The 71,905-nt window shown below is 35.6% G+C and overlaps 6 protein-coding genes and 1 pseudogene across 14 annotated transcripts; 3 read left to right on the top strand and 4 right to left on the bottom strand.

Moving 5' to 3' along the window:
* Positions 636-1,243, bottom strand: LOC109948765. Its single transcript, XM_020562482.1, has 2 exons — positions 1,071-1,243; positions 636-993 (listed from the first exon to the last, which is right to left on the bottom strand). The coding sequence occupies exons 1-2, from the start codon at positions 1,241-1,243 to the stop codon at positions 636-638; spliced, it is 531 nt and encodes a 176-aa protein (XP_020418071.1).
* LOC18780263 (probable transcription factor At1g11510) lies at positions 13,584-15,023 on the top strand. The gene has a single exon (XM_007214107.2). It carries the CDS (start codon positions 13,598-13,600, stop codon positions 14,759-14,761), a length of 1,164 nt encoding a protein of 387 aa, XP_007214169.1. The 5' UTR covers positions 13,584-13,597; the 3' UTR covers positions 14,762-15,023.
* LOC18780900 lies at positions 15,065-17,088 on the top strand (annotated as a pseudogene).
* Positions 17,389-20,878, bottom strand: LOC18780855 (UPF0235 protein At5g63440). Of its 3 annotated transcripts, none has more exons than XM_007211911.2 (7): positions 20,655-20,878; positions 19,525-19,639; positions 19,015-19,168; positions 18,637-18,733; positions 18,247-18,335; positions 18,093-18,161; positions 17,389-17,628 (listed from the first exon to the last, which is right to left on the bottom strand). In XM_007211911.2, the coding sequence occupies exons 1-7, from the start codon at positions 20,767-20,769 to the stop codon at positions 17,569-17,571; spliced, it is 699 nt and encodes a 232-aa protein (XP_007211973.1). In that variant the 5' UTR covers positions 20,770-20,878; the 3' UTR covers positions 17,389-17,568. The 3 variants fall into 3 exon arrangements, with proteins under 3 accessions (XP_007211973.1, XP_007211972.1, XP_020418618.1); XM_007211910.2 differs by having other exon boundaries at positions 19,525-19,631; positions 20,655-20,773; XM_020563029.1 differs by having other exon boundaries at positions 19,525-20,034; positions 20,655-20,747.
* Positions 20,993-23,546, top strand: LOC18778749 (elongation factor 1-delta 2). Its single transcript, XM_007211918.2, has 7 exons — positions 20,993-21,135; positions 21,748-21,973; positions 22,096-22,189; positions 22,354-22,474; positions 22,740-22,853; positions 23,062-23,223; positions 23,330-23,546. Coding segments are annotated over exons 2-7 (696 nt in total). The 5' UTR covers positions 20,993-21,135; positions 21,748-21,770; the 3' UTR covers positions 23,332-23,546.
* Positions 39,123-40,764, bottom strand: LOC18778756. Its single transcript, XM_020562483.1, has 5 exons — positions 40,504-40,764; positions 40,274-40,413; positions 39,700-40,165; positions 39,503-39,597; positions 39,123-39,282 (listed from the first exon to the last, which is right to left on the bottom strand). The coding sequence occupies exons 1-5, from the start codon at positions 40,762-40,764 to the stop codon at positions 39,123-39,125; spliced, it is 1,122 nt and encodes a 373-aa protein (XP_020418072.1).
* LOC18780116 (protein DYAD) lies at positions 42,849-46,904 on the bottom strand. Of its 7 annotated transcripts, none has more exons than XM_020562974.1 (8): positions 46,704-46,904; positions 45,047-45,324; positions 44,583-44,966; positions 44,454-44,508; positions 44,274-44,360; positions 43,764-44,101; positions 43,560-43,680; positions 42,849-43,424 (listed from the first exon to the last, which is right to left on the bottom strand). In XM_020562974.1, exons 2-8 carry the CDS (start codon positions 45,307-45,309, stop codon positions 43,248-43,250), a joined length of 1,425 nt encoding a protein of 474 aa, XP_020418563.1. In that variant the 5' UTR covers positions 45,310-45,324; positions 46,704-46,904; the 3' UTR covers positions 42,849-43,247. The 7 variants fall into 7 exon arrangements, with proteins under 7 accessions (XP_020418563.1, XP_020418561.1, XP_020418562.1 ...); XM_020562972.1 differs by having other exon boundaries at positions 45,047-45,368; positions 46,704-46,903; XM_020562973.1 differs by having other exon boundaries at positions 45,047-45,384; positions 46,704-46,903.

Raw genomic sequence — 71,905 nt, forward strand, 5'->3', positions numbered from 1 at the left:
TCGAAGGTTGTAGTGGGCAGTTGGATCAATTATTATGCTTCGATTAATAGATTCTAATTGTATATTGCGTGATCCAAGTTCATGCGGTATTGGAGCCTCATCCACATGGTATGGTGTGTCCTCAGCATGAGTTATGTCGTCTTGGTCACGCTCATCTTCAATAATCATATTGTGAAGAATTATGCAAGTTTTCAGTACCTCCCAAATGTCTTCTCGGTACCATTAGCGAGCAGGCCTCGCAACAACTGCAAAACGAGCTTGAAGAATTCCAAAAGCTCTCTCCACATCCTTACGATACGCCTCTTGCATCCTAGAGAATAATTGATGTTGTCATCCCTGAGGATCCGAAAATGACTGGACAATTGTGTTCCACTTTGGATATATTCTATCTGCAAGATTACCTTGCTTGTTTTCTCATTCAGATAATATTGGACCCGCGGAGCACGTCCTTGAATGACGTCATCAAAAAGGGGTGACTTGTATAATACAGTGAGGTCATTATATGCTTCCGGCATTCTGAAGTTGGCGTGTCAGATCCATGTGTCATAAGAAGCAACCGTTTCAAGGATTATGGTTGGATGACCATGGTGGCCCGTGTATGCCCCATGGTGTGACATTGGGCAGTTTTTCCACTCCTAATGCATGCAGTCAAGGCTTCCTAGCATGCCAGGAAACCCCCGTTCCTCAGCTTTTTGGAGCAGTTTTTGTAGGTCCGCCCTCGTTGGTTTACGAAGATATTCAGCTCCGTATAAGTTGTTGACTACATGACAGAATCTCTTGCAAGCTTCAAAGAATGTGGTCTTTGCTATCTTCAAGTAATCATCATTGAGGTCAGCTGCTGTACCATATGCAAGCATACGCATGGCGGCTGTCATCTTCACTTGTGGTGAGAAACTAAGCTTTCTAGTGGCATTAGGTTTTTGTTTGAAGTAATCGTCGAAAGGGACAATTTGTTCCATTATTCGATTAAACAACTCATGCCTCATGCAAAATCTATTACGAAAATTTGAAGGGGGATACAACGGATGGTTAGAGAAGTAATTTTGAAAAAGGTTTTCATGGGCACTTACTCGATCTCTTGGTATAGTACGTCGTCATGATGATGTACCCCATGGACAACCATCGAGGTCTTCTCCTTATTCTTCGCTGCTTTTTTCCTTTGGTAGTTTTCGAACATTTCCAAAAACATTATGTTGGCACTTGTCTCATCACTAGAAGAGCTATCATATCCATTGTTGGCCATTCTTGTGCGGTGGTAGAAGAATGAATATTGAGAATACAAGAGTTGGGAAGTGGTGTGTTATGAAAATAAGATGGTTGTTCATTTATAGAGGATGTGATGGTTTAAGAGATAACAAATATACGGATGAGATTCATATGAGGTAATTCGATCCAATGGTTATTATAAGATGTAATCTGAAGAGATTAGATTTTTTATCTGAAGCCATAACTAATGAGACCCACATCCATCTACCACTATTATTATCTGACAAAAGTAAAAGACATAGGGATGGAAGGCCATAACGAAGGGGACATCATCATGCCTACCACAATTATTATCGACAATGTAGATAAGAGAGAGGTGGAAAGCAATAATGCAAGGGACTCATATCCAACTTTGGGATGACCGTCGTATCTATGAAATAAAATGTTGATTTCCAAATCTTGTCCAAATTTTGTTTTTTGGTTGAAATGTTCACAAAAAAAAGACTAACATAACTTGAACAAACATTAAAGTAAAATAGTTAATAAAAAAAACACGTAAATCAAATTACATCATAAAAAAATATAGAGCCCGCCATGAATATAGAGCCTCCCATTGTGGGAGAGATTCCTTTAGAGCCCCAAAAATTCCATCGGAGCTCTAAATGGGGCTCTATAAACCCTTTTTAGAGCCCCAACCATTGGGGATGGCCTAAGTGCTTTATGGTTTCCATATGTTATTCTTCTTGGCATAAGACTTGGTGTTGGTTTTCATTGTGCTTGTTCTTATAGAAGAAGAACTTGGGTTTGAGACTTGTGCATTGGATTCGAACATATTTCTTGTAGATTGTATTCCTCTTGGTATAGAGTGTGCTTAATTTGCTGAGGTTTCACTTGTCCTATTTCCTCCATTTGTCTGTGACTGTTGTTGGCTTGGATTTGCTGAAGCTTGCCCTATTGAATCACCTTCTCCATTCACCTGTACCAAATCAAATTTCATTGCCAACTTCTCAACATTTAATGAAATAAAAATAAAACATAAAATCTCATTATCTTTATACCTGAGCTCTTTTTCCTTGCTTCCTCCTTTCACATGTAGTAGCATTATAGCCTTCTTGACCACACTTGCTGCAGTTGATCTTGATGAAGCATCTTTGAAGTTTGTTTGGATTTGAAGGAAGTTGAATCTCATCTTGCTCCCTACATCTGAGCATCCTTGGTCTCCCAGCTTGCTTGTGATATTTAAGGGGTCTAATAGGCTGATGGTTTGTCACTGGCCAATATTATTCACCAACCATTGGGTTGATATAAGGCTTGTAGGCTCTTAAGAATGCTGATTTCTTATAACAAGAGTGAACATAGTTGTATGGATCCTCCTCTCTTCTGTATATTGCAGAAATGCCATAAGAACAAGGAATTCCAGTGAGATCCTACCTCCTACATGAACAAGTGTGGGCTGTCAAATCTACCACAAACTGTGCCTCACTTGATACTTCTTGTCACAAGCAAGACAAGGAATGCAAGAACTGTAAGATTTTTATGTCTTAAACCTCACTCAAGTGGTCTGCTAATCAACATAGAGTTCCAAACTGATGTGGAGACTAGGAATTTGATTATAACTGGACTTGTAAGTCTTGGAGAGAAGTGTTTCAGACTGCTAAGGTTCCTAATTCATAGTGGATTAGAACTCCTAATTCTAATGCAATAAGGAGAGGTTGAGGACTCCTTGATGGGCAAGGAGTTTTGACAGATGCATATAAATACATAGTCTCTGCTCATATCGAATCACCCCAATCTAGAGAGCTCATACCCCATCTATGAGAGAGTATACAAAAATTGATATTGAGAAGTGTTATGTGTCAAGTTGCTCTTTCGATCATTCCAATGGCTACAGAACAAGGTAGTGTTCTCTTATATGCAATCTATTTGGTTTACATGTGGTATCAGAGCTTAGGTTACATGTTTTAGAACTTAAAAGCAATTTAACCAAGCATGTTAACAAAAGTCTTAATAATTGGAACGACACATAATTATGTTTTCACTAATCTGAATTCAAGTTTTACTAGTATATGTCTGTTTTCCACTCTTCTTTTTATATAGATCTGTTAAGCATGTTTCATATATAAGGCTCTTGTCATCCATGCTTGAAAGCTTCACGATCAAGAATCCAAGAAATCTTGGATCAACCAAGCAAGCCACAACGGCTTGGTTGATTAAAGAATCTCGGATTCAAGAAAGATGATCGAGAAATCTTGCACAATGGACCATTGTAATCTTAATTGCCTTCTGTCCACAAATATTGGTAATCATGGTTATGGTGATTCACTGTGGTGTGATGCAAAATATGGGTATATGAATTAAATAGTGATTGTTTTCAATCCACAGATGTGAGAAATCATCCTAAGAAAGAAATTCATGTATCAATTATTTTGGTGATCACTAAAACATGTTCAATTCTCATCCCGCATACGTAAATTGATAAATGTATAGACTATTTGGGGACAATTTTGATTTATACATTTGTTTGTTTCAATAAACTCTCTTATAGTTTTTGCTACCAAACTTAACACCATCGAAACCCTCAATGGATCAAACTACAAGAAATGGAAAAGGGATCTTGAGATGGCTATGGGATTTCTAGACTATGACTTGGCTATAAGAAAATAAGCTCCAGAAAAGCCTGTTGAAGGAGCAACTGCTGAGGAAAAGGCTCACTTTGCCAAATGGGAAAAGGCAAATAGGATGACTATTTTGATTATGCTCAAGTCCATGTCACCAACTGTGAGAGGAGGTATTCCACCTTCCAACAATGCTAAGGAATTCATGGAGTTGATTAGCTTGAAGGAATCTGAGAAAGCTAAAATGGGATCCTTGATTAACAAACTGATAGACATGAGATATGCTGGAAATGGATGTGTTAGGGTGCATATTCTAAACATGATCGATGTTGGCATGAATTTGAGGGGTTATGGAGTCAATAGATGATGTTTATGTTGGCATGAATTTGGCATGAACTTGCACTCAACTCAGTGCCTACAGATTTCAAACAAATCAAAAGCTCTTATGTTGCACAAAAGGACTCATGGTCTATCAATGAGTTGACTGCAATCTGAGTTTAGGAATAACAAAACATCGAGAAGGAGAAATCTCTCAATCATGTCAATTTGGTCCAAGACATGAAACCTATCAAGAAATATGGAAACAAGGAAAGAAATAAGGAAAACAATGCCGCTGGAAAAACCAAGAACAATGACAAAAGTTCAAATGCAAGTAGGTGTGACTGGAATTAAGTGTTTTTTCGGCAAGAAGTTTGGACACATGAAGAAAGAGTGTCACAGGTACAAAAGGTAGTTGGAAAAGAGGCAGGCTAAAGGTAATGAAATCCAAGTTTGTTTTGAATCGAATTTAATTGATATATCATACTATAGCTGGTGGCTTGACAATGGGCCAACAATACATGTTTCTAATTCCTTGTAGGGGTTCATAACCAAGAGGGTGCCAAACAAGGGTGAACTGAAGGTGTTCATTGGCAATGGAGTCCATGTAGAAGTGGAATTCATTGGAGCAGTCAAGATTGAGTTAGAGTCTGGTTTTATTTTGGATTTATTTGAAGTAGCTTATGTACCTTCCAAGAGAAGGAATTTAGTGTCAGTAGCTAGGCTTGTTAAAGCCAAGTTCGAGGTAGTAGTCGATAATGTTGGATTTCCTATTTTGAAGAATAAAATTTCAGTTGGTAATGGAACTCTTGTGAATGGCATGTTTTCTTTAAATATCAAAGGATTTGAGCATATTATGAATGTTGCAAGCACCAGCAAAACACAAAGCAAAAATGAATCACCTAACTTATGGCATAAGAGACTTTGTCACATTTCTAAAGATAGAATCAGAACTCTCTGCAAAGAACATGTGTTGCCACCATTTGACTTGGATGAATTGGATGAAATTTGCATCAATTGTGTAAAAGGAAAACTCACAAATGCAAGAAAGAAAGGGGCAATTAAAAGTACCAATCTGTTAGAACTCATTCATATTGATATTTGTGGTCCTTTTCCAACACAAACTCATGATGGTTTCAAGTATTTTATCACTTTTACATATGACTTATCACGTTTTGGATATGTGTATTTGATAGCAGAAAAATCAAAGTAGTTAGATCGGATAGAGGGGGAGAGTTTTATGGTAGATTTGATTAAGCTAGAAGAAATCCTGGACCATTTGCAAGATTTCTTCAATAAGAAGGCATTGTGGCTCAATATACAAACCCTGGAACTCCACAACAAAATGGAGTCTTTGAGAGAAGAAACAGAACCCTTAAACATATGATGAGATCCATGATTGCCAGTACAAATCTTCCTATTTTTCTTTGGGGAGAAGCCTTGAAAACGACTAATTATATTCCTAATAGAGTACCAACTAAGAGTGTGAATCAAATACATTTTGAGCTATGGAACAAAAGAAAATCGAGTATGAACCATATAAGAGTCTGGGGATGTAAAGTTGAAGCCCAGTTATATAACCCTTTGGAAAAGAAACTAGATGCTAGAACAACTAGTTATTTTTTCATGGTATATCCAGAGAGGACGAAAGGATATCGATTCTATTGTCCAAATAATACAACTAGATTTGTTGAAACTGGGAGAGCAGTTTTTATAGAAGAAAAAGGTGAAACCATTCAAGATAGGACACTGGATTTTGATGAATAGACAGAGAGCAATACCATGCATTCTAATGAAATTGAAGAAGAGAACTAAATAGTTCTATCAAATACTGTTTTGCAAAATGAAGAAATAGTGCCTCAAATGCACCAAGTTGATGTCAATGCACCAGTTGAGATGAATATTAACCAACCAAAAATCCATATAGATGCACAACCACAAAACCAAGATAATTTACAAGAAAAGCAGGAAGTGAGAAGATCAAAAAGAGCCAGAAGATCAGCCTTGTCAAGCGACTATGTTTATCTTCAAGAATCTAAGCAAAATGATCCATGCCTGGAAGATCATATCACCCTTAAACAAGCTTTGACAAGTTCAGCAAATGAGCAATGGTTGCAGGCAATGAAATCTGAGTTAAATCCAATGGAGAAAAATAAAGTATGGGAATTGGTTCAACTGCCTCAAGTATAAGGTGCAAATGGATTTACAAAACTAAAAGGGATTCCAAGGGTCTCATTGACAGATACAAAGCTAGGTTGGTTGCAAAAGGATTCACACAGCAGGCATGAGTTGATTACAATGAGACATTTTCTCCAGTCTTTACAAAGGACTCGTTTAGAGTCATGATGGCTTTGGTAGCTCATTTCAATCTCTACCTCCCTCAAATGGATGTAAAGACTGCGTTCTTGAATGAAGATCTCTTCATGGAGACCTCTATGAAGATATCTACATGCAGTAGCTTGAGGGTTTCATTCAAGAAGGGAGAGAAGATCAAGTTTGCAAATTAAGGAAATCCATTTATGGATTGAAACAAGCTTCTAGACAATGGTATTTGAAATTCAATGAAGTGGTGAGGTATCATGGTTTGAGTGAAAGCCCTGTGGATGAATGTATATATATTAAAGTCAGTGGGAGAAGTTTTATTTTTCTCATACATTATGTGGATGACATTCTCTGGGCAAGCAGAAATTTGACTTTACTAGTGGGATTGGTGTCCAGTTTTGATAGGGAGGACTAGTGGGAGTCTATTTCAGAATCTAGTATTCATTTTGGTAGCTTACATTTTTATTATTTAAAAACTTGATTGAGTTTAAGTTAAAGTGCAGTTTTCTTATTATTTGATTCAGTGGTTAATTTTGTTTAAACAAGTGATTTTCAGTTGGTATCAAGTGTAGACAAGCTAGCTTCAATAACTATACTAAATACTTACTCACGAAAGAGTTATTTTGGAAAGGGAGATCTTGTAATCTCTAAAAGAAGTGGACTACATATGGTAATGACATATAAGCATTTTTTTCAAAGAAAAGTCATGTCCATTATGTGTTCAAATCTTGACGGAAGCTTTATGTGGCTATGCAGATAGGTTTTTTTTTGGTCAAAGGCTATGCAGATAGGTATATGTGATTCTAAAGGTCTTGGATGTTTTATATTCAAGGCACCTTGATGATCCGATGCTTGTTTTCCTAGTTGACCAAGAGCTTGTTTAGGAATACAGTTTAATTGATTTCCATGGCCATAAAAATAATATATATTAAAAATATATATTTATAAAAAAAAATTAAAAAACGGTATAGCCCCACGGCTATACTCAGTTATTTTCCTAATTGTTTTTAAAATAATAGTATAGCCACGATTTTTCTAATTTTTTTTTAAAACATAGTTTAGCCGCGAGCTTAATAACTCTAGAAAAAAAAAAAAAAAGGGACAATAGATACTCCAGTAATAGTAATGAATAGGGCTCTTGGGCTATGGCGAAATTTAATTAAATTTAATTAAGACACCTGAACGATTTCACAAAAGACTTAATAAATAGAAATTAATTATTTTGTGTACTTTTTCTTTAAAATTTTTATATTAAAAAATAATTTGTAATTAAAGTAATTCAAAAAGGCTAAGATGTTACTTAATTACATATATTAAATTAAAGAAGTAGGACAAAAAATAAAAGTAAAGAAACTAATTTTATACTTTTAAAATTAAAAATATTAAAAATAAAAAACCTGTCCAAACAAAAGTTCGTCGGCACAGGTCTATGCCGGCAACATTTCTTGATAAAATGTTGTTTTTAAACAGTATAGCCGTACGGCTATACTATTTGTAAATAAAGAAAAACGCGGTGAGCGCTTGGGTGCCACATGTGAAGATAGTAAAGCCGGCGGCTATACTATTCTTAAAAAAATAATAATTAAAAAAATGTAGAGTCGAATGACTGTACTATTACTTAACAAAATGAAAAAAAACTAGTATAGTTGGGCTATAACGTGTAGACCGGCCCATCGCCCATCCACCACGTGTCAAAAGAGTAAAGCATGCGGCCATACTATGCTTCAAAAAAATTTAGGAAAAACGAGTATAATTGCACGCTTATACTAAAAACAATCAGAAAAAATTAAGTATGGTCGTGCAGCTATACCATTTTTTTTCAATATGTATTATTTTTATTCAAGAATATGTTAGAATTATGCGTATAATACGTGAATTTTGTGTGTCTTATTGAAATTTTTGTAAATACTTGCGTTAATAATAATACATTATTAAATGTGAAAGTGCTAAAATCTTTATACGATTAATAACTCTAGAAAAGTAAAAAAAATCAAAAAGCGACATAGATACTCGAGTAATGGCCTAATAGTAATGGATAGGACTCTTGTGCTATGGCGAAATTTAATTAAGACACCCGAACGATTTCACAAAAGACTTAATAAATAGAAATTAATTATTTTGTGGACTTTTTTGTTAAAAAATTTATATTAAATAATAATTAAAAAATTAGTAATTAAAGTAAATCAAAAAGGCTAAGATGTTACTTAATTATATATAGTAAATTAAAGAAGTAGGACAAAAAATAAAAGTAAAGGAAAAAATTTTATATTTTCAAAATTTAAAATATTAAGATTAAAAAACCTGTTTAATTTTTAAATTTTGTTAAGTAATAGTATCGTTGTTTGGCTATACCCCTTTTCTAATTATTATTTTTTTAAAATATTATAGCCGGGTAGTTTTACTGTTTTGACAAGTGGCACTTATGTGCTGGGCACATCCTTTTTTTATATTATAAATATTTTAGCCGTGCGGCTATATTGTTAAAAAACAACATTTTATCAAGAAGTTTCGCCGGCATAGACCTGTGCCAACAACTTTCGTCGGGACAGGTTTTTTATTTTTAATATTTTAAAATTTTAAAATATAAAATTAATTTCTTTACTTTTGTTTTTTGTCCTCCTTCTTTAATTTAATATATGTAATTAAGTAACACCTTAGCCTTTTTGAATTACTTTAATTACTACTTATTTTTTAATTATTATTTAATATAAATTTTTTTTAAAAAAGTCCACAAAATAATTAATTTCTATTTATTAAGTCTTTTGTGAAATCATTCGGGTGTCTTAATTAAATTTGGCCATAGCCCAAGGGCCCTATCCATTACTCGAGTATCTATTGTAACACCCCGACTCCAAATTTAACCCTTATTTAAATTATTTAATTATTTAAGGGTATTTTGGTCATATTTTTAACATAAAAGAGTTTGGGGCAGTGACTAGTATTTTTGGATAGGTCGTACTGAGACGAGTTCATAGACACGTAGTGGGCTCGAATCGGAGTTGTAACGAGAGAGATATGGTCAAAAGAAATCCAGTGGCACAATCGTAATTATTTCGAAATGGGATTTTTATAAAAAAAATCAGATTTCTCTCTCTCTCTCTCTCTCTCTCTCTCTCTCTCTCTCTCTCTCTCTCTCTCTCTCTCTCTCTCTCTATCTCTCCTCTCTCTCGCGCGCGATGACAGCCGGCCACGTTTGGGCCAGTCGTGCTCTCCTCCAGCCACCGATGACGACGGTACCAAAATGACCGGGCCGTTGTCCTCTTCTAACCCCAGCCAGCTCCCGCCTCCAGCCGCCGCGGTTTCACCGGAATTTGGAGAAGAAGCGGCCGACGTCGCCCAATCTTCACAGCCGCCGATCTCCCTCCTCCGGCCACCGTTTCAGTCGAGCCAGGTATGGATTTTGAACCTGTCGAGCTGCTCTAGCTGATGGTTGGGTAGGATTGGATCGATTCTTAGCGTAGCCAATTCGATTTTCGAATTGAAATTTGGCCTGTTTTGGGATCGCGATTCCGGCCACTTCCGGTCAGTTTTTGGGGTAGGTCCAAGAACAAAAGTGGCTCCAAATAGGGTGTTATACCTAGGGTAGGAGTTTGGAGCCGTGGTTTTGAGATTTTCCAGCGAAGCTTTATCGTTTTGGGCACCCACACGCTGCCGGCGCGTGGGCACTGTATAAAAAGTGACAATGTGTCTCGATGAGATCCTTAGGTTGTCACGAGCGCGTGGGATTTTGCGGATCTCAATTCGGACGTCGTTTGACTATCGAACGGACGATCGCATATTGTGCGTTATCCGGGTTCGATAGGTTGGGACCGTTGGATGGTCCCAAATTTAATATATGTTAATCTAGGTATTTCTAGGATCGTGTAGGAATTCACGGATTGTGAATCGGAGCCCCGGATGTTCCGAATAATAAGTTAAAGTTTATATTTTATATTAACCGTCAGATCGTGCGATCGTAAGCGATCCGACCTTCCGATCTGAACCAAACTTGCAGGACGAGTGTCCTATACCTTGTAAAAACCATAGGGACTTTTGGATCGGAATATGGAGGTCGTGGGCCCTGCAGGTCCGTTTGACCCTTGGTTGACCGTGAGTCTCCCGGAGTAATCTCACCTTCCTAGGGGGGATTATCGGGTGCTAGACCATTGTGCAGGGTTACACAATATTAGAATTAATATAATTATATATGTTTGTATAAGGGTACAAAAGAGTCTAGAATGTCAGTTTGGAGTGCTATACGCACTACCTTAGGTACCTCCCCGGATTTTGGTTACACTACAAGTACCACCAAGTGAAAATTAGGTCCCACGTGGCATAGGTTATTCGGCGTTGGGACAGGCCCCATACGTGGCATTGGTTGTACCGGCGTATGGGGAGATTTGTGATATGATGATCAGGTCCCACGTGACGTAGGTTATCCGGCGTTGGGACAGGCCCCATACGTGGCGTTGGTTGTACCGGCGTATGGGGAGATGTGATATGATGTTCAGGTCTCACGTGGCGTAGGTTATCTGGCTTTGAGACAGGCCCCATACGTGGCGTTGGTTGTACCGGCGTATGGGGAGATTATGTATATTGTGTTGAGGTCGCACGTGGCGTAGGTTATCCGGCTTATCGACAGACCCCATACGTGGCGTTGGTTGTACCGGCGTATGGGGAGATGTGATATGATGTGCAGGTCTCGCGTGGCGTAAGTTATCCGGCGTTGAGACAGACCCCATACGTGGCGTTGGTTGTACCGGCGTATGGGGAGATATTATGATAGTATGGTATGGTCGCACGTGGCGTAGGTTATCCGGCGTGTTGACAGGCCCCATACATGGAGTTGGTTGTACCGACGTATGGGGAGATTATGTGAGATACAGAGAAATGAAATAAGGTATCGCCTAAGTGTGGTATTGGGATTTATGGAAGAACTACGTGTGGCTTGATCCCTCAAGGAGGGTACGTAGGCAGCCTAAGGTTATTAGGTGCAGCCGCAGACTAAATGTTAGTCATAATTTATATTTGAATTGTTTGTTTAGTGGGTTTGGTAGTAGTTGAGAATTATTGGAAGGCCGAAGGCCTTTTGTGTAAATTGCATGAAATTATATTGTGCATGCTGCCAGTTGTGGATATTAAATGTATTTTTATGCAGGTTGTAATTTTGGGAAATGTCCAATTTATGGGGGAGACTCTGTCGAAATTTCGGCAGGAAGTCTCGGTCTTTAGTAAGTGGGCCTGGCATCGGGATGATGTCGGGAATTCCAAAGGGTTCACCTAGGGTTTCGAAAAATTCGGGGGTCATTTCATCTACTGTCACTTTTTGACTTTATACTTTTCTAGAGTTATTAACCGTATAAAGATTTTAGCACTTTCACATTTAATAATGTATTATGCACATACACACGTATTTCTCATGTTTAATGTAAGTATTTTTTTTTAAATTTCAATAAGACAGACAAAATTCATGTATAATACGCATAATTTTCACATATTATTGAATAAAAATAATATATATTAAAAAAATGGGTATAGCCGCACGGCTATACTCAGTTGTTTCTAATTGTTTTAAAAAAATAGTATAGTCGCAAACATAGTATAGCCGCACGCTTTACTCTTTTGACACGTGGCGCATGGTCGCTGGGTGGGTCTATATATAGTATAGCCGCTCGGCTATACAAGTTTTTTTTTCGTATAGCCGTGCGGCTATATCGTTTTTCTAATTATTATTTTTTATAAAATATTATAGCCGTGCGGCTTTACGGTTTTGACACGTGGCACCTAGGCGATGGGCATGTCTTTTATTTATTTATAAAACGTATAGCTTTGAGGCTATATTGTTTAAAAACAACATCTAATCAAGAAATTTCGCGGGCATAGACCTGTGCTGATAAACTTTTGTTGGGACAGGTTTTTTAATCTTAATATTTTAAATTTTGAAAATATAAAATTAGTTCCTTTACTTTTATTTTTTTGTCCTACTTCTTTAATTTAATATATGTAATTAAGTAACACCTTAGCCTTTTTGAATTACTTTAATTACTAATTAATTTTTAATTATTATTTAATATAAAATTTTTAAAGAAAAAGTCCATAAAATAATTAATTTCTATTTATTAAGTCTTTTGTGAAATGGTTCGGGTGTCTTAATTAAATTTCGCCATAGCTCAAGAGCCCTATCCATTGCTTGAGTATATGTTGTCCCTTTTTGATTTTTTACTTTTCTAGAGTTATTAACCGTATAAAGATTTTAGCACTTTGACATTTAATAATGAATTATACACGTACACATGTATTTCTTATGTTTAATGCGCATATTTTTTTACAAAAATTTCAATAAAATACACAAAATTCACGTATTATACAAATAATTGTCACATGCTATTGAATAAAAAATAATATATATTTTAAAATACACAATTTTTCCTAATTGTTTTAAAAAATACTATACTCGTTGTTTTTCTAAATTGTTTTAGAACATAGCATAGCGACACACTCTACTCTTTTGACACGTGGCACATGGGGGCGGTGGCCGGGTATATATAGTATAGCTGTTCGGCTACACTACTTTTTAAAATTTTGTTAAATAATAGTATAGCCCACTCAGTTTACTGTTTTGACACATAACACCTATGCACTGGGCGCGTCCTTTTTGTATTTATAAATAGCACAGCCGGATGGCTATACTATTTAAAAACAACATTTAATTAAGAAATTGCGCCGGCATAGACGTGCCGATGCACTTTCGTTGGAACAGGTTTTTTATTTTTAATATATATATATATATATATAAAATAGTTATTATTATTTTTTGGTTGAGTTTACATTTTGACTGTTCAACATTAAAAAGCCGTTGAATAATTCTCTCGAGTTCCAAAAAAAATCAATCACTCGCCCTAAAATAAGCTCTAGGAAAACTGGAGGGAAAGCTTTGGAGGGAATTTGGAATTTAATGCATTTCACTTTATTTGAATCTTGGTTAATTCTTTATCTAATTTGATTAGAGGAATGGAAAGCCAAAGGTCGCAAAATTTTGGCGCCTTCTTTTTGATTGATTTCCCTCCTCCGTATTCAAAGAAGGCTAATTATATAAATACTTAATCTGTAAAGTAAAGAGGTTGTGAAGCTGTAAGCAAACACTAGTGTTTGTGTCCATGGCTTTCAGTCAGTCATCCTCATCATCCTATGAGTCATACTCTTCCTCTTCGTCTTTTGATGAAGACCACCAATCTGATTCATACGATGATGAACTGGAGGATGAACAACTTGCACCTGATTCACAAGAGTCGCCTACCTTGGTTGGATCCGACACCGAATACAGATGCGAATCGGAGCCTGATTCAGAGGCCGACTCTGCCAAAAAGACCAAGACCAAGACCAAGTCCAACACCACTACCAATGTTGAGGCAAAATCCAAAAACAAATCGCCTTCGTCTACCGCCGTTGCAAATGAGAAACGGCCCCGGGAGAAGCCAGAGGAAAAGGGCGGTGATGCCTCCAACAAGAAGAGGAAGAAGGCAGAAAATGAAACAAATCTGCAAACTGGTGGTGATGATGCTGTGGAGAAGGACAAGGAAATGATGATGAAGAAGAAGAAGAAGTCGAGGTCGTCTTCGTCTACTGCTGGTAATGCGAGAGTATGGAGCGAAAGGGATGAGCTTGTTATGGTGAAAGGTATAATCTCATTTCTAAAAAAGTTCTCGACATTTGATGGAAAAAAGTTCTACAATTGGATCAACAAGTACATCGAAGCGGACGTGTCAACAGGTCAAATAGCAGATAAAGTGTGTCGATTGAAGAAGAAATATCGTAACAACGAAGCCAACCGCGGGCCAAATGGGGAGGATCCTGTCTTCTCAAAGCCTCATGAGCAGAAATTGTTTGACCTATCAAAACAAGCATGGGGGAGTATTAGGTCTACCACTAATAATAATAATAATAATACTAATGCTGATATTAATGATGGTATAGTTGAAAAGGGTGCTGATGCTCAGAAAAAGGCAACGGATGTTGTTGATGATGCTCAGAAAAAGGTAACGGATGTTGTTGAGGATGCTGAGAAAAAGGCAACGGATGATGATGTTTTGCAGGAGAAGGAAGTATTGTTTGACGATAATCTAGTTATGGAAGCTTTTGATAAGTATTTAACAAGTCGTGGTTTAGATTTGAGGTGGTTTGGTCAAGACAAATTAGAGAGCTTGGAGAACAAGTGGAGAAAAATCAGAGTTGCTGAATCTACTTTTCGCTTACTGCAAGCCAAGTTTGATGTAAAATTGCATCAAATAGCGCTACATGCTTGCAACTTCTTTGATTATTAGTCTGCATTTCTTTTGCCTTGAGCTTTTATTTTGGTTATTAGCAAGTGCTTTTGAATTCAGTCTATTGTCTGAGAGTTTTAATGATGGTACAGTTTGATGTGTCCTTTTGAATGAGGAATATATGTATGTTGGTATAATTAAAGTTCGCAGTGCAGTAGAATTATTATTCATGACACCTTCTTAGACGATGAATGTAATCAGAATTGGTTTATGCCCCTTTCTAGTAGTTTTGCTTCATTAATAAAGTTTTCCTCGTACTGTCTGTTGGGGTTCGTAAGAGTGCAAAGAACGCTTGCAGACATTATGCTGAAAGGCCCTCGAGCTTGCAATGCCAATGGGGCAGCGCACTCCATGCCAATGAATAATATGCCAGTCCTTTGTAGGTTTGATAAGACATCAGTTTATCATAATTCATATTCTCAGTTTTGTTATGTTGGTGCTTGGACGTTTGTTTTGTTTGCTCAAGGATTTGATCTTTATGGTTCTCAAAAGAATGAATGGTCCAAGGATAATATCTGAATTTGATATAAATGCCCCATACGACTGATATACCTAATAAAACATTTTGTAGTAAATTCTTAATCTAACATCACTCTCTTTTTTTCTTTGTTCCAAACCACATTACAAAATCTCCAAAATTAAGCAAAAACAAACCCATGATCTCATCCATCCAGACTCATGCGAGGAGATCTGTTATCCCATTGTGATCATGTTCTTTAATTCTTCCTGTTGCAGTTTTTGTGGCAGGTTTCCAGTGTCTTTCACAAGAAATGCATCTGCATGGTTAAAATGACTACACTTACTGTTATTCCACAAAGTCTTCTCGGATGCTAGTGGTTTCGTTTCGTCAGCCTCCGTGGCTACTGAAATCTTCAAAACTCACGATCTCACTTTTGCTGACGAGCTGCCGGAAACTTGGGATTCTTTGCCACCCCATATGGTGACTATTGGAGATTCATGAAGAAGCTTTGCATGACAGAACTGCTCTCACCCAAGCAAATAGAAAGGTCACGTGCCATTCGACATGCAGAGGTGCAAAGTTTTTGAGGAAAATGTTGGAGAGTGCTACGAGGAAAGAGATGGTTGATGTGGGTGCTGAGCTGATGAGGCTTACAAACAACAGTATATGCAGGCATGCTCTAAAATAATTTGATATGTACTTTGAAATTTTCTCCAATATTTCTATTTTTCACAAGTGCCTGTTTAATAGCAGGATGGCTATGAGCACTAGCTGTTCAGAGAATGGTGAGGAAGCTGAAAAAATCAGGGAGTTGGTAAAAGAATCATATGAGTTGGCTGCAAAGGTTTGTTTTGGGGATGTGTTGGGCCCACTGAAGAGGTTGGGTTCTGGGTTTTATGGGAAGCAGCTCGTGGATGTGACCATGGGGTATGATAAACTTTTGGAGTGGATGCTGAAGCAGCATGAAGAGAGAGCAGAGAGAAATGGTTGGGATAGAGAAGATAAAGATTTGATGGATATACTATTGAAGGCCTATCAAGATGACAAAGCCGAGGTCAAGATTTCCAGAACTCATGTGAAGGCTTTCTTGCTTTTAAGCGATTTCAATCCTTTCCATTTTCATACCACATCTTGTTTCTGATCAATTCATAATTTACCATTATGTTAGGATCTTTTCATCGGAGGTACTGCTACCACAGCAGAGGCCATGCAATGGGCTCATCAACCATCCCGACATATTCAACAAGCTCAGGGTGGAGATAAAATCGGTTGTTGGTAGTAGACTAGTTGAGGAATCGGATGTTGGAAACCTACCCTACTTGCAGGCAGTGATAAAAGAAACACTAAGATTACACCCACCAGTGCCTTTGTCAACAAGAGAGAGAGCCGCCAAGCTTGTAAAATAGAAGAGTTTGATATACAAGAAAAGACTGCAGTAGCAATCAACTAGTATGCAATAATGAGAGATCCAGAGTTATGGGACAATCCAGATGACTTTAGGCCAGAGAGGTTTTTGTCTCCTGAAGAGAAAGCAGATGGGGAAATGAATCAGAATGAGACCAGAGGACAGAATTTTCAATACGTTCCATTCGGATCGGGAAGGAGAAGGTGTCCTGGCTCGAATTTGGCAACCATCTTGTTGAATACTTCAATTGCTGCCATGGTTCAATGCTTTGATTGGAAAGTTGAAGATGGAAATGAGGGTAAGGTTAATATGCAAGTTGGCGCAGGCATGTCTTTGCCCATGGCTCACCCACTTATACTTTTACCTGTTGATCACTTCAACCCATTTGCTTCTTCAACATAGTTCTATGTAAACTTGCATGTGGGTTATGCAAAACAAACTTGTGCTAAGAATAAAGGCTAGCTATATAGGTATTGGTGTTACTCAGTACAAGATAACGAAATTTGATCATAGACTTCTTACATGCCACTCCATGTTTAGTATGCCATTGCGAAAAGCATAATGTGTTCTTAAAAATGATTTCTCAAAAATCTAACTCTGGATCCTAGCATAAGTGGTTTTATTTTCAAGAAATTGAGATACAATTGGAGGGCAAAATTTCTTAATTTCTCCCCGACTCCTATTCTCGTTCACAAAGTTCACATGCGCATAACTAGTAACTACTCCAAATGACCAATTCTTGATTAATAGCAAAGGCAAGACTACAGACATAATTAACTGGAATTATCATCAAATAGACTCAAGTTGTACAATTGAATTTTTGACATTGCAACAATGCATTAGTTGACAGAAGAATAATTTGAAGTCCAGGATGTCCAGGGTAAATGTACAAGTTGAATGGATCTTATCTTTCATTACAATTGACATATAAATTGTACAACCTCAAGGTTGAACAGCCTCTAGAAGTTTCTCATATACTTGCCTAGCAGACAAATCCTCCACCTGCAATAATCACCAAATGATAATGAAGAAGGCCAAGCAAGATCAGCTTAAGCAGTTTCTATCATAACTCATACACAATTCAGGGGTCTATTGCATACATAGCTTCTATCAGGATGCCGCCCAAGTGAGGTTCCCTAAATGAATTGTAGCTGCTCTTATTTTATAAGCAGTCGAATAAATTAGATAAGGAAGAAATATCATGTCTTGTTTTTATCTATGTTGCCAAAGTAGAAATGTTTGTGCAACAATACAGTAAATCGGGGAATAGTACATGGCAGCAAAATTATTGTATACAATGCTCTGAATTTTTTTATAACGAAAATGATAATGTTCTCCTTAACATAGGCACATTTGAAACAGAATATGATACACCCAAGCTGCCACCAACACTCACACCCATGAGAGAGAGAGAGAGAGAGAGAGAGAGAGAGAGAGAGAGAGAGAGTAAAACTTGTTTAACTCACCACAAGGAGTTTCGATTTATTATTCCACCCTCTCTGAAGAGTCATCTGGCTTAGTCTCAGACCCAACACCTGTGTAAAAAGCAAGTATTAGATTTACACGTTCAAAAAGATTGGCTTCTTAGGTTAAACAGCCTAAGATGAAACAGAATCATACTTTGCCCATGAACTCCAAGAGTTCATTGTTTGCTTCTCCCCGAGCTGCAGGTGCAGCCACAGTAACTCTAACATCATCAGCATTCACTCCTGTCATAAGAGAAAAAAGTGGGAACATGAAATTTATGTCAAGGAACCAATAATTTAAAATATAATCGGTCATTTAAATTTCTGGTAAAAAAAAAACAGTTTTTTGGCGAAGCGAACACAGCCCTCGTAGAGGTATATATATAGATATCAAACTTAAAAGTCAGCAAGGACTAGTGCACAGCACACACGAAATCCAAAAAAATCAAAAGAAGTATATGCACGAATTGACTTATGATTTCCATTCGAACTAACGAGTTGCATGCTAAAAATATGACAGAAATACATTAAAAATTTCTTTTACTTGTGATTGCTGACCGTTGTGCACGGTCTTCCACTTCTATAGCCACTTGAACGAGTCCCCCATCTAGGTTTGAAATGCAGGGTGGCACAGGAGCATCCTACATCACATATTAGACTACTCAATTAGGAAATTTGTATCACACTGTAGTATACAGTAGTCTGAACTGCCATGCTCAAGCAGAGACAAACTTTCTTAATAGTTTCCCAAAATGTTTACAACCCAACAGATGGAAACAATGAGAAATAAGCTCCTATTTCCCTTAATTTATAAGAAGGAACCCAATTTCTGAATGCAAACTAAATATGAGAACACGAGACAGTTTTTTTCACAATCAAGTCAACAGATGATGACACAAAGCCTTTATAAACTACCTTATACCTGTGGGTTGGTTTCAGCAGCAACCGTGCTTAGAGCACCATCAACAACATAAATGAAAGAAGCACCTTCCAAATCTTCTTCTGAGCGATAGAAAACAAAGAGTCCACAACCCACACAGTTCATACGAAATTGCTTCTCCATTTTCCCCTCACCCCTGGATTAATAACGATCAAGATTTCAAAATATGAACTACGATGATACTATCACATAATAATTGTACTTGAAAAAAAATCATTAAACTCTATCTTGATTGAAGAACATAATGCACTGACAGGACAATCTCAAGGAAGAACATACATATGAAAAGGTGCAGAAACAAATAGTTTCTCAGAAACTGTCAGACAAACTGAGGTACAAGAAACTGAAGGCAGGTGATCAGCCACTGTTAAACAGAGAGTGTCATCCAGTCCAGTATACAAGACACATCAGTAAAAACCCAATTGTTTTCTTCTTCTTACAAACTGTATAACACTAAAGATATCATACTTTCATTAGAAGAAGAAAAAGAACCTTTTCAATACAACTTTTCCAGCCTCAGCAATGTTAAGCCTTGCAAGATGTTTGCTCTTGTCCAAAACATAAGCTTTGTCAGTCTTCCTTTTGGGCATTTTCTGCAACTGGGTATCTTATACAACACACATTTCAGTATAACATAAACTGCTTGCCCAAAAATATTATTCAACAAACTCTCTTTTAACAACCATTGAAATCACAGTTCTTTCTCTTCAGCACCACCCTCTTCCATCAAAATTTGGATTGTAAAAACCCAAGCTTTAGCCCTTTCCCCAAAATCACAGTTCTTTTCTCCCTCTCTCATTCACATGAGAATTCACCAACCATTGAAATTGGAAAATCAATTTATCAGCTCTGTGATTTGGAAGGGGGACTAAAGAAATATTTCTGGGAAGCTCCTTCCGAAGGTGTTCTTCCCGTGTCAGAATATTTTGTTTCTATACCGTTGCGTAAAGTCAAATCCATGTGTTGTGTGAAGAAATTAACCAAAATTTACAAATGGCTGCCCTGGGATTGAAACAGTTTGTAAATTATAGGGAATAAATTCAATGCAATTAAAACTTCTTAATGAAAGAAATTGGCTTTACAAAAAAAATAAAAAATTCAATCCTAGTAGTGTATGTGAGAAATCCCCTGTCTTGTGATTTAAGCTATCGGTTGTATTTGTATTACAAACTTTTATCTATCCATTAGATTAGGCAATGTCCCATCCCATCCCATTGCGCACCTAATTTTGTTAAATAAATAAAATCGTCAGGCAATATTTATGGGACAAAATAAAACAAATAAAAAATCGCCGGATGGTTTTATTTTAGGCATAGTAGGCTCTGGTGTATGAGTTTTCGGATCCTATTTCACACTCTAGAGGATTAAGAAAGAAAGAAACGAGCTGTCGAGTTTACAAATTAAAAAAATAAGGTTGTCAGTTGAAAATTATTTCGATATCTCCCATATTCCCAACCCATTACAACACAATCTCAAACCAAGAAAGGGCCTCGACATCCATATTTGCACAGGGCCTCCAAAATCAATGGACCGGCTCTGTTTACCAATTTCATTTTTGAAACATATTAATTTCTGCTCAAACAATAACCCAACTACAATCAAGAGAGAGAGAGAGAGAGAACCAGTTATGAGGAGGTGAGATCCACAGTGCTTGCAGTAGTAGACGAAGAGATCAGAGTCAGGTCCATCTGGAGCTGCGTCCTCGCTCGAGTACGTGTGTGTTGTTCTCTTCGGCATCACTCTCTTCTCTTCTCTTCTCTTCTTCTTCTTCTTCTTCTTCTCTTTCTTTCTAACGCTGATCGAATTGGGTACGGCTGGAGCTCCACCAGGGCACTAAAGTGCTATTGTCGAGCTAGGATTTACTAACAGCAAGCCGAAGACTGGGACGACGTCGTTTTCATGTCATGTTATGTTCTACTGATTTAAACATGTTGGGCCGTAACCTGATTGTGTCGGCCCAGCCCGGCCCGCCCCATTTAGATGACTCATTATATCAGGAGACCCGTAATTGCTATATAATCCTTAGAAACCCTATAGAAATCTCAACCTATTAACGGTCATCTCTCTCTCCTCCTCTCTGTGTAGTTGCTCCTCCTGCTTAAGGTAAGCTCAATTCGTTGCTCAATATCCTTACTTTTGATAAAGTCAGAGTCTTTTAGGCTATATGATTCATCAATCTCTTTAGTGTTTGAAATTGAAACAGTTTTCTAGTTTTTCGTAGATTTTTAGTTTGGTTAAAGTTTATGGTTTTACGGATACGCGTAGTTGCTTTTACTCCTGGAACTCAATGGTTGATAAATTTTTTCAGAATAAAATCTTCAAAAACACTTATTTTTTCAGTAATATAATGTTTGGCAATATTTGTTCTGGTGGGATTTGTCTAATTATGTATTTGTTGGGTGATTTTTGTACCTATCAGTGGGTTTGTAACTCATCAATGGATGAAAGACTGAATTTTTGGTATCTGGGTTTATGTTTTTATTGATACAAATAGTTGCTTTTACCTCTGGAACTGATTGTTTGAGAAAATTTTCCAGAATAAAATCTTTAAAAGTACTTCTTTTGTCAGTAATATAATGATTGGCAATATTTGTTCGGTTGGGCTTTGTCTAATTATGCATTAGATTAGTTGGCTGATTTTGGTACTTATCAGTGGGTATGTAAGTTGAAACTCATCCATGGATGAAAGACTAATTTTTTGTATCTGGGTTGTAGGAAAATCACAAAAAGGCTTATCAATGGCAGTCACATTCCATGACATCAACTCGGCTGTTGGCCTGAAGAAATTGGATGACTACTTGCTTGCCCGCAGTTACATCACTGGCTACGAAGCTTCAAAGGATGATCTCATTGTCCATGCAGCTCTTTCAAAGCCTCCATCATCAGAATTTGTGAACGTGTCTCGGTGGTACAACCATATCACTGCACTTCTTAGGATTTCGTAAGTTCTTATAACTTGTGATGGGTTTCTTTTATCTTTATTATTAGATTAAGATGGATTTCTTCAAAGCTCATATATTTGGGTTAAATCTTTGACTTATTTGATTATGTCTGTGGTTGTAGTGGTGTTTCTGGACAAGGCTCTGGTGTCATTGTTGAGGGATCTGCTCCCATCACAGAGGAAGCAGTTGCTACACCTCCTGTGGCTGATACAAAGGCAAGCACTTTTCTGCCCAATTTACTGAGTTCTTATTTGGATGTCTGTTTGCTTTTTTTGCTTATAATGTGGAATGTTAGGGTTGGGCCATTATTGCTTTATCCGCTTTAAGAAATTGCATACAATTGTTATGCTCATGTGTTAGAATGTGATACGGTTTTCAGGCCTCAGCTGCTGAAGACGATGATGATGATGTGGATCTGTTTGGTGAAGAGACTGAAGAAGAGAAGAAGGCTGCTGAAGAGCGTGCAGCTTCCATCAAGGCATCTACAAAAAAGAAAGAATGTTAGTTTCCTATCTGATTTTCATCCCTTTCATATTAGTTTCCTATCTTGTTTTCGGCCCTTTCATATTAGTTTCCTATCTTGTTTTCAGCCCTTTCATATTAGTTTCCTATCTTGTTTTCATCCCTTTCATATTAGTTTCCTATCTTGTTTTCATCCCTTTCATATTAGTTTCCATCAAGGAATCTACTCCATGCTCCTTCCCTTTCATATTAATTTCCTATCTTGTTTTCTGAAGGTTTGTTGTTGTATTTTTCCATTGTCAGCTGGAAAGTCGTCAGTCCTGTTGGATGTGAAGCCATGGGATGATGAAACTGACATGAAAAAGCTTGAGGAGGCAGTAAGAAGTGTTCACATTGAAGGCTTGCATTGGGGAGCATGTAAGTTCTTTCATCTAAGTTAATTGCAGGTATAAGCTAAGGGCCAGATTTTCTAACCATAGTTAGCAACAAAATTTGGCCATTGATATTCACTTAATACATTAGCAATGTGGAAGTCAATGTTATGAAGTTTTTAATTCTCTTGATTGATGCTAAACCAGCCTTTATGTTCCTAATTTGGTTATTTATTATCTTGTTGATTCTGCAGCCAAACTTGTAGCTGTTGGGTATGGAATAAAGAAGTTGCAAATAATGCTAACAATTGTTGATGACCTGGTCTCTGTCGACACTCTTATTGAGGAACAACTTACTGTTGAACCAATTAATGAGTATGTCCAGAGCTGTGACATTGTAGCATTCAACAAAATATGTAAGTATATTTAAAGTTTGTAATCAAGTAATCATTTTATGGACTATTTGTTTGAGATACGAATCCTCACTGTTGATTTATCCTTACCCTTTGTTTCTCATTGCAGGATTGGAGCATGGAGTGTTCTAGTGTGAGAGGGGTTGCTAGGAAGATATTTTATATCCGCTCATTTCTTGTTTCTCGGGGCATGATTTGAGACTTTATATTATCTTTGGTTATGATGTATTTTAGCATTCCTTTGATGAATAATATGCCAGTCCTTTGTAGGTTTGATAAAGACATCAGTTTATCTTAATTCATATTCTCAGTTTTGTTATGTTGGTGCTTGGAAGTTTGTTTTGTTTGCTCAAGGATTTGATCTTTATGGTTCTTAAAAGAATCAATGGTTCAAGGATAATATCTGAATTTGATATATATGCCCCACACGACTGATATTCCTAATAAAACATTTTGTAGTAAATTCTTAATTTAACATCACTCTCTCTTTTACATTTTTATTTATAAAAATAATCATCATTTAGCTTCACATTTTTGCAAGAGTTTTATGGGTGCCACGTTTTCAAGTTGCGGTTGCAGTTCGATCATACAAAAATGTGTAATGGTTTTACCCAAACAGATGTAATTGCCGTTCATTTTTTGGTTGATTTCATGATTATAATTCATACCAGCTTTTTTGGTCTCTGCTATTGTCCTATGAAGGGTGGTTCAGAAAGGGAACAAGGCCTGCTTCACATACTAACAGAGAGATGGATGGATTTAAAGAGTTTACCTCACGGGTATGTATTTTCTTCCTCCTTGAATTGAAAAGGAAATTTTGTATCTTCGCTGCTAATTTTGTCTTTTTCAGGTGCTAGTTATAGGTGCAACAAATAGATTAGATATCCTTGATCCTGCTCTATTGGGAAAGGGCCGCTTTGACAAGATTATAAGAGTTGGTTTGTGAAGAAATAGATAAAGGGAAATAAGGAGAATAAGACACACAGAATTATAGTGGTTCAGCTACTTGATATAGCCTACGTCCACTTGAAAGAGAGTTGTTTGCTCTTATTCATCATAAGAATCACAAGAGATTCAGTAGTACATATATATATATGTAAAACTCTCTTAGTATGCAGTCCCGAGAAGACTTCTAATTCCAATATAGTGGTACAGTTGAGAACCTTGGTCCAACGGTAATATAGGTGAGTATTAATCAGAGCAATTATTCCAACATTCCCCCTCAAGCTGGTGGGAGAATATTGATTGAACCAAGTTTGGGCAAAAGACTTTCAAATTGAGCTAAGGAGAGCCCTTTAGTGAAGACATCAGCCAATTGTTTGTTGCTTCGAATAAAGGCTGTACGAATAAACATAAATAAAAGAGAGCTAAATAGAGCAAAGAGAGAAACAGAGAAAGGGTGCTCAAAACTGAGAAGTAAAAAAGCAACTCAAGAGAGCAGCCAAAGAAGACAGAGACGGGCAGAACATTCAAAGGAAAGGCTAGGCGAGCGGTGACGAGGCTGGCGGAAGAAAGCAACAGCTCGGTGAGCGGTGACGAGGCTCACGGAGTAAAGAGACTTGTTATGAAGTTTCAAAGATAGAGAAGCTAAGACATCAAGAAAGATCATATATGAGAGGATTGAACAAAAGAAGATGACTATACAAGATGACTATACAAGATGAAGATCCATGATGGGTTAGGAATGAGGAGTGCCAACGACTCTCAATTTGGCAGAGGTTATCACAGGTTAGGAACCTGGCTATGATACCAAGTCAGATTCAGAGAGACGGGCCAAAGGTCCACTACTAACAACACCGATATTGTCCCTAACTTAACCACCTACAAAGCTCAATAAGTGTGAGGTTTTATCACAAAAAGTCTCGGTATTATTAGTAGTAGAACCATTAATTATATTTTGTATTTTATTTAATCAAGTTTCCGATGTGTGACTCATATTCTTCAACTCGTACATGACTCTTGGAAAGCAATAGTAGCTATTAAACGGTCGATAATAGTCTTGGCTAGGGTCACCATATGGTCACCACTTGTATTAATAAGAAAACGTGTTATACTTATACTTCACCGTTGTTGCCCCAAAGAAGAGAATAAATGAGGGATTTGCTTTGGATCTGCCTATTGACTATTTTGCGAACCCATGCAACATCTTCGTCGGCTTGAGTTTTTGACTGAATTAATAAATTCGCCGGCATCAATCCATTCTAATACCAACATAAAAGTATAGCTAGCTTAAGTTTTTCAAAATAATAGTATAGCCGGCTGGCTATACTCCGTTTTTATTAATAGTTTAGCCACGCGGCTATAATCCGTTTTTTAAATATTTATTCATATTAATAGTATTAACAGGGTTATTATTCATATAAAGAATTTAGCATTTTCAATTTAATACTCATATTATACATATACATACATATTTTTCCGTTATTTTCAATTTGCCAAAATTATTATCCGTATATTTTCCCATTAAATACTCGTATTATACACTTATGTATGTATTTTTCGATAATACTTTCGTTTTTAGTACACGTCTTAAAGACTCGGTAAAACACAAATTTTTTTATTTATAAAAAGCAAACATAAAATACACATATACGTATTTTCACATATTTTTATATATTAAAAAAAACATATATTAAAATATTAAAATAAATTATTGTAAAATATTAGATAATGGCAAAAAATTTCAGCTGTAACTTGCCAAAATTATAATTTATCTAATAAGTAGTATGATCGTGTGGCTATACTAGGTCTTTTTTTAAAAATTTAAATAAACAGTATAGCCGGGCGGCTATACTCTATTTTTTCATATTTATTCAAATTAGTAGTGTAGGCGCGCAGCTATACTCCGTGTTTTTAAAATTTTAATATAATTAATTCTATACTCCGTATTTTTTAAAAACTTTTCTTCAAATTAATAGTCTAGCCATATGGCTATACTCCGTTTTGAATATTTATTCAAATTAATTGTAATAGCTCGATCCTAAATTAATATTAAATTATTAAATTATTCAAGAAAAATACGATTGTATTCCGAGAATATTTTAATGGGTTTAAAAATTGACTTTTTGTTCGGGAAAGGATTTGGGAATTTGAGTAGTACCGTTGTGTAGAGCATGTCGAAATGAGTCCGTACACACATAGTGGGCTCAAATTGGAGTTTTAACGAAGAAGTTATGATCTACAAAAGCCAAGTGGCATAACCGTAAATATTTCAAAAAGGGTTTACTAAAAATAAGATTTCTCTCTCTCTCTCTCTCTCTCTCTCTCTCTCTCTCTCTCTCTCTCTCCCTTCTCCCTTTTGCATGCAGCACCACCTTCCCTTCAGTTACTTGACTTTTTGTTCGCGAAAGGATTTGGGGATTTGAGTAGTACCGTTGCGTAGAGCATGTCGAGATGAGTCCGTAGAAGCGTAGTGGGCTCAAATCGGAGTTTTAACGAAGAAGTTATAATCTACGGAAGCCAAGTGGCATAACCGTAAATATTTCAAAAAGGGTTTATTAAAAATCAGATTTCTCTCTCTCTCTCTCTCTCTCTCTCTCTCCCCCCCCCCCCTCGCATGTAGCACCCCCTTCCCTTCAGTTATTGTTCATCCGAACAGTTTTTGGGTTGCCATCTCCTCTCCGGCCACCCCAAGCGACGACATTGGTACCAAAAGGACCAGCACACCGTCCTCTTCCTACCCCACCTCTCAACCACCGCCGTATTTCGCTGGAAAATACGAAAAAATTGTTGGTTTTACTCATAACTTCATGTAATTCATTCGGGCTATTTTGGCCACCATTTTTGTCGATATAAGTATGTTTTTTCATCCTCTCAATGTGTTCTAGCTAATGGTTGAGTTGTTTAGGATCAATTTCTGCATTTTGAAACTCAAATTATCGCTTAAAAGTTCAGCCGGTTTCGGCTCGCAATTTCGGCCATCTCCGGCCACTTTTTGGCTAAAAGTTGCTCCACTCAATGTCCTGATCATCTAGGTATAGGTCTTGACCTGCAGTTTGAAGATTTTTCTATCGTCGAAATCGCTTTGGGCACCCACGCGCTGCCGGCGTGTGTGGCTGCGCGTGGGCCACTTTGCGACAAGTCTTTGAGTCCTAAAATGATTCTCATGTCGTCCCAAGCACGACGATATGCTCGGATTTGAATTTGGTTATCATTTGACTGTCGATTGGATATCACATATTTGGCGTTATTCGGGTTCTATATGTTCGGACCATTGGATCGACTTCATTTTCAAATACGTTGATCTAGGTATCTCTAGGATCGTGTAGGAATTTGCAGATTGTGAATCAGAGTCCCAGTCCGATTCAATGACTTAGAGTTTGCGTTAAACGATAACCGTCCGATCGTGCGATCGCGAGCAATCCGACCGTTTGTTCCGGACCAAACTTGAAGGACATGTATAGTAAACCTTGTTGAACTCATAGAAACTCTCGGATCGGAAATCGGAGGTTGTGGGCCCCACCAGGCCTCATCATTTGGCCCACGGGCTCATGGGCCAATGGGGGCTCACCTGGCCCATCGAAAAAAGCCCGACCCAGCTCGTTATGGGCTTTGAGATGGCCCGCGGGCCGGGATAGGCTTGGGCTTGGGTGTCTGAAGCCCGGCTCGGCCCATAAACCTGGCCCGATTAAGCCCAAGAATGCCCTGTCCAATCTGCCCACAAAAGCCCAGCCCGTTAGGCCCGCATACATATATAATAATGTATAAATAAGAGTTTAGGTTTAGGATTATATCTCTTAAATCACATATATAATTTGTTTCATTTCATTTACTTTTCTTTACTCATTCCCAATTTATAATTGGATGATTAGCACATTAATTTGTGTCAATTGTTAATCCAACAATTATAATTGGATGATTAGCACACTAATCATATATATAAGATGAACAACATATCACATCACCAAATATAATCATATCACGAAACATAATCGTACCACCAAATATAATCATGCTTTTCTTGAACACATCACCAAATATTTGCATATTTATTCATACCATCCTTTTAAAAAAAAAAAAATTTGATACCTATTATTTTTTAAAATTATTTATTAAAATGTATTACGATCTAATTATGTAATAACCTAAAAAATAATACTTGGTTTTATTATTTTTGTGGAAAATCTTATAAGTTGTGTGACTTTATTGGGTGTTTTATGAATTTGGTTTGAAGTGAAAATATTTGAATTAAGTTAGTTTAATCTCAAATTTGGACTAAAATGCCTTTATGATTAAGTTTATGATTTTTTTTTAATGAAGTAGGGCCCATTTAGGACCAGCCCGTTGGGCTTAGCCCGACCAGGCTCGATGGGCTTTCTCAAGCCTGACTCATGGGTCGGGCTTGGGCTTTGAATTTTCTAAAAGAACCCGGCCCAGCCCAGCCAGATATTTTCTCTCTCCTCTTTGAAGTCCGGCCCAGCCCGGCCCAAGCCCATTAAATTTTGGGCCGGGCTAGCTCGGCCCGGCCCATTGACGAGCCCTAGGCCCCACGAGCCCAGTTGACCAAGTTTGGGCAGTTTGACCCATCAGTTGACCATGAGTCTTTCGATGTAGTTCCACCCTTCGAGAAACACTAGAACGACCTCATAAACAAGTCTTGACTTTTTTTTTTGAGTTATTTTGATTATGTTGGGATTATAAGATTGTTTTATATTATCTTATGGGATTCTTGGATATTATTTTGATAATTGAAGTTATAGAATAGATGAGCATGGAATACTTGATTGGTGTGTTGTGAAGGTGAGCCGTGGGTCTCGGCTATATTTATTAGGGAATGAGTGGGCGTTTATTTTTAAGTGTACTTTGCTCTTTTAATATGGAATTTCTTTTATAAGTGAGTTTTGATTAAAAATTGGGTTAATAAGGATATGAGATCACTAAGGGTTAATATTTTTACATTATTTATTATAATTATTAAAGTATATGACTGAGTGATATTGGATTATTTAAATGTAGTTGAGAACTGATTTTTCGAACGACCTTCAATAAAAGGGTACCTGTACCCGAAACCGACACATGTGGGAACCTAAACCTGTGCTCGAGAGATAGTTGTCCATATATTGATAAGGGATGTATGGATTCTTGAGAAGAGAGGAGCCGTGGTGGTCCATCCCGGATCACACGAGTCAATAGAAAGTTGGATCTACATTGGATCTTTTTGGAAAGTTGATAAAATATTTGGAAAATGGATTTGTGGAATAAGGGAAAGTTTATGATAAGTTTCGGAATATGGTTTTTAAACCTACCACAGGAGTAACACCCCCCCTTCCCAATTGCCTTTGTAACAGTTTTGTCATTTATGACAATGCCCCACGTGTTTTGGGGACTCCTGAACCGTGTGGTGCAAGGATATGCGTTCTCGGGCTGACTACCTATTCTTCGAGGATGTGTGTTCTTGGGCTGATTATGTGTCCCCCGAGTTCTGCGAGGAATGTGGCTCGGGTTGACTTTGTATTTCCGAGGCTTGCGAGGATATGTCACTTATGTGACACTTGGAATTGACGGAATATTAGTGGAATTGATGGATCATGAATGGGGGTACGCCTATGTGGAGAGTATTTGAGTTTTGAAATGTTTTAAATTAAAATTGATGATTTTATTTTGGCACTTATTGATGAATGTTTTAATATATGTTTTCCAACTTATGAGACAAGGATTGAGAGTTTTCTAAGTTTTAAGGATTTTATATAATTTACAATTATTTTCTTAAGTGATGAATTTGTTTTTACATGTGAAAGAGGGAAACATATTTTATTTAAAATGTTGATATTGACATTAAGGTTTCACGTGGTCAGTGCTATTTTAGTAATTTTCTCATTTTACTTTCACGTGGTCAATGCTATTTTAATAATTTTTTTCATTTTCCTACTGATATGTAATAAATAATATATATATATTTATGCACTTGTGGGATGAGTAGAAGATTGTTCTAACCTCAATAGCCTTTGATTGAATTTCAGTGGATTGATTTAAATTATTTATGAAGGTTTTCTCGATTTTATTTGTTGAAGTTACCTTTGTTTACTTACAATATATGTAGAAAGAACTATGTATGGCTTGTTTCCTTAGTACACAGACAACCTAGAGTTACTAGGTGCAGCCACAAGATCAAGTGCTGAAAATTTGTTCAGTTAAGTTATATTAAAACTTGATAATGTATTCATGTTGCTCTAAGAGTTGAGACCAGATTCCGATGACAGAATGATTTATTTGATATAAAGAGGCCTGAGGCCATTCAAAGTTATTTGTCTAATGCATGCTGAACGATAGTGATTTGGTTTTCAATATTAATAGTATATTTACAGGTGGAAAGTTTTTGGGAAAATGTCCGTTTTACCGGGGAGGCTCTAATGATTTTTCGGCAGAAGTCAAACCTTAAAAGAATTGTTGAGTCTTAGTTAGAAGCGCAATTTGGTCAAGTGTGCCTGGCAGATTCCAAAGTGGAATTTGGGTCGGGTCTTGTCATTAATAGTATAGCCGCCTGGCTATACTTCGTTTTTAATATTTATTCAACTTAATAGTATAGCCGTGTGGATATACTTTGTTTTAAAAAATCAAATTGATAGTATAGCCGTACGGCTATACTCCTTTTTTATTTTTTTATTTTTTTTTTCAATTTAATAGTATAGCCGACCGGCTATACTCCGTATTTTTTATTTAAAAAAAATAATAGTATAGACGCCTAGTATACGCCGTTTTTTATATTTATTCAAATTAATAATATAGCCACGCGGTACTCCGTTTTTTTTTCTTCATATTTATTCATATTAATAGTATTTCCAGTATTATACATGTACGTACAAATTTTTCAATAATACTTTCATTTTCCATATAACACCCATATAATACTTCATGGTATTTTTTTCAGAGTTATTATTCGTATATTTTTTCGTTAAATACTCGTATTATATGCATACATATGTATTTTTCAATAATACTTTCGTTTTCCTTATACGTCTTAAAAACTCAGTAAAATACAAGTTTTATTTATTTATGAAAAGCGAACATAAAATACAAATATGTACGTATTTTTCACATATTATTGATTAAAAATAATAAATATTAAAATAAATTTGTTTGGGCCCAAATTCGGCACGCCCAAGACCAAAGGACAGGCCCATGATAAATTGCCTGCCCAGCCCAGAGACTTGAGAAAAACAAAAAATAAGATCCAGACAGATTGGGCTTCACACCAAGAATGTTGGAAATAAAGCCTCAGCCCAAAGAAAGCCCAAATATGGAAACTTTCGAAATAGGTTTCAAAGATCAGCCCGTAATTTTTGTTAGGTTCAAACCCAAAGGATCAAAGACACACCCACGTGATTGCCTCAACTTTGGAAAAGTCAGCAATTCCAACTAAAGTTTAAAAATGTGAGAGGGACGTCTCTGAAACACTGCCAATTGAAGATCAAAAATCCATCTGTGTTCGAGATTTTGCTACAAATCAATACACCATCTCCCAAGGAATTCACGGATCACGCCTTCTAAGTTAGAACGGGAAACAGGGAACCACTCAGAAAATACAAAAGAAAAAGAGCCAAACCGCCATAAAAAGCCCACACAGACGGTGGCGTTGGTTGAATTAGAAAGCTGCCACCCAGGAAACCAGGGAAGGGACTGTTTTTTAGGAGGTGACTGCTCAAAACCTATCTGCCTTGATTGATAAGAAACCCTTCTTACTTTACATTATAAGAGATCTTTTTGCCGCCCATTATTTAGAATTAAGAATTACCTCCTTAGGAGGGTCTCTTATAAAAATGAAAGTAGGCAAAGGAACAAAGGACACTCAATTCATCAATCAATCAAAAAAAACAAACAAGAAAAGCTCACTTGGATCCCAAGAGAAAAACAGCTTTAGATCAGAATTCCAAAGTTCAGACTTAGAAAATAAGTCTTCTGAAAACGAGATCCCTCTCGTTACAAATTTGGTTCAGCAAAAGCCAAGACAAACATAGTTTGAGTTTTCACAAATATGAAAACCTCAACAAATTTTACAGCATAGTTCTAGCTTGCTAAAACCTCGAGAATAGCCACTTCTGTCCCTTCAAACTGAAGAAGCTGCAGTTCTGCCCGCTCAAAAGTCTCCCAAGGCTTGAAGTAGATTGAAGCTCTGCCAAAATTGAACTTTGGTATCGATTTACAGCTGAAGCCAAGCAGCTAAAGTTGTTGACAACACAGTCCAGCACAGACATACCCAGTCCAGCCCGGATCAGAAGTTTCTACCCAGGCAGAAATGGGATTCCAGCCATCTTTTTGTCTTTCTAGAGTTGATTTCTCCCTTCTTAATTTTGTAAAAGGCAGTTCTGCTTGAAAACAGTCTACTTTATTATTATCTATTCTGGCCAGAACAACCATTTGATACTGAGATAAATTATGAAAGTCCTCACCAGTCTGAGGCAAGAAAAGAACTTACTTGGGAGATATTCCTCACCCAAATTCACAATCATTTGTTTTAGAAGTCAGTAACTTGAGGCGCAAGTTATCCACTCTAAAAATAAGTCTGCTAGAATTTACATTGCTAGCAGTGGCACGCTCACACACCAAAGAAAGCTGACTTGTCGACCAACAAGTGGTCTCCAAGCCAGTGGGGAACTTCGCCCTTCCACCTCAGGAGTAAACGCGAAAACGGGTGAACAAAATTATTGTAAAATATTACAGAATGGCTAAAATTATCATTTATCTAATAAGTAGTACGACCGTGTTGCTATACTTGGTCTTTTATTTTTATTTTTATAAATAAATAGTACAGTTGCCCAGCTATACTCTATTTTTTAATATTTATTCAAACTAGTAGTGTAGGCGGGAGGCTATACTCCTTGTTTTTAAATTTTTAATTACATTAATTCTATACTTCGTGTTTTTTTTAAAAAACTTTTCTTCAAACTAATAGTATAGCCGCGTGGCGATATGCCACTATAGTATTGCCGGTTGGCCATACTCCGTAGTTTTAAATTATTTTTTCAAATTAATTGACAGGACCCGACCCAAATTCCACTTTGGAATCTAAGCCGAATCTTGTGCATGTTCGACACCTGGCAGGTGTCGGGCACAATTGACCAAATTGCCCTTCTAACAAAAAACAAAATTAACCTCAAAATTGACTTTTGTCGAAAATTCGGCAGAGTCTCCCCTGTAAATACTTGTTTACCAAAATTTTCCACCCGTACAACAAACAATTTAAACATCCACAACCGTTCAGCATGCACAATAATAGAATCCATGCAACCAAATCTCAAATTTTTATGGCCTCATGCCTTTTTAAATCAAATAAATCATTCTGCCAACTAAAACTAATCTCAACTTTTGGAACAAGAAGAATATGCTAATGGATTTCAATATAACTTAACTGAACAGCTTTTCAATCGCTTGGTCTCGTGGCTACACCTAGTAATTCTAGGTTGCCTACGTACCTTTAATAAGGGATCAAGCCACATGTAGTTTTTTCACTTAGTATATTTATACATAAATAGGCTACTCAAAGGATTTCCTCAAATCCATGAATCAATTTATATTTTACTTGCGTAAATCATATGTAAAAACAAACAAACTCACAGAAAGCTCATGTATGCGAATGAAGAACCAAAACTATTCATTGCTTGCCTCATAAAATCATAAAAATAGTTATTACGACTTTTACCCAAAAATACCAAGATAAAATCCTCAGTTTTTGTTTAAACATCTTAAAATCCCAAATATTCTCCACCTAGGCGTACCCCCATTCATATTCCGTCAATTCCTTTAATATACCGTCAATTACGATAATTTTCCGTCAATTCCAATAGTGTTCCGTCAATTCCTTGCGTCACATAATGTGATACATCCTCGCAGGCCTCGGAAACACAAAGTCAACTCGAGCCGCAATCCTCGCAGGCCTCGGAGACACAAAGTCAATCGAGGCGCCATCCTTGCAAGCCTCGGAAACACAAAGTAAACCCAAGCCGCAATCCTTGCAGGCCTCAGAGACACAAAGTCAACCCAAGCCGCAATCCTCTCAAGCCTTGGAAACACAAAGTCAATTGAGCCGCAATCCTCGCACCACATGGTTTAGGCGTCCCCCAAACTCGTGGGGCATTCACATAAATGACAAAACTGTTACAAGGCAACTAGGGGGTACTCCTATGGTGGGTTTGAAAATTGTAGTCTGAAACTCATCATAAGTTTTTCCTTATTTCACAATCCATTTTCCGACATTTTATATCAACTTTTCAATAAATTAATTCTCAATTACACTTAAAATATAGACCACATTATGATAAAAACCAATTCATCATCTTTAAACCACTGAATATATATATGTATAAATATTAAATATAAACATGTACTTAGATATTTAATTAATTTATTATTCACATTGAAATCCAATTACATGATAACTCATAACATTAGATCATCTCATAACACTTAGTCAGATACTTTTATAATAATCATAATATTAATAATAATAATAATAATAATAATAATAATAATAATAATAATAATAATAATAATAATAATAGGTAAATAAATAACTAAATAAGTCAATAACTCCTAGAGATCCCATCACTTCTAATAATGCATGATCTTCGAATATCAGAAATAACATCCAGGAATTCCCTAAAATATTATAATAAACTCAAAATCCACCCATAATAAAACAATCCATATTTAATGCATATTAATTCAATCGGTAAAAACAATGCACTATCAAAACAAAGTCTACTCACAAAAGCATAAATTCCATAAAGACCCCAAAATAATTCAAATAACGATCAAGGCTCGTTTACATGATCATTCTAATACTTCTCTAAGGGTGAAACTACCTCGGTCACGGTCAAACGAGGGGTTAAACTATCCAATCTTGGTCACCCGGGCCCGCGGGGCCCACAACCTCCAATTTCCGATCTGAAAGTTCCTATGGTGTTCAACAAGGTTTAATAGACATGTCCTGCCAGTTTGGTCCGAATCAAACAGTCGGATCGCCGGATTGGACGATGATCATTTATCCTAAACTTTGAATTATTGAATCAGAGCATCCGGGACTTCGATTCACGATCCGCAAATTCCTACACGCTCCTAGGGTTGCCTAGATCAACATATTTCAAATTAGGATTGATCCAATGGTCTGAACATATTGAACCTGGATAACGCCTAATATGCGATATCTGATCGACGCTCAAACGATAACCAAATTCATATATGAGCATACCTTTGTGCTTGGGACGACATGAGGATGATTTAGGACTCTAGGATTGGCCAAAAAGTGGCCCACAGAAATTCTGGTTTTTAAAAAAGTTGACTTCGCCAAAATTACGATTGTGCCACTGAACTTCTTTTGATCGTAACTTCTTTGTTATAACTCCAATTTGAGCCCATTACGTGTCTACGGACTCATCTTGACGTGCTCTATGTAACGGTGTAACTGAAATCCCCAAATTGCTTCCCGAACAAAAAGTCAACTTTTAAAACATTAAAATATTCTCGCGGTAAAATTGTATTTTATTTGAATAAATTAATAATTAAATATTAATTTAGGTTCGGGTTATTACATTAATAGTATAGCACTCTGTGTTTTTCTAAATTTTTATTCAATTTAATTGAATAGCTGATTGGCTAGACTACGTGTTTTTTTTCCCCCTAAAATAATAGTATAGACGAACAGCTATACTCCGTTCTTTATATTTATTCAAATTAATAGTATAGCAGAGCGGCTATACTCTATATATATTTTTAAATATTTAATCATATTAATAGTATTTTCAGGGTTATTATTCGTATAAAGAATTTAGTATTTTCTATTTAATACTCGTATTATACATGGACATGCATATTTCTCAATAATACTTTCATTTTCCATATAATACTCGTATAATACTTCATGGTGATTTTTTCCATAGTTTGTATCCATATATTTTCGCATTAAATACTCGTATTATACATGTTCATATGCATTTTTCAATAATACTTCCGTTTTCCGTACATGTCTTATAGACTCGGTAAAATACTAGTTTTTTGTATAAAAAGAAAACAGAAAATACATGTATGTATGTATTTTTCATGTTTAATACATAGTTTTTTTTATATACAAAATTTTCAATAATACACACAAACTTCACGTATTATACACATAATTTCAACATATTATTGAATAAAAATAATTTACATTAAAATATTAAAATAAATTATTGTTAAATATTACATAACGGCAAAAGTTTTCAATTGTAAATTGCCAAAATTATCATTTTTGTAATAAATAGTACGACCATGCGGCTATAATAGGTCTTTTTTTGTTAAATAAATAATATAGTCGTGCCGCTACACTCTGTTTTTTTAATATTTATTCAAAGTAATATTATAGCCTGGCGGCTATACTTTTTTTGTGTGTCCATTTTAATTTTAAATAAATAAGAGTAGTTTAGAGCATTATCCATTACTCGTAGGCCATTACCCAAGTCTCTATTGTCCTCTTTTGATTTTTTGATTTTTATTTTCCAGAGTTATTATTCTTATAAAGAATTGAGTATTTTTCTATTTAATACTTGTATTATACATATACATACGTATTTCTCAATAATACTTTCATTTTTATTAACAGTTTGAGACTATTGTAATCTTTGTCCATGTCCCTTGGTCCGCCCATTTTCTATGATTTTATTTTCTGTATTTTTTTTCTTTTGATAAATGCTATCGCTCCTGTCAATAGGAAAGGCCCTAAAAAAGCAAACATTAAATAAGCAATATTTTTTGGACAAATCTATTGAGTGTACAATGAATGTTATATTATTTCATTGCCGTAATACTGTAGTATTCTTTAATGATGGTAAAAAATCAAGTTAATTTCGTAGCAATCTATGAGCTGTAAATTGTTCAGTTTTCAATTAAAATTTCCTCGTTTAGAACTTGAGATGGAGTTAGCTGGCTCTATCTTTCCACAACTTTCACTCTCATTTACTTCTGTCACATCGAAATTAAGTTTGAAACCCCTATTCAACTATTTCTCAACAACCATTGAAATTAAGTTTGAAACCCCTATTCAACTATTTCTCAACAACTATAGCAAAAGCTATACATGCATACATAAACAAAAAGGATCAAGTCGACCTACCAAAACACACATGGTAGGTTCAACCAAAAAAAAAAAAACATGGTAGGGTAGAGGAATTAAAATCCTCTTTCTCTCAATTCATGACTGGTAAGTTGACATTGATTTTTCAAAACATTTACTTTTACTTTAAAAAAATAAAACATACCTTAAAAATGTTTAAAACATGTATTTTTTTTTCTTCTGATTTTGGTTCGGATTACGGAATAATAAACACGTCATTAAGCTTATATATTAGTAATAAATATTCTTTAGCCATAGTACAAGTAATAGAGATTTATTATGAACCTCACTTGATTTTGTGTTACATTATATTTTCTATTTCTTAGTCAGTTTTAATTTTAGAAATTGGAAGCATGGACGACTAAACAACAACGTCACGCCCTTCATTTCCTATCGCAGTGGACCCCTGTCCCGTTGGCGAGGTTAAGGGAGCATGTTATATGCTTTGGGCTTAGCAGAAGGTTGCAACAGTTGTAATTAAATCACGCATATATTTGGCACATTAATTTGCAAATTGCTAGAAGAAAAAAAACATAAATTTGCATATTGGAAAGACTAAAATACTCTTCAAAATAGATGGAAAATTCGATGATGTTAAAGTCAGGTGATAAATCATGACTTTTGAAAACTGAAGATAACATTTCACTTAAATTTTTCTTTAAGATGACAAATTGAAACAAATGTATAAATTCAGGTGACATTTCTACAAATATTCCGGAATATTATAGTAAAAAATCATGATAATGACAAGTTTTGTTTATTTGTGTGCTTCCAAAGCCAAATAAGCCCAATAGTAAAAACACAATCAAGTCACGAACTTAAGAACAATTTGTGATTGTCGTGTGTCATTAGCTTGTGGGATTAATCATTTTATTTTGCCCCAAATGTTAAATTAGTTTCAATTCTTCGTGGGTCCAAAAGGGTTGCTTTTGGTGACTGAAAGTTCCTCCAAAAAAAATTGTTGATCATCAATGGAAACCTCATATCTCACAATGAAATCTCATGGGTTTAATTGTTATTTTCAATTGATTCAATCAAGAGCTTTAATATGATTCAAATAGCCCATAAACAAATTATGATGGGCGATGACTTGGATTCGAGATTGATGGTTTGCAAGTGGCTGGTGATGGCAGTATATTGTGGTGGTTACTGCACTATAGAAGCTGTGTCGCTGCAGCTATCTAGCTATGGAGATTCAAATACTAAAAAAAAAAATTTTTAAAAATAAATGAAAATAGAAAATTAAGCAAGTTAAAAATAGATGATGTGGCAAGAGAGTTAGTGACATGGATTGCCATGTCATATGTCACATTAGTTGGTATAATAGTTGGTTTCCTTAACATTATTTTTTAGCTAAATAGTGTGGACAGGTAAATAAGTCCCTCTAAAACTATAGGTACCTACAAAATAATTTAACTGAAAAAAAAATTACCCAGGTAAATTATTCTACATGCCTGGAAAAATAAATAACCTGAAAAATATAGACCTAAAAAGTAGTTTACTTGAAAAGATAGGTAAATTATTGTTGCTTAACAATTTTGTAGGCACGTTTGTAAATGCCATAAAAGTCACACATACCACCCCAATTATTGATAGAAATAATAGCTTATAGAAAATTTCAAAACTTTTCATGTGTCCAACCTGTAGATAATGATGTTGGCTTTTCATGTCCAACGTTTGACCCAAAAAAAAACATGTTGTTGGCTTTCAATTTAAGGTGACGTCTTGTTCATTGGTTTCATTGCAATAATGATGACAAGTTTAGAGACTTGAGACCATGTTTAAAATTACAGGAATTTCTTCTAAAATCTACGGCTATACTCTATACATGTTCAGAGGGTTGTGAAAGGAGAGAGAGCGTCAAGGTCACTGCAGACTTGGAAATGGCTCCGTCCCTGCTGCCGCTCACTGTTTCATAGCTAGAGCTGGGTAATTCACTTAGCTTCCCAAATTTTCTTTCGTAGAAATCCAAGAGCTCCAACCTAAAAAACAACCGATTGAGTGCAAGTTGAAACTATGGAATCACTAGTAATCTATGGAAGGCATTTACGAAATGTTTAAATTTTTATTGATAGACGAAGGTCTAAGTTGTTAGATTGTGAATTTGATCACCAATCTAAGTTGAATTAGATTCACATTATGACAACATAAAAATTAATCTCATGTTTTCACAAGAGCATATATCTAAAAGCATATGCATACCAGTATGCCAAGCACTGATATGGTGCATATTTGTCATAAATTTCTGCCACATATTTTCTGGCGGTCTTTTTGTGGCAATTCTTCCTCCCATGAACCTGAAAAGAAAAAAAGATTTTACCAAATTTAAAAGAATAATTGTGTTAGAAATAAATAAATAAATAAATAAAAGAGTAAAGTGTATGTTTTGTTGAACTGGCCTCTTGTAAGTGTCTTATAGTTTCAGTATCGAGTGGAACGTGCTGATAATATCCAATGCACATCAATGCATTGGCACATGCATATGAACCAAACCCTTTGATCTTCATGAGTCTCCGAAACACTTGATCCTGATTAAACGACATGTCGTCGAGGGCTTCCTCAAACTCATGAAGTCGTATCGTCCCACGCTCCACATCTCTAGCAAGTTTTAGAATGAGTTTTGCTCTGTACCCAAGAACTTTATGCTCGCTGACTAAAGTATTCTCATCAAGGCCAGCGAGTTCTTTTGAAGTTGGGAAATTGCCTAAAATCCCACCATCCATTTGATTTATAACTTTGCATGGCCATGTATTTGACGTCTCTCTCTTCCTCTTTTGTCCCGACCTTGCTGAAGCTTTATTATTATTACTTAGCTCAAATTGAAGCTCACAGAGAGCTCGAGCCATTTTCAATGTATTCGACCACCTGTCAAGTGTCAAAATCTCTCATTTGTTATACTTACGTGCATGCATGTGTAAGAATAAGAAACAAGTGTAAAATTATATTTACGTGCAATTACAGAGAAGAAGACACTTGACAAGGTCTTCAAAGAGAGTAGGCGACCGGAAAACTCGACCGAAGCCTTTCTCTTTCGCTTCTGGATGCACTTTCTGATATTCCCTCATGTCCATTTCATCTCTCTCAGATATCCTTAGCATTCGAGCCACTTGGTTCTAATAAATACAACAACAACAGAAAATATATAAGTACGTACATGCTTTATTAAGGATCCAAATCCAATTATATATAAGATAAAAATATACCAGTATAGCACGTTGATCTGCATATGAGATGTTTTGAACGTCATGAACTCGAACAAGGAGAGAGGTCCGATTAGGCGGATGTAAGATCGAAACGGTGACACAAGTAGTTGAGTCTGCAAGTCTCAGTGGACGTTGGAGTGTTTTTGAAGATGGAATCCAACGGTTGGGAGCCATCATGAAGAAGCCATGGTTGCACACTGCTTTCTCCAGCTTAAAACTTGACTTGCTTCCCAATGGCAAAAACATTGAGAACCCTGCCATCTCTTTTTTCTACTTATTTTCTTCTACCTCATTTTTTTTCTCTCGTATATTAAAGAAATTGTACAAGAAGAGAGAGAACTAAATACTTCAACATATCTTAGAAAAATTAAGAAAACTTATCTTCAACATTTAAGATCATAACAAGGGGGTGGCCAGTTTCATTTTCCCATATACCCGGAAAATCATTATTTATACTTGGGCTTACCAAATTTGGGAAATCATTTAATTTCCCATTTCCCACGAAACCAAACACCCCTTCGTATTCATATTGTCGGGAATTCCTATGTTAACTTTTATTCTCTTGGTTTTCTTTCCTCGATTAAAGTGGACTCTTCAAAAGTTCATTATGGTGGATTTGGATACAATTTTGCTTTGCTTCTAAGTTTAGAGGTTTAATGCACGACTTTATTATTGAAATAAATAAAGGTGCAGTTAATTAGTGATATGAGTTTCGAGGGAGAAAGGATTAGGCTGATATCTCTCTCGGGAATTTAGAATTGGAAATAAATGAAACAATTTTAGGCTGATATTTCTCTCGGGAAATCCGATCTTGTATCAATTTGATGTGACTATTCGTTTGGCTTTTGGGTAAATCATAAAAAAATGAGACAAAAGTAAATGGCTGATTGCCTCGTTAGATGAACACATCACATTGGCGCCTTATTTATTGTTTTGCAACTCCCACCCTCTACTCCAAGTGATGATATATAAATAAGTGTTGGTTTTATACAGAAAATCATATACAGAGCTGAAGTAAAGTAAGCATATATAGCCTCATAACTCAAGAAAAGCACCAACTTGCATGTATCCATGGCTGCTCTTTCCCTTGCTCCCATTGACCCCGACACTCCATCTTTTGATGGATATGAATCTGGTGGTTCATCTGGTCATCGACTTCAACTTCAACTTCAACTAGAGGATACAATCATACCAGATACATGTGATGAAGATAATCAGTTCGATGCTTTGTGCGAAACAGATGCCGAACCTAAATTCAAATCCAGTGCCAACTCCAATGACAATTCTGCTCAAGAGGTGATCAAGTCCGACCCCAAGAAGAACAAAACTAAAAATGTTGCTTCAAACACCGAGAATAAGTCACCATCATCTACTGATGCTGCTGCTGCAAAAGAAAAACGTCCCCGAGAAGGATTACCGTGCAATGCTAGCGCGCCCAAGAAGATGAAGAAAAAGAATGTGAAAAAGGAGGCAATACCCGAAATTGATGAGGATGCTCATGTTGCTGAAGATGACCAAGTTGTTGAGAAGAAAAAAAAGCAGCATATCAAGAAGAAGAAGAAGAAGAATTCGGTGCCTGGAGAAGAGATGAAAACAAGCAATGACTGTGCGGATCATGAGAAAGTGGTGGAGAAGAAAGAGAAGGGTGGGTTTGTTGATGTTATGAAAGCTTGTGAGAGGTACTTAGCAAGTCATGTAGTGGATTGGAGGTGGATTAAAAATGAAAGAATGGTCAAGCTTGAGAAGATGTGGGTGAAACTTAGAGGTGCAGAATCTGTGTTTCGGTCGTTGCAAGCCGACTTTGATGCAGAGCTGCATCGTGTGGCACTAGATGCCTATATCTCATATGAGGACTGTTGTTAAACGGCTTTTTATCTTGTACCGTGTCTCTTTTCTTTCGATAAATTTTGTTAAAGAGAGTGGTGGGCCGTTGCCTCATCTCTTTAGGTGATGTTGTTCTGGAAATCATATCCTATGAAATCTTAGCGTTTTCTCAATTGCATTTGCTAACACTTTTCTTCAACTAGGAGGTTAGGCTTAAAATATACTTGGGATTCAATTAGTCTTTAACCTCGTGACTTCCGGTACGTTATATGTTACGTAGAAGTGCACTGATCAAGCATAAAATTCCATTTCGTTGGCAAATAAAATTAAAATATGATCACTTGGGACCATTAAATTTTCTAGCGTAATGGTCGAAGTGGACAGTGTCTCTTGTGTTGTGTGATTTTAGTTCCACTTGGAACTTCCTTGGTCTGATTTCCGATTGTTGAAGATGGCTGGCACTCTTCCATTGTTCATATACCTCTCGAAGAGAGAGAAATCTATCATCAGTAAAAACATCATTGGAAGGGAACCCAGAAAAAAACATCATGGGGAACCTCGAAAATACGCTTCATATCAGTTATCACACTGTCATAACATAAACACATTACATAAATATGTCCACCTGTGGGTAATTCGGCATGTGAAAGCAAAAGTGCATCCTTGCAATGCAAAGGGTCTAGACCTATATAATATAATATAATATAATATAATCAGCGGTATATTAACATTTATGCCACATTTAACTAGAGGTCGGTAGTAAATTAAGGCGGCAATACTTAGGAAGGGTTTTGACTTGATTTGTCATGTAGGTTAGAAGTGGGTCTCTCATTGGGTTTAGTAGAGTTGGAATGGGGTTTTCAGGAAGCAGCTATACAACATCTAATCCTATGGTACTTACCAATCTAAAGTCATCCATCCTAAAACATGAAACAAGGATGATATTCCATGCTCAGATTTCCATCTTCTGGCAGCTGCGGAGGGAGTGGAGGACTCATTAGTTTTGATGTCTGCTTGATGGCATTCACGGAATTTGACATCTCACTCAGCTTCTGCTCCGTCATAGATTTCCAATTGAACAACTCCTGTAACATTTCCTGTCAGGAAAGAACTTTCAAATGAGGCTTTATCAAGTCATTCCACAAAGAAAAAAAACAACATGAAACATAAGCAACACATGCATGTATTTATGCATATATCAAGCCTCTATTTGTCTGTTGTCAGCATATCACCTGAAACATAAACAAATTATCAAGCTCTGACTTTGAATTTGCAGTAGCAGAAGAATCAGGGGTCACATTAGCTTGATATTCCTTTTGTTTCCTTGGTATCAGCTCATGCACATCTCTGTTTCTTGCAGCAGAATGAGAACACCTCTCAGATTAGTTGTAAGAAATTTTTATGATTTGACTTTTCGTTTAGTTTTCATTCGTTACCTCTCCATTTCAGTAATTTCTTCCTTGATTTTGCAAAAAGGGTCTGGAAATGAGCTATCGCCATGCTTTGATCTAAGTGGCGGGGCTAGGTAGGGATCTTGGATTATAACTCCTTCCTCAGCATTAACCAGATTCGTGCTCTCAAACCAAGGCACAAGTTCATTTCCCTGAAAATTATCGAGGTTGGTGCTCTCTAGCCAATCTTCCCATCGCTCAGATGTTTCAGGGTTGGTGGCAGGGTATTGCTTTGGTACTTGCATATTACTCATGACATTAGTCATTTCAGCTACCTGTTGCTCAACTTTAGCTTTCCACATCATTAATTCCTCAAACTTGTCCTGTAGAAAAGAAAACGAGATTTCATAGGAGCCAAACTGACAATCAGAACACAACTAGATGTATTTTCCAAAACATGAAAGAATCAACAACTATGATTTCCATTAGATATTTTTTTTAATCTTCTAAAGTATCAGACTTTGAATCAGTGATCATAATATACTATTCATATACCTGCATACCCTTCCAAGAACCTAAAATCACTTTCAAGCTTTGCTCAGTCTGAGCTTTCCATTTCATCAAATCCTCAAGCATATTCTGCTGAACAAACACTTCAATTGAGGTTTTATTCGAGCAGCAGTCCAATATCAAATTACAATGTAGCTACAACGTTGTTTTAACATTCAACTCAACCTGATTGGCTCGGTCTTTCTCTTGCTTCTTGGATAACTGCAGCTCCTGCATATCACTTTTAATACAAGAGACAAATTATTTAGGGATACCTATTTCAGTTAGAAATTGGTCTATAAAGTTTCTACCTACCTCTTCATTTTATCCACTTCTGCCTTGAGTAGCTTCAATTCTCCAGCAGACACAGAATCTTCTGAGGGGGCACCACATGGCATCAACTTAGATGGTGGAATCCAATAAGGATCATGCACCCCAGCTTCCTGACGAATGTTAACCAGATCAGCACTCTCCAACCAATACTCCATTGTTCCATTGGTGTTGAACCACCGCCGAAACCGCTCAGTCCCACCTGGTGCCACCTTACCATCAATGTGCTTCAGTAAGTGATCGAGCAGCCCGGTATCACCAATTCGCTTACGTGCTAACGATCTGAGTTCTAGCCTGGAAATTGGGTTTCCAAAAGTTGCACCTTCAGCCTTCAAAACTTCCATCATACTTTCCTCTGCCAGCTTATACCTGCATATGTATTTAGTTTGTTGTGATATCAAAATGCCTTACCACCAGAGTCATCAACAAAAAAGTGATATAGGTTTTACCTTTCAGCTGTCCATCTTTCTGTCACATTATTACGCTTCTTTGTCCTACCCTTAGAGCTACTAGTTGTCCATCGGCCTTTGCCTAGGCTGAGGCGTTTCCTCTTCTTGATTTCTGGTATTTCTAGAGGTTCAGCTTTCACAGCTACTTTAAATTCATCTGTTGAATTTTCTTCCTCAGTGATGCTGGAAGAAATTTGGGGTTTGTTTTCTTCATGTTGGCCAAGGAACTTAACTCGCCTACGACGAGTACCCCACTGTGCCATCTGGGTGTCTCTCAGCTGAATTGCCAGTAACAGAAGCACATGCAACGAGAACGAATGCTCTGGACCATTAAAAGTCTAATTAAACTACCAAGTTAAGTTTCTGAAAAAAATAAGTGGATTAGTGGGATTCTAAAAATCTAAACATGAATCCAACTGGTGTTCAACCAGCGCTAGACAGCTTATTAGGCAAACCTTCATATAATAACTCTATTCTGAAACATTTTTGCTCTTATGGGAAAAGATCAGGGACTCAACAGATTACTGTATTTAGGTCTGGTGCACATGCATCAATTTAAAAAGAGCAATTTACATCATGCTCTTGTCAAACCACTAGTTAGACAGTGATAATCGAAACAATTGACCAAGTGCATTTCATAAGGTCCCAAAACAGACTCATTTAAAAGCTTGACATAGATTAAAACACATACAAAGAACCATAACGGAGTTGTTCTTGAATTTTTTTGTTTCTTAGTTGTAGATAGAGAAGGAAAAAGTGAAGAGAGATGATAGAAGCAAGAAAGACAGGAGAAGATTATAAACTAAAATTAAAACCAATAAACATTTTTTTTCTTTATGTGTCCTTATTACTTTTTTGTCTCTCTCTCATGGCTCATCTCCTCCTCCTTTCTCCCAAATCTCTCTCCTCTCTGTAATTAGGAGAGGAAAAACAGAAAACATAAAACAAAATGTGTGAAAGGGAAAACTGAATTTCATTTCAAAGGCTTTTTGTTTTGTCTAGTCATACTGAATTACAAAAGTAACAACGCGTTTAGTAATATTATATATAACCAGGAACCACAAGAAAATCAGAAAATGAAGCAGAAAACATAACAGCAACTATTACTAATGTTTTCAGTTGAATAATAACAGCTCTCCTATTGTACTTATTTCTTCTGGGCCCCGTTTCAGTAAACCATAGATGGGCAAATACAAATTTTATAGTGAGCAAGAAACAGAAGAAACTGTTTAAACGTTAGGCTGAGTTACGCACGTAATGGAATCCCTTGGCTCAAAAGAGATACATTAACAAGTTCCTCTTTGTTAATTCCTTCTGGGTTTCCTAGAAAACAACACTAACCCTTCGATTATCTTTTCCTTTTTCTACGTTACCAAACAGAACATAGAAAATCATGCTAAAATTTAAACATTTCAGAAATTTCATGTTTTGGGCAAACCCTGAAACGCCTAACAGAAGGACATGCAGACAACCCAAACATAAATAAAAGAAAAAGGGGTTTCAGGAAACCATTCAAGACAATGTGGCTAGCAATCGGACCTTAAATAAGACATTAACAAACAACCATCCATGAAAACCCCAAATCTTCTTTTCGTTTTCATGGTGTCAAAGTAAATTCATTGAGAGAGAGAGAGAGAAAGAGAGAGGTTCAGTTTACCTCTAGGGTTTTGTTGGGGCAGAAATACAAAGAGACAGCAGCAATTTCAGCTGAAGCGAGTGTGAGGTCTAAGTGAAGGCGAAGGTGCCTCCTCAGTCCCCCGAAAAGGAGTGCAAAACAAAAATAAGCAAAGGTCGCTTGCTCGCTCGTTCTGTCCCACTTTCTTCTAAAACCCTAACCGCCAAATTCCCTTCTACTCAAAAACCCACACTTGTATTAATTACCCTACATCTAACTACGCATGTATTTTTCAGCAAATGTTTTTCTTCTGCACATATTCCAATCATTTAAAAATAACGTTGTTGTATTTAGATCTAACAATATTGTACATCACCTGTTAACACGACATAAATTCGTGCGAAAAAATCAGTATTCGAGTTGAGGCTTAACGGGTCTTGTTGAAAACGGGTGGACCGGTTAAGTTTGTACATAGCGCTTAGAGCATGTGAATAAAAAAAGCAGTATGCATTATAGTAGGAAATATCTCCGTAAAAAAAAAAATATATATATATAATCAAATTAGATACATTAAAACTAAGTATTTTTTCAAATTACTAAACCCTTTCCCTTATGATTGGCTTCTAGCTTCAGGCTTCATCACATGAGTTTAAGTGGCAGCACCCTCTTTTTGGTGTGCACAAAGAATCATACAATAACATAAGAAAACTAACAAATGGTAGCACAAATGGACAAAGAAACTACAATAAGTAACGACATACATATCTTTTTAAGACACAAAACTTGAAAGAAAGAAAGTAGGACACAAAAGGCCCACTAAAAGTAACTCACAAATGTCTTCAACTAAAACAAATTACAATAGTAACTTAGCATATATTACGATAAATAATTATATGTTATAAAATAGAGAGAATTGAGGAGGAAATTGAGAGAGAGAGAGAAAGGAATAGAAAACTGAATTCATGTTGAATTCTTTGTCTGCATTTCACATTCATATCTGATTGCGTATTCAAGGGTGTTTTCTATCTAAGGGAAGTCCAAATATATAGACATTAGGGGAGGGGCATTTTGGGGACTCCAGACTCTTCTTTTACAACACTCCCCCTTGGAGACCACAAATGATACAGAATATGTCTCGTTAAAAACCTAGCCAGTAAAAACCCAGTGGGACAAAAACTGGTCAAAGGAAAAAAGAGTACATAATCATGTGTAACATAAAATTCTATGTATATTGACGCGCGTGCGACACTGCCTCGTTAAAACCTTGCCAGGAAAAACCCAGTGGGATAAAAACCTGGACGAAGGAAAAAGAGTACAGTGTTTGAAGATCTTTATTGATAGTGCGCTCCCCCTGATGCTTGGCAAAATATCTTTAAGTCATACTGTTGATCAGCTTTCTGAATATCGTAGTTGGCACTGCTTCTGTGAGTCAATCTTGAGTGACACTGCCTCGTTAAAACCTTACCAGGAAAAATCCAGTGGGATAAAAAAACCTGAATGAAGGAAAAAGAGTACAGTGTATGGAGGTCTTTATCAAAACCATGCTCCCCCTGATGAATATCTCCCCCTGAAAAATTTAGGACTAGCTTTTGTCCAGTAAGCGACCATAAAAATTTTCATAGTATACCCTAAGACCCCTGAGCGACACTGACTCGTTAAAACCTTAGCAGGAAAAACCCAATGGGATAAAAACCTGGATGAAGGAAAAAGAGTACAGTGTGGAGCTGAGCTCTATCTGGTCTAGTATACTTCAGGAAAAACATTTAAAGACCAACGGATAATCCTCATAAAAATGCTTCAATACTTTCTTAGTATAAGCAAGAATCTCGTTGGCACAATGCTCGATCCTTAAGTCGAGACAAATATTTCGTGAATTCTGCAGAATCTTGAATGTGTTGCAATCACATTAATGTACTCACTGAGGTAATTTATGCATATTAATATTGAGTACAAATTTTGTGCTTCAAGCACATGTCCTTTAGAGACTTGCTTTATGCAATGATAATCCTCTCAACGGATTTTGTCTAAAAAGGGATTAAACTTTATGACACATTATATAGCTATAACCCAGCTATTTATACATCTTTAGGGAATCGCTTCTGGCGATATGCTCTGTGCATTTTAATAACCCTTAAAGATAATATGTTGGTCTCCGTAATTGTGTAATAAGGGGGGGGGGGGGGGCACAATTGAATCTGTAAATATGGAGAAAACCCAACATTCCTTGTTTCTGCCAGAAACAGTGTGTCATACAAAGTAGGTATATTCCCTTTTATTCCGAACACCCAAGTATAAATTTAGTATTAACAAATTTTGGGGTTCGTATTGTGAATTTGTTCTTTCACGTTCATTCTCATTTATAATGGAATTACCTCGTTCCATTTTGGCCAATGATATTGTCGACATTTAATAATTGAACGTGGTTCCAATCAACACAGCCCATTGATGATTTGAGTAGCTACTCCAAAACCAAACATTGTCATTCATCAATTCATAATCTCACCATTCTCATGTGCATGCGCATGCATCGATTATAAGCATTTCTTTGCTTTTGGGTACCCAAGCCACTTCATGGGGCTTTTATTATGTGAGAATGTGGATTATAACCTCCATTGGAGCGTTATTTTACATAGGGCGTGGAAAATCTCCATTTAGGGAGTTGGAACATTTAGAACCCATATATCTGTCATGCTGCAGGCATGCTACAGATGAATTCATACATGTCAATTAATTTCTGGGACTTTAACCCATATTATGGGACTTTAACCCATATAATTTGCTACGCATTAGGCGTGCATAATATCAATATTGACATGTCAAAGGATTGTCCATTTGGGACTTCAATCCACATCATTTGCTACGCAACAGGCGTGCATCATATTGATCACTGCTATACCCATGTTATGTTCTGATGGGACTTTTAATCTGTGCAGTGTATTATCAATGTATCCAACTTGCAATCTGTAAAATTTGCATTAATAATTCATGGATACATACAAGTCATTCTTTTGGAACGGACTTATCTCCCCATTTGGTTACCTTTCAAGATAAAATATCAAATAGGTATATAAGCATAAAATAACACAAGTATTGCTTACATCCTTAGGTGGGAGAAACTTTTCTCAAGTATCATTCAAGCTCATATCAGCCCAGTAAATATAATGTAGCGCTTGATGATCTAGTTATATCCTGCAAGAGCAAAAATCACAACTCTTTTGCCTCTGTCAAAACAAATAACCCTCATAGTTAGGATTACTTCATGGATTCATTCTTCAGATGTTCATTCTAAAGAAATAAAATCTCTTATGAACAGAGAGTTATAAAAAGAGAAAAAATGCAAAAATAATGTGATATTGATTGCAAGAGAAGGTAAGCAATCAGGGAAGGAAGCTGGTGGGAGCAGACAATAAGCTCTCATATCTCCTAGTCTAGAAGGACCTCAGGAGATTAGAGCATAAGGCCGCCTTTACAATTCCCTGATCTTGCAGAAACATGATCAGGGATAGTCTTGCTTCCAGAATGGATGATCAGAGATAGTCTTGCTTCTCAGGCATATTAAGTGCTTACTGATAAGAAAAACAAGTAGATATCGCATCACTAGGTATGGAGTAAACTGGATGTCTTCTGCAAAGAAAATTTCGTTAATAACATATTTATACACAAATATAATGAATAGGTAGAACCGGTGAATTTCAAATTAACCATAGGAAAATTGCGAGATTCTTGGGATACTTTTGAAAAAGTAGTTTCGTGAAATCCGTAAAGCAAGATCGGCTTTGAAAATAATACTTGAAAACGCCGAAAGTGCCGACAGGCATTATTGGAGGCCACGTGAAGTTTTGGACTCTAGGAAAGAAAAAGAGAAATATGGGGATCCGAGAAGATATTGGGATCCTGAAAAACAGTAGCCATATTTCCTCTTATAGATATTGCCTTTGCAAACCTTGATTGGAGCAACTGCGTTTCAACTTAACTTCCTTCATTTTCTGAAACTTTAGTTTTCCTAAGGCTTTCTTCGAAACCTTCTTAAAAATGGCTTCCTCTTCTTCCTGCCCAAATTATTTCAATTTAAATGATGCTCCCACAACAACCAGTGACGCCGAAGTTTGGCGTCCATCCTTTGTATCCAAAAATCGTCATCTCACAGTTAATGATTCTGTGATGATGAATGATGCTACTGCTGTCATAGTAGCTAGGAATTTCATTACTCAAATGGATGAAATGTTGTTGACAGGGAGATCAGAGGAAGAGGCTATTAATGACTCAATGGCTTTTAGCATTCAGAGTGCTGTTTCTGTTTCTAACATGGCTGATCGTTTGCGTGCCAGAGCAAACGAGGTTGAGAGGTTAGCTACCGAAAATTCGTCTCTCCAAAGAATGCTTCATGAGTCTCAACAGGAGGTTGAGAAACTTAAAGGAGAGAATAATGCCTTGTTGAAACTGGTGAGTTCGTACTCTGTTGATACACTGAGAAGGCTAGACATGCTGCAGGTCTCCAATGAAAGAATTTTGGGAGACTACGAGAAGCTCATGGCCAAGCTTAAGAGGCGCCGTACTCTTCCTTCAGAGGCTTCCAGAACATAATGTAATTTTATAGATTTTACAGGGCCTGCACCTTCATTGCAGGTGGAAAAAATCTATCTGTTGTATGTTCCTGTAATAATAATTGCGCACATTCTTAAACTTGCACATGTGGTTTTTACGTCTTTTCAAAATGACGGTTTGGAACCTTGTGCCTTATAGGTTCAAATAACCACATTGTCTCTCCCAAATTGCATGGTAGCCCGGAACTTTTGGCCTGGGCACAAACTCAGAATTTATTTGCCCTTTTCAAATGGACATGAAATGTGAATTGAGTAAAAGCCATGATAATATCGCAATATAGTAGTGAAGAGCATTAACTACTATATACCCACAACTTCAAGTTTAGGATCTCTCATATATTTGGATCCATGGGCTTCCGGCCCAGATATAACAAAATATGTGGGGAGCCTCAATTTATTATTTGAGGTTTATATTGATATTATCCATTTCGCGGTGTATTCTTAACAACCGGAATTCACAAAATATATTTCTTCCTTGAGGTGTCGATTATAACAAAATCGAACTTTAAATTCATCATCTTCTTATGCCAAAGAAATATGTGGCATACCACAATTTACAATAATACCTCAAGGGTTGTCCATTTAGTTGTTGGAACTTCAGGTTCTCAACACTGTTAAATTTTGAACTTCAGGCCAAAGCCACATATTCTCATGGTATGGACATTTTTACAATTTTCTGTACATATTTCGGGACTTCAAGCCCTTACATAATTGTCCATATTTTGAGGAACTTCTGGCATCTCATTTAATTGTTCATCCATGAGTTTAAGGAACTGCAGGTTCCCTTTTGTATATAGTGACGGTTTACCCAAAATAGTTCATATTTATGCATACATCACTATTCATGTGAATAGTACTATTCATCAAGTCATGAATACGTATCTATTCATCTGCCAGTACAGTTATCATCAATGTGTACGGCACTATGAACCAATACGGTACTGTTACATCATTATCCTTATTTACATGTCAGGAATCAAGGACCTTTAAGTCCGATCACATGTTTACAAATACAGTACCAGAGAGACTGCCAGCTCTCATATTAATATCATCATCAAGGATCTTGAAGTCCTGATGTAATTGTATGATGAGGATCAATGAACTTCTGGTCCTGATCAGCATACTTGTAAAAATTCATCATACAGCACATTTAATCCATAAAATAAATTACTGGTAAATAAATTACCGGTATGGACGATAAACCCGCACCACACTTTAAATAAATGTAAATGTGCGGTAAATTAAATTCATAAATTAAATTGCTTGCTGTATGGACGTTAATCCCGCACCATACCTTAAATAAAATTAAATGTGCGGTAAAGTAAACGTGCTTGTATGGGCACTAATTCTGCTCCATACATTTAAATAAAAGCAAAGGCGTGGACGATAAACCCGCACCATCCTTTTAAATAAATACTGTTGTATGGGTAATAAACCTACACCATACAGTAAATAAAATAAATGTGCGGTAAAGTAAATTTGCAGTAAATTAAACGTGCTTGTATGGGCACTAATTCTGCTCCATACATTTAAATAAAATTAAAGGCGTGGGCGATAAACCCGCACCACCCTTTTAAATAAATACTGTTGTATGGGTAATAATCCTACACCATACAATAAATAAAAGTAAATGTGCGGTAAAGTAAATTCATAAAGTAAATTGTCAGGATTAGTAACGGTTTCCCACTGATAATATGTTTAGTATTACCGAGGGTCCATTTTTGTTAATGGTTAGTAAAAGAAAAGCAGATAAATATAATAGGAAATAATAGGGAAGATCAGAGAGCAGAGATCTTATCGCTATTTATTTATTTATTATTATTATTATTATTATTATTTTTTTCTGTCGATGGGTTTAGCAGTGCTGAAGCATCTTTTTATTTTATGTTACTTTCTTTTGCTTTCATCATTTCGAGCTCTTACCCTCACCACCATCACCATAAGGATGATCTACTGGATTCATTGCTGGAACTGCTTTTTTTTTTTTTTTTAATAATAAAAAAGCAGGACCTTCAACGCATCACAATTCTCCTCCAGACCTTGCTTCCCTCTTGCCTCTGGTCTGCAGCATAGTCATAAGCAGCTCGGGGGTACAAGCGGTGGTGTGGGGTTGGACCCTGGCTCGATGACATGGACAAAAAAACGACGAGCCATCGGGTGTGGATGGATGGCTGGGACTCGTGGTTAGCCTGCTGCTGTCACTCCAAGTTCACCCCAAACAGCCTCAGTATCCGATTCAGGAGACCCCGAATTCAACGCAGTAGGGGATGAGGAAGTCATCGGCTTCCGATGGGAGGTAGAGGTTGTCCAAGTCGTCGAAGGTGAGCTCGAAGTCGCAATTGTCATCGGAACCGAACCCAAATCCGAGATCGGACATGAGCGTATCGGACGGCACGGTGGCCATCCCGTCGTCCGATGAGAAAAACTGTGGGTCGAGAGGAGGGATCGCCAAGCCGTCCAACTCCGCATTGAATTTGAAATCGCCATGATCCAGATTAGCGAGTTATGGTCAGCGTCTGGAGCCGAGGGCCCGACCCGCGATCTTGCCTTCTTTGATCATCTGGAGAATTACGCTGGAGGTCCCTTCAAGCTCCGGCGAATCGGTCGGAGCTCCTCGTTGAAGATACTGTCGATCAGGACCATGCCTCTTCCTCCAACTCTTCGCCTGAAGTCAATTCCAACAGAGACAGGGAAGAGAAAGAGGTAATTCTGTTTTGTCCAATGCCATTTCTGATGCGGATGATGAGAGCTTATTGTTGTTGCTGTTGTGATGATCTGATCTGGGTCTTCTTTACTTGTTATTCAGATCCTAGTTTTCAATTTCTTTTGGCTTCTGCTACTTTACTGTTGGAAAAGCCAGTAATAGAAAACTGCCTATTTGGTTCTTGGGTTTTGGATAGTATCTTGATTGGTCTAAACAGATTGCGAGAAATGGGTTTTTCCAATAAGATGCAGAAAATGGATATTTGCTTTCAGATAACAGAGAGATCAGGAAGAAAACGATGGAAGCTTTGAAGAATTTCCCAGCTGGTATTTTAGAGAAATTCGTGCTGATAACGTGTTATAAAATAGAGAGAATTGAGGAGGAAATTGAGAGAGAGAGAAAGGAATAGAAAACTGAATTCATGTTGAATTCTTTGTCTGCATTTCACATTCATATCAGATTGCGTATTCAGGGGTGTTTTCTATCTAAGGGAAGTCCAAATATATAGACATTTGGGGAGGGGCATTTTGGGGACTCCAGACTCTTCTTTTACAACATTATAGAGCATAATCCTACTTAGTCAATTATAAAGCATAGTCTAAGTCTCTTAACAACAAAGTCATTGTTTGTGTATAATCTGGATCACAAAAGCAGCTTTGAAAACAATATATGAAATGGTTGCAGCAAATTTGAAAGGGTCCAAAATCTGCCTGGAGCCTACTTCCTCACAAATAGGCAACCAGTAAGAGATCCACCCCATTACAATGTGCAAATATCTGATGCTTTCCCTTTATCAATATACGCAAATAGCTGCTCGATTCCCTTTGCACCATCTACAATCCAAAAAACAAAAACAATAACAATAACATTAAAAGTATAAACAATCATTGGAAAATTCTTGATCTTCTAGCATTTTGAGAAGAAAAATCTTCAATAAAATCTTCAAAGTCAAGCTTTTCCAACATATTCTTTTCAATGCATAAGATTGCCAATCCATTCAACCTTTCTTGTGACATAGTAGAATGCAAGTAGGATTTTATTAATTTTAATTTTGAAAAACTTCTTTCTACAGACGCCACAGTTAATATAATTCTATAAGCAAATGAGACATTTGGAAAGCAATTTACAAATTTTACATAATCAAGAATTTGAATGGTTGTCTTTGCCTCTAGTGGTAAATACAATCGTAAAACTTCCAATTTAGAACACAAATCATCAGCATTAATATCAGATTCATTACCATGTGTTAAAGCATCTTCAAGATTAACACAACATTCATGCAATATATGATACTTCATTGCAAATAACTTTTTAGGATTCAATAAAAAACCAAAAATACCTTCAAGTATTTCTACTTGTTCAAATCTACTCCTCAAAGAAGAAATAGCAGCATCAACCACAACAAGAAAATAATTAACCCTAAAATATTCTTGAGCAGATTGAAAAGTCTATTCATGATCATTTTCATCAAATTGTTTTGTCCTACGAATTTGACCTTTGTTTTAGGAAATACAGGGTTAATTTCCATCTTAGATGCAATATTTTTTGCAAAAAGTAAGACAGATGTGAACCCATTTTGCCTATAGTCTTCAAAATAAGAAACAAGCCCCTTCAAATTTTTTATTGCAGCATCAAGTTACATATCTCTAGTCCATATTGCAATTTTTGGCTAACCAAGTCAATTTTTTTCAAAATGTTATGCCATATAGTCATGCTCAACAAAAATTCAAAACTTTCAAGTTCATGTGTTACTAAAGATTCAGCTTCACTTTTTGTTTTGGTATCTTCACTAACTCTAGACAATTCAAACAAAGCTTCTCTTATATCATCAGTTTGGGTTATTATGAGTCTAACACTATTAATATGACTTTCCCATCTTGTTGTTGACAATAGTTTAAGAGTTAATCCGTAGATATCATCTTGAAAAAATTTCCATCTCTTTGTAGAACTAGCAAATAGAGTATACATGCCTTGCACAACTCCAAAAAATGGCACAGCTTTAACACTTGAGTTTGCCATATCACAAAGTATTAAATTAAGAGAATGACAAGCACATGACATATAAAATGCCCTAGGATTTATTTCAAGAAGCCTCTTGTGCACACCATTGTTTTCCCCTTCATGTTAGATCCATTATCATAACATTGGCCCGTTACATTATTAATATCAAGTATAAGAGATTGTAATATAGATTGTAACTTACTAAAGAGCCCAAATCTAGATGATTCACTTTCAAGAACTCTAAAAAATACTCTTCTACCTTTATTGGAACATTTGACACATCTCCACATTGAATTATTAAAGTCATTTGCTCATGATGACTTGCATCTGGAGTACAATCAAGTATCACAGAAAAATATTTTGCCTTTTTGATTTTTTCAATTATAACACTTCTAACTTTAGAGCCTAGCATACCAATTGTTCACCCGTTTTCGTGTTTACTCCTGAGGTGGAAGGGCGAAGTTCCCCACTGGCTTGGAGACCACTTGTTGGTCGACAAGTCAGCTTTTTTTGGTGTGTGAGCATGCCACTGCTAGCAATGTCAATTCTAGCAGACTTCTTTTTAGAGTGGATAACTTGCGCCCCAAGTTACTGACTTCTAAAACAAATGATTGTGAATTTGGGTGAGGAATATCTCCCAAGTAAGTTCTTTTCTTGCCTCAGACTGGTGAGGACTTTCATAGTTTATCTCAGTATCGAATGGTTGTCCTGGCCAGAATAGATAATAATAAAGTGGACTGTTTCAGGCAGAACTGCCTTTTACAAAATTAAGAAGGGAGGAATCAACTCTAGAAAGACAAAAAGATGGCTGGAATCCCATTTCTACCTGGGTAGAAACTTCTGATCCGGGCTGGACTAGGTATATCTGTGCTGGACTGTGCTGTCAACAACTTTAGCTGCTTAGCTTCAGCTGTAAATCGATACCAAAGTTTAATTTTGGCAGAGCTTCAATCTACTTCAAGCCTTGGGAGACTTTTGAGCGGGCAGAACTGCAGCTTCTTCAGTTTGAAGGGACAGAAGTGGTTGTTCTCGAGGATTTAGCAAGCTGGAACTATGCTGTAAAATTTGTTGAGGTTTTCATATTTGTGAAAACTCAAACTATGTTTGTCTTAGCTTTTGCTAAACCGAATTTGTAACGAGAGGGATCTCGCTTTCAGAAGACTTATTTTCTAAGTCTGAACTTTGGAATTCTGATCTAAAGCTGTTTTTCTCTTGGGATCCAAGTGAGCTTTTGATTGTTTTCTTGTTTGTTTTTTTTGATTGATTGATGAATTGACTGTCCTTTGTTTCCTTGCCTACTTTCGTTTTTATAAGAGACCCTCCTGGGGAGGTGATTTTTAATCCTAAATAATGTGCGGCAAAAAGATCTCTTATAATGTAAAGTAAGAAGGGTTTCTCATCAATCAAGGCAAATAGGTTCTGAGCAGTCACCTCCTAAAGCAGTCCCTTCCCTGGTTTCCTGGGTGGCAGCTTTCTAATTCAACCAACGCCACCGTCTGTGTGGGCTTTTTATGGCGGTTTTGGTTCTTTTTGTATCTTCTGAACAGTTCCCTGTTTTCCGTTCTAATTTAGAAAGCGTGATCCGTGAATTCCTTGGGAGATGGTGCATTGATTTGGAGCAAAATCTCGAACATAGATGGATTTTTGATCTTCAATTGGCAGTGTTTCAGAGACGTCCCTCTCATATTTTAAACTTTAGTTGGAATTGCTGACTTTTCAAAGTTGAGGCAATCACGTGGGTGTGTCTTTGGTCCCTTGGGTTTGAACTTAACAAAAATTACGGGCTGATCTTTGAAGCCCATTTGGAAGTTTCCATGTTTGGGCTTTCTTTGGGCTGAGGCTTTGTTTTGAATATCTTTGGTGTGAAGCCCAATCTGTCTGGATCTCATTTTTATTTTTCTCAAGTCTTTGGGCTGGGCAGGAAACTTTATCATGGGCCAGTCTTTTGGTCTTTTGGCGTGCTGAATTTGGGCCCAAACACCAATCAACTCATTTTGAATTTTATGGCTAAGATAGTGATAATAAATCTCATTATTTTGAATACATCTAAATGCTCTTTCATTACCAAATCAACTTCTGCAATCAATAAAAGCAACCCCAAAAAGTTACCATTATTATCTTGGTAAATTTTCTCATTCTGTCCACAAAAAGCTAAACTTCTTTTAGCAAGACATCTCACAACAGAAATTATTCTTACTAAAACTAGTTTTCAATATTCTTTTCTCTTTTTTAATTTGCATTTTTATCTCTTTATCAATTGTTTCATTCTTTTTCAATCTAATTTGTAAATCAATCCATGTTCTCATGTTAGTGATATGCTCAATATTGTTCTCATGTTTTTTAAGTCTCTCACTTAAATGTTTCCAATCATTAAGCCCTTATTTGCTAACAAACTTTTATTCTGCAAGATTTAAACAACTTATAGCACTCTTTTGAGTACACTAGCCATTTTCTATCTTGTTTCTCTCCATTTGGTAACTTTCTTGTATAAAAAGAATATGAAAAATGCCTAGAAAGCCCACCCATAGGAAACTTGAGATTACTTTATCTTATAAGACCCTTCTCTACTAAAAGATCCTTTGTTTTGTTATCAATGTTATCTCAATTTCTTGGATCATAGATATTCAAAGCATGACTTATTTGTTTTGTTCCATTTTTATTCTCAAATTGATCACCAACCTCATTCAATTCATTTGTATCATTTTCTCTCATTTTTTCCTCATTATTTTCGTTCTTAAATTGATCACCAACCTCATTCAATTCATTTGTATAATTTTCTCTTATTTTTTCCTCATTTTTTTCATTCTTAAATTGATCACCAACCTCATTCAATTCATTTGGTGAAGAAGATGAAGACAAGAGGAGGGAGGAGTTAGCCTAGGGTTTATCTAAACTTATTCTATTTTTCATTGTCATTTCAATTATGATTATGAGGAACTAATTTTCTTAGCTAGGGCTAGCCTAATTATGAATACTCAATTTCTTGGTTAATATTAATTTCACGTTTTTCCCTTTTTATTGAGTATCTTTTGATGTGCTTAATGTTTAATTTGGTTTGGATGCCTGATCATCATCTAAGTTGAATTAGTGTGATGCAAGTTAGAGCAGATGCCATACACTTATCAAGAGCTCCTTTTTTAGTTTGAATTATTTTTTCTACTTTTCTCATTTGATTTTTTTTTTGCACTTCTTGATTCATGTTTCATAACCATTTTTCTAGTGCAACTCTTAAGTCTAGAAAGTGAAAAACAGACAACCAATGAACAAAACAAACACACCAAACACAACCAACAAAACAAACACAACCAACACAGTAAACACAACCAATGAACTAAAGTGCTACCAAGAAAAAAATAAATAAATTTAAGTAGCAAACAAAGAGGAATTAAACCTGGTTAAAGTTTATATAAAAAAGCCTCAATCTTGTACAGCTTTATTCAGGCTAGTTGCGTTGAAACTAAAATTTGAGAAACTCCACTTCATACCTCCACTTGATTTATGTGCACTTGCAATGATAAGATACATGTAATTCAATCAAGAATTCGTAAATTTGATTACCACTCTGTATCTCTCTGTGTTTTGTTCCTATTGGAAATTGAAAAAATAGTTTGCTGGATAGGAACAAATATAAATAAAAATTTATAAATCTGATTATCTTTTCAAATTCTCATGCTCCTCTCCTCCTGGTCACCATTAATCTCAAAGACTATTTGTAAGCTTTTTAGTGAGAGATTGATTCTTAGGGTTACAATATGATATGAGAAAGGAGGGATGCGAGAAACTGAAATAATGGATGGATTGAAGTTGAAGAGAGATGGGAAAAACATTGAAAAATATGGTGGCGGATTATTAAGAGATTGGTGGATTAAATAGAATTCTTCCATTGAGAAACTAGGAGAGGCACTGCTGTTGCGTGGGAAATGAGGAAACCTTTGGGAAAAGGAATCACATTCCTCATTTAATTTCATCAGAGGCCCATGGCCAATAGAGAATATATAGGGTCCCCCTTAATTGGAGGCCCATGGCCAAGGCCCTTCCCGCCCACCCCTAAGGCTGGCTCTTCTAACGGGTCGTGTGGTGTCAATTTCTGAATACCCGTTATCACCCATTAAGAGTATAGTAATTTTGTAATTTTATATATCTTTCTTTTTTCTCCTTTTTCTCTATTTTCCCATTAAGAGTCTGTCAAACCAATCCAGCATTGAACCTAGCTATGGAAGCCTGTTTTGGGCCAGTTTTACCTCCATTGGATGTTATCCTCCATTTTCTACTTGTTACCACACCACTTGTAACAATGTTTTACTTAGATAAGCTGGAATTTCAACTAATGGTTAGTTGGTTCCCTTTTAAGTTGTTAAAAGTCAAAGAAAATGATGAAAGTGGAGAGAAGGGCCAAAGAACGTTAGTAGAGGTGGAGTTTAATATTGATGTGCGAGTTGGCAAGGAGAGAGGTAGCCAAGCTAGGGGAGGAAATCAGATCCAACATTCAACACTTTGCAATTTTTGAAACGAGAGAGAGAGAGAGAGAGAGAGAGAGAGAGAGAGAGAGAGAGAGAGAGAGAATAAGTGATATAACAATTATTTCGTACATTTTTATTATCTTTCTCTTAGATTCTTGCTATGTTCTTGAGTGTGTTTAGTCCATTTTTACTTAGTTTTGTGTTTTACTAGGTTTGAAGAGTAAAGATGGAAAAGCAAGCAAAAGGAGAAATTTTGGGATTGAAATATGCGAAATTTAGTAAAAAACCCAAAAGAAACAAGCTCCTGTCAAAAACACCCAAAATATTTTCAAAATGACAGAAAAGCCCCTTATCTTAAAACCCAATGACATGCAAATCCTAGGCCTTTCTCTCCTCCTTAAAAGACCAAAGCAACATGTGAAGTCTTGTCTGTTTTCTAGCAGTAGCGCAGTAACAGTGTCAGCAGCAGCATAGTAACAATACCAGCAGCAGCAACAACAGTATAGCAGTCCATATTTTTAAGAGCTTTGTTTGTTTGTGCATGTGAATCTGAAATAGTCATGTGAATTTGTTGGATTGTATAGTGTGTGCATGCGAAGTGCATATAAAATGTTTATATTGTTGTTTATAAGGTCTATATTTTCTATAGCTCTTTCTATAGGGCTTTGTCTGTTTAAATTTTCTATGACATCCATATTGTTTTGGTAAATCTATATTTTTACAACTCATGTAAAATTATTTTCTAATTTGTCCTTTTGCTTTTACTTGACTACATTCTGATCATAATATATCATATACATGTTGTATTCTAGTTCCTATGGATACATCTAATTTCCTAGGGCGTTTTTGCCATTCATTCCAAATTCTTTCTCCTATTGGTCCTTTAATTTTTGTCATATAAGTATCTAACAAATTAAGATCATCAATTCTACATGTTCAACCTAAATACTTGAAAAAATTTGAAGTATATTCGCTAATATATTGTAAATCACAGATTTGTAGTTGTTCTAAATTTCTTATGGCTCTAATTTGTTCTTATTCTTTTCTACCATCTAATCTGTTTTGATCTAAAAATTCATACTTGATTAATTTAACAAAAGCATCTATATTAAACATTTCTTTTGTTGCTTGATGTTCTCTTGGATTTTTAATTTTCCATGCTTGGAAGTAATCAAAAACCATTCCATTTAAAGTATGTTCAAAGTAATCTAACATATCTTTATTATTACTAAAATCTAACATTAATGCTGCATGTACACATCTTTTTTCCCATCTTTCTATAGTTTTTTCCTAATCTTGTGGGTCTACATGATCTAAGTTTAGTATATTTCCTGCTAAACTAATTTGTTCAATTCCTTTATAAGGGATTATATTTTTTCTTACTCCAAATGTTTCTTGTTGGAAAACACTCCTAAAAGATTCTCTTCATTATTTTCTCTATATGGTTCATTGGTTTGTCTAAGATTTTGTTGGTCTATTCTACTTGCAGGGGTTACAGATGGTCCAATTGAACTATACTGATATTCTACTAGCATGCATTCTACTTCAATTAACATATTTTGATATTCTTTAACATATTTTGATATTCTTTTTCTCCTAAAATATATTCTAATCCTATATTTAATATTAAATCCTTTATTTCTTTATCTGATAATCTATGTAATCCCATCTGTCATCTTATATGTATACTAGTGCTTTAGTGAGTCCAACTATTCCTATCATAATTGGTCCTATATGAATTTGTTGATAGTGTGATTTTCTAAGATGTTCTATTGCCGTGTTACTAAGTAAATTAAGAGTTACTTCTTTATCTATACAACTAACTTCATGTTGACTAATGCTACTTACAATACTATGTCTATGTTCAAATCTTCCTAATTGATATACATTATATTTATTTTCTGAGAATTTTCAAAGTCTTTTCTAAGAAATTCTTGTGTTTCTTGTTTATTAGGGTATATATCTTTTGTTCTAACTATTTCTTTACCTTTTCTTCTAAAGAGTTCCATTTACTATTATCAAATGGTTTATTCTATTTTTTCTTCTATGAGGATTATTTCCCAATGTTATATTTTCTAATTTATCAACTAAGTCTTTGGGTAGTGTAGAAGTAGTATTGTGTACTACTTGATTAATTTCTGTTATTTGTTCTTCTAATTGGTCTACTTTTTCAGCTAAATTTAAAATTAGTTGGATAATTAAATTGTTTTGTCTTATAGGGATATTAGTGCTTACTATAGATGTTGTAAAGTCTGTGAGACTTATTGGTTCTTTGTCTAGTTGACCAACTTCTTCTAATGCCTTTATATAGTTATTATTAATTTTAGAATATGTCATTAAACTAAAAGTCTATCTATTTTACTATGTAACTTTTCTACTTGTTCAGTTAATGTTTTTTGTATAATTGTATTTTTTGCACTTATAATTTTAATTGCTCAATAATTTCTAATGACTGGAGTTCTATTTGTTTTGGCTTACTATCTATAAGATCTATGAGTTCTTTTATTTCTTTCTCACTAAGAAATCTTTGGATATTCCCATTATTATCTTCTAATTGGGATGTTATATAGTCTAGGTTTTGTCTAATTATTTTTAAGAAATTTTTCTGAAAATATTCTAGTAACTGTTGAATTATTCTATTATTCTTATTATGTTCAAATTTTACACTTTCTATTTGACTAATTAAAAGGTCAATAATACTATTTTCTAAGGGATTATTACTGCTATGTAAAAGATGTTTGTGTTCTTTTTGTGAAAAATAACAAACTAATGTATTATTGTCTAGAGTTAATATTTTCTTTTGTTGTTCATTGATTTCTAAATTGAGGTATTCTATCATATAATTAAAATTTATCGAAGTCTACCTTTTTCTTTTAAGATGCCTAAATGCTCCTGGAAAGCTTTTATGGATTCTTTACAGACTTCTAAATGATACTGATTTCTTGTTATGCTATGCTGTACTTCTAATTTTCTTATAGGATAATTATCTACCTCTAGTGATCTTATTAATTCTTCTAGATTTTCAATTTCCTTTTGGTATTCTGCTTTTTGTTTCTTTAATTCTTGCAACCTTTATTTTATTCTAATAGGTGTCCACCAAGGGCCAAACATGCAAATGGTTTACTGTTGTTAACTAGTGATTCTGGTGCTTAACAAAATTTTAACAGATTAAAACGTTGTTTTTTATCAGTTGTGTTGGATGACTTCTGTCCTCAATGTACTTTACTAGTATAATTATGTTACTAAGGTGCTAAACTAAAGCTTTGATACCATTATTTTCAAGTGGGGCTCGGTCAAGGTTTCTAAAGGCCAAAATAACAACCAGACACCATGCTTAGAACATGAAACTAGAACATGGAACTGCAAAGACGCCAACTTAAAGGGCTATGGAGCAAAACTCAGAGGTTCTCTGAACTCAGAGGTTCCCTGACAGACATCCAATTATTGTTATGGCAAAATATCAAACATGACCAAATGCTCAAACTAAGTATTGATCGTCAGTTTAGCAAGATAATAACAAAATCATGAAAAGTGTTTCCCTGTTTTGGACAAGAAGTCTACTAAGAAAACCAAAAATAAAAGAGAAAAAGACTTACTTAATTGCTTATATTGCTGGAACTACTGTTATCACCCGGTATTAACAGTGGGGGTGATATATTAACAGTGGTCAACGGTATTAACAGTGGTTGGAGTAAGTGGATAAGAGAAAGTATATGAACAAAGGGAGTTTTATTTATTGAAAATTGAAGGAGGAAGTATTGAAATTTTTTCTTCTCTGGTGTTGTATTTCTCTTGTCAGAGTTACAAACTATATACATTGGTTTTCACTGACTCTACTAAGGATGGCTAAGGATGAGAGGAGAAGCCTCTCTATCTGATACCCTCTCTCTGAACTCTCTTTTTTACACTTCTAAAGGGATATGATCCTACTGGGGGATATAAAAGTTAAGTGTAAATTAAACTGTTGTCTTTTTATCCTAATTGGTATTTATTAATACAGTGTGTTAAGTATACTAGTCTTGTATCAAGCTGTATAATTCTTACTGGTCTAGCTAGTTTTTACCTAAATTGTTCTGGCACTAACTCTTCTTTTATTACATTTTTTGTGCTTCCTGTATCTATCATGGCTGTTGTTTGAATTTTATTTTCTTTTGACAATTCTAACTCACAATTAATTGTTATTAATGAACTTGTCTTTTGTTTTTCTATACTAGGGTAATTATTCTTTTGATTATTGTTGTCTAGAAAACATGTCATTAAACTAGAAGTCTATCTATTTTACTATGTAACTTTTCTACTTGTTCAGTTAATGTTTTTTTGTACTAATTGTATTTTTTGCACTTTTAATTTTAATTGCTCAATAATTTCTAATGACTGGAGTTCTATTTGTTTTGGCTTACTATCTATAAGATCTATGAGTTTTTTTTATTTCTTTCTTACTAGGAAATCTTTGGATTAATCTCTTATCAAGGTCCAAAAGTGTTTCCCTGAACATAGAAAACACTTAAAAATTATTTTAAAAGAATTTATTGATAATGGTATAGTTATAAGTAGGAATAAAGTAGAACTTGAAAAACAAGATATAGAATTCTTAGGTATGTATATTAAGTCAGGAACTATACAATTACAAGAGCACATAGCTAAAACGGATCTTTGGGAACTTCGTACTCGGAAGTGGAGGTATGTACTTCATCTATGGTTCTTAGTATTTGATTTCATTTCCATGAGATCTATTTTCAGAAATTGTCTTTTATTCATTTTGGATGCATATGTGTCTTTCATTTTGATTTCCTTACCTAACTTCATTCACATATGTGGGGTAAGAGTGCAACCCTAGGTTTTGGGAGAAAATTGAGAGTTATCCAATGAGGCCTAGAGTCAAGGCGAATTTGTACACACATCGAGTGTGGGTATCTTTAAGTCCGAGTGCTTGGAGTATTGGCTTTATACTTTTTCACTATGGTGCATTTTATTTGTAGTGGCATAACTTTAGTTTTTGAATTGTGATTGACATTTATTGGTTATTATTAGTTTGTTGGAAGTATTGCTTTAACAAATTTGTTTAACAAGGAGTGTTTGTGGGTGTTGTGACTGGTAAACCCTCAAGAGACACAACTCCTCCTACTAGGGACACCTAGAGGTTTAAAGGCTTGTGACACATGCCTAGTGCCATCGAGATTACCTGCGAAAGTGATTTAGTTTTAATTTATTTTTGATTTTCAGTTTTGCTCGAGGACTTGCAAAAGATAGGTTTGGGGGAATTTGATAAGTCTATATTATATATAAATATATATATTTTATGCCTCCTTTGCTTATTTATTTATTAATTTTCTTGGATTAAATTGGTTGTTTTAATTGGTTTTGTGAGATTTGTGAAGGAATTGTGAAATAGGAGAAAGTGCGCTAAAAAGGGCAAGAAGATGAAGATTGGAGTTTAATTCAAAAGAAGCCAAGTCATTCTTTTTGTTGCAAGGAATGTTGTCAAATTTCCTAGTTCAAAATGGTTCAAATCTTATCAAGTCAAAAAAGGAGAAATAAAGAAGACCTTATTTTAGAAGGAATCCTACTTTTATAATAATTGTAATTATATCTTAGATAGGTAGGATTTGTAGGAGTATTATAAATAGGGAGTTTAAGTCATTAATCAGGAGCATCCTCCATCATCTACCCTCAAATTCCTACACATTCATTCCCATTGCCGAAACACTCAAAGGAGAGAGAGAGAGACAAAAAAGATGACCTGGAGCTAGAGTTGCTGTCGTGTAGAGATCAAATCTTCAATTGGTTTTTTCTTTCCTATGATACTATTTATCATGATTTTTTTTAAAGTTGTCATTAACTAATTTCTTTTTGTTAGGCTATGATGTAGCCTAGCCATGAATACTCAATTACTTTAGTCAATGTTAATTCCAAGTATTTTTTCATGTTGAGTATCTATTACCATGCTTAATGCTTTGAATGTTTGGCCAATATTTAATTGTTTTGATGCTAAATTGACGATAGGGATATCCAATTTAGGGTTGCATCTTATAATAGATGCCATGAGTTACATGATTAGACAGGGATGTTTGTCATGACTTATGTGGTTGTTTTGTAGGTTTTCCAAGGAATTTAATGGGTTTTTATTATCTTAATTCCATTACTAGGGATAGAGTGAGTTGGTAATAAGAATACTTTTGGTATAACCAGCGATGGAGTATCGAATAAAGTAGGGAAAATCAACTGTCAACATGGAGAATAATTAGGATTAACATGCTAAGGGAATTGGGTAGAATTGGCTATGGTGAAATTGAAAGCTCTAGTGCTCTCATAACTTTAATCTCACTACTTTATTTTTCTACGCTTGCTTTTATTCATTGTTTTAGTTAATTAATCAATCGAATCTCATCATAAATTATTCAAATAAAGTCTTGGGTTAATCACAATCGGTACTTAGTAAATTAAATCACTCTTCGTGGGAACGACATTTCACCCATCACTGTATTACTTGGGCGAATTGTGTGCTTGCAATAAATTTCATAACAGGCAACCAGGTCTGGGTACCTAGGGTGAGTTTGAAATCCACTTCTCGACACTTAAACATAAAAACTCCATTTTTCCAAAACTCTTCCCAAATATTTTCTCGGTTTTCTCAAACAATACACCAATCTTTCAAAACCAAACTAATTCCCAAGTATGCATCATGCTTAATTAAATAGACAAAATCCCATTTTTAAACCGATTTTTTAATAAATCGTAAATTTCATTATCTTGATTTAAACCATTTATTAATCTTTTCAAATCGTAACTAAATCCGAAACATTAAACCAAATCGTACTCAAATTGATTCACGAAATCCGTTGAAGTTCTGGGTTGAAATCTGGGGAGGAATGATAGAGGAGAGGTTGAGAAGTGTTTTGGGTGTGATATCACGGCCTGTAGTGCTTGGAACTAGCCGGCGCAACCTTTGCAACTTTTAGCAAAATTCGACAGTGCTTGGGTCGATTTTTGAATCCAAAATTCGAAGAAATATGAGGTTTTCAAAGGTGGGTATCAGATGGGTTCTGTAGAGAAGGAGGAGGAGAACAATTTTCGTGAAGATCGCGCCACCAACTATTGCTGGATGGCATTGGAATATCGCCTGGAAGAGGTGGAGCCACTGTGCGCGCGAGAGAGAGGAAGAGAGAGAGAGGTGGTCGAGGGAGAGAAGGCTGACCTAGGTTTTAAAAAATCCAACTTTGAAAAAATTATGATTGTGCCATTGCACTTCCATTGACCACAACTTCTTTGTTAAAACTCCAATTTGGGCCCACTACGTGTCTACAAGCTCGTATCGACGAGCTTTATGCAATAGTGTCACGCAAATCCCACAAATCCTTACGAATAGAAAGGTGACTAACGTGACCCTATCCCAAGGGAAAAATTGTAATTTCACTATTTAAGTAAATTGAATTAAATGATTAAATTGGGTCGGGATGTTACATTGGACCCCTGATATATCGATTCCGTCATAACTTCTGCTTGAAAATGATGTAAATCTCTATTCCCATAAATAAGATAAGCTTTGGACAAGATCGTTAGTGCAATATATATGTATAGTTATATAAAATATTCAAAAATTCAAAGTAAAAGAAATAAAGCATTCTGCAGAATTTAATTAGTCATATATTGTATTGCCAATTTAGAATGATGAAGGTAGAGATTACTTATCTTGATCTTCATAGCCACCATTAGAGAAATTAACTTGCTATAGCAATCAAGTGTTTACCTATTTGCATAACCAACGAAAAATGCTTGTGCCAACAAATTTTATGGCATTACACCAAAGTTTTCAATTAAATTGCATAAAATGGCAATTAAGAATAGTTTGGAAATCAAATATGTGTAGTGTCCAACAATGTGAAATGAAATCAAAACAATTGAAGCAATCAATATGAAGCTTTTGACAAAATTGAATTGACTCACTAATTTTTCTGGATTCAACCTTCAGTTTAAAAGCAATAATAAAAACTATATAAATTGTCCCATTTAAATACTAGTGGAAAGCTTCTACAACAGAAATTATAAAACCAATTACTCAAAACTGAAACCGTTACAGTCAAAATATACAAAATGATTTCTACACAAAATCTGGGTAATAAAATACAACGTAAATAAGTAATAAAAATTTGAAAATATATATAGGCATATATGAACAAAATAAAACTGTCAAATTTAATTTCTCCATAAATGTAAAAGATCTAATTCTCAATAAATTGAGGTTGGTTCCAAAACAGTTGTATCAGGTAACTAGCTAATGCTTTTATAGTTGTTGACTGCTTCAAAATTAATTTTAAAACAAGAACAATGGCAATAAAATCTCATAAACCTTTCTGCCCCTTTTTGCAACATAAATATTTATAATATTATCAAAATATTAAGTGACAAAATCAATACACACATTAAAGATAAAATTGGTCAAACCAAAATCAAATTAACGCAAAAAATTGGTCAGACACAATAAGTGACAATAAAATGTACCAACAATATCATAATGAGATTTAAAACATTTAAAGCAATTGAAATTGTATAGACGTCATGAAAGCTTGAAACTGCATCTACTTAAAATAAATAGCAATTTTCAATTTGAAAATCCAATACAAATGCAAAAGTTTCAGTCAAAGAGTTAAAAGGTATTAAGGCAATAACTGTACGGGAAGAAAACAACTTTAATATACAAAGACTTTAGATTGTTATAAAAGATATAGTTTTTCTCTTTCCGTAAAGCCAAATACAAAAATATTTATATTATAAATAACATATAAACAAATTGGAAAGCTATTAAGCTACAATGAAACTGAAGAAAAAAAAATTGATAGGTAAGTAAAAGCAAAATAAATTATAAGTAAGAAGGTGAGCTTGGTACGGTGAAGCACGTCAAAGATACTGTCCTAAAGCCCTTGTACCCTCCCTACGTGCAGGTACTGACGGTCTACAAGACTCCAAGATACGACCCCTTGTACACAAACTCAAGATCCACAATGAGCACGTTCATAGACGGATGTAGGCATCCAAGTCACTGAACCATTGCCCAAAATAATAATATAAGTAGAGAAAGTATAAAAAGTTGAAGATGAGAGAATTAGATTGTGGTGGTGATTGTGGTATATGATATTCTGATGGTGTATTGTGGTTGTTCAAATGTGAAGGAAGAGTGGCTTTTTATAAGCATCTAATAACATGTAACCTTCACCCCATTAATCTAGAAAATTAAGGCATTCAATATATAAATAAAACTTGAAAATTAAATATTTATAACCCCCACAATAAATAAAACAAAACAGCCAAAATAATTAAATAAATAAAAACAGTTAAATTTTTAAAACCTTTTTAAAATTCCAACAGTAAGAATCATTCATGTGAATTGATTTCTTGAATGCCTAATATAAACATCATACTATTAGAGTTCTTGTGATGTTCATATTCTCTTCAAACTTAATGGGTTTCCTTATATGATTAAATCGAAGTATTAAACACACCTAGATTGATTGTGTAGGAAACACAAGTATTGTAGCAAACTAACATGCACATTACTTATCTTAGAGAGATCAATGCATCTTGAGCTACTAAAACCCGATCTTGATTGTGAACATCTTCATCAATGTGTCAAGAATTTATTACTTAAAAGTGTTCGTGAACATGAGTAGAATTGTTTAGGGGTGGATTTCAAAAACTCTAGTGTTTGTCATCATATTAAATTACACGTTGTTAATCACATTTGTTGATCTTGCTAAAATTAGAGTTCAGTTACATTTTAAGCATTAGAATTAGTTCACTTGAATCAAACCCCCCCCCCCCCCCCTTCTCTTTTCCCATTTTTTGTTTTGTATATGTGTTGGTTGAAGTCGTGAGTGTTCTTTCCACTGACTTCTGCTAACTTTTGTAGATGTGTTTGCCATTTGGCCTATGTTGAGTTCTTCATTTTTTCGTGCTAAATCCAACCATATAAAGAACGTAAAATTTGGATTAACAGTTTGAAAGTTAGAGTCAAAAACGGGACAAGGGTCGAAACTAGAAAACATAGGAAGTTCATAAATTCCTCTCTGACCGCTACAGTGCCCAGTGATAAAGAAGCGATAAAATGGTGATAAATCAGTGATAAAGTGGTGATACAGGAGTGATACAAAATGCTTATTGTGTTTACCTTTGGTTTCTTGTTCTGTTTCATTTCTTTTACTTTTCTTTACTCATTTATAATATCCGATTTGTATTTTACCTTTGTGTTGTGTTAAATAAGTGCTCTTTATATACTCAAACTAGACCTTTGTAGCCTCCAATTCCTCGTGGGAACAATCCCGTATTTACAAATCTATACTCTAATAGATTCGTACACTTTAGGGTATTTTTAATTGGATGATTAGCACATTAACAATTTATGTACAATCAATTTATAGCAATTTAATTTATAAATTTATTTCACCGCACATTTACATTTAAATAAAGTATGGTGCGAGATTATCGTCCATATCAGCAATTTATTTACAAGCAATTTATAGCAATTTATTTTATGAATTAATTGTGTGATATGATGAGTTTTACCGCATACAGAGATCAGGACTAGAAGTTCCATGATCCTCATCATACAACTACATCGGGACTTGAAGATTCTTGATGATGATAATGATATGAGAGCTGCCAGTCTCTTTGGTACTATATTTGTAAACAAGAGATTGGACCTGAAGATCCTTGATCATTGACATATAAATAAGGACATGGAGTTCCTTAATATTGTAATAGTACCGTATTGATTAATAGTGCTGTATAAATGAATAGTAATTGTAGTGGCAAATGTACTGTACGCATGAATAGACAAGTATTCATGACCTGATGAGTAGTATCGTATACATGAATATTGACGTATACATAAATATTAACCATTTTGGGTAAACCATCACTATATACAAAAGTGAACATGCAGTTCCTTAAACTCATGGATGAGCAATTAAATGAGAAGTCAGAAGCTCCTCAAAACATGGACAATTATGTAAGGGCCTAAAGTCTCGAAATATGTATGGGGAATTATAAAAATATCCATACCATGAAAATATGCGATTTTGGCCTAAAGTTCAAAATCTGACAATATTGAGAACCTGAAGTTCCAGTAGTTAAATGGACAACCCTTGAGGTATTATAGCATATTATGATACACCACATATTTCTTTGGCATAAGAAAATGATGAATTTAATAAAGTTCGATTCTGTTATAATCGACACCTCAAGAAATATATTTTGTGAATTCCGATTGTTAAGAATACATCGTGAAATGGATAATATCAGGATAAGCCTCAAAGGATGAATTAAGGCTCCCCACATATTTTATTATATTATGTGATCTGGGCCAAAAGCCCATGGATCCAAATATATGAGAAATCTCTAACCTGAAGTTTTGGGTATATAGTAGTTAATGTTCTTCACTACTATATTGCAATATTATCATGGCTTTTACTCAATTTATAT

The sequence above is a fragment of the Prunus persica genome, chromosome G4, assembly GCF_000346465.2.
Source record: "Prunus persica cultivar Lovell chromosome G4, Prunus_persica_NCBIv2, whole genome shotgun sequence".
Taxonomy (NCBI): Eukaryota; Viridiplantae; Streptophyta; class Magnoliopsida; order Rosales; family Rosaceae; genus Prunus; species Prunus persica.

Bases quoted from the DNA above. Each gene is read 5' to 3' on its own strand.
- LOC18780855 (XM_007211911.2), bottom strand. From the start codon at position 20,769: ATGCCGAAGAGAACAACACACACGTACTCGAGCGAGGACGCAGCTCCA. The intron at 19,640-20,654 runs GTTCTCTCTCTC...GTGTTGTATAAG, and splicing joins ATCTCACCTCCTCATAACTG to ATACCCAGTTGCAGAAAATG. The intron at 18,734-19,014 runs GTATAAGGTAGT...TATGTGATGTAG, and splicing joins CTGCTGAAACCAACCCACAG to GATGCTCCTGTGCCACCCTG.
- LOC18778749 (XM_007211918.2), top strand. From the start codon at position 21,771: ATGGCAGTCACATTCCATGACATCAACTCGGCTGTTGGCCTGAAGAAA. The intron at 22,475-22,739 runs GTTAGTTTCCTA...TTCCATTGTCAG, and splicing joins ATCTACAAAAAAGAAAGAAT to CTGGAAAGTCGTCAGTCCTG. The intron at 22,854-23,061 runs GTAAGTTCTTTC...TTGATTCTGCAG, and splicing joins AGGCTTGCATTGGGGAGCAT to CCAAACTTGTAGCTGTTGGG.
- LOC18780263 (XM_007214107.2), top strand. From the start codon at position 13,598: ATGGCTTTCAGTCAGTCATCCTCATCATCCTATGAGTCATACTCTTCC.
- LOC18778756 (XM_020562483.1), bottom strand. From the start codon at position 40,764: ATGGCAGGGTTCTCAATGTTTTTGCCATTGGGAAGCAAGTCAAGTTTT. The intron at 40,166-40,273 runs GTGTCTTCTTCT...GACACTTGACAG, and splicing joins CTCTTTGAAGACCTTGTCAA to GTGGTCGAATACATTGAAAA. The intron at 39,598-39,699 runs GCCAGTTCAACA...TTTTCTTTTCAG, and splicing joins CTATAAGACACTTACAAGAG to GTTCATGGGAGGAAGAATTG.
- LOC18780116 (XM_020562974.1), bottom strand. From the start codon at position 45,309: ATGGCACAGTGGGGTACTCGTCGTAGGCGAGTTAAGTTCCTTGGCCAA. The intron at 44,509-44,582 runs GTAGGTAGAAAC...TTGTATTAAAAG, and splicing joins GAAGTGGATAAAATGAAGAG to TGATATGCAGGAGCTGCAGT. The intron at 43,425-43,559 runs GTGATATGCTGA...CTTTCCTGACAG, and splicing joins ATAATTTGTTTATGTTTCAG to GAAATGTTACAGGAGTTGTT.
- LOC109948765 (XM_020562482.1), bottom strand. From the start codon at position 1,243: ATGGCCAACAATGGATATGATAGCTCTTCTAGTGATGAGACAAGTGCC. The intron at 994-1,070 runs GTAAGTGCCCAT...TTTTCGTAATAG, and splicing joins GTACTATACCAAGAGATCGA to ATTTTGCATGAGGCATGAGT.